The following is a 63,318-nucleotide window of genomic DNA, read 5'->3' on the forward strand; positions in this document are numbered from 1 at the left end:
CCCCCCCCTTCCAACTCTCTCAGCGCCCCCTGTACCCCGGCCCCCCACCCCGTCCCCCCAGCATCGAGATCGACCAGAAACTGCAGGAGATCATGAAGCAGACAGGCTACCTGACCATCGGGGGCCAGGTATGGGCTTCGGGGGACTGGGGGGTGCCCTGGGGGAGCGAGGGAGGGTGCACCCCCCCCCACCCACCCTCCCTCCGTGTGTCCCCCACAGCGCTACCAGGCGGAGATCAACGACCTGGAGAACCTTGGCGAGATGGGCAGCGGTACCTGCGGCCAGGTGTGGAAGATGCGCTTCCGGAAGACGGGCCACGTCATCGCTGTCAAGGTGGGCCCCGCTCCGGGGGGGGGGGGGGGGGGTGCTGGAGGGCGCGTCTCATGGGGGAGCCTGCGGCCTGTCCCGTCAGCAGCGGCCCCAGGTGGGTGGGCACCCGAGGCCCCGCCCCCTAGAGGTGGAGGGTGGAGTCTCAGCTCAGGCCCCTCTCCGGTCTTCTGCCCCTAGAAGGGGTGGAGCCCGAGGCCACGCCCTCTAGGGTAGCCGGGTCTCGCCCCGCCCTCGCCCTCTGTGGTCACGCCCTCCCTGCCTGAGGCCCCGCCCACTCCCACCCCGCAGCAAATGCGGCGCTCGGGGAACAAGGAGGAGAACAAACGCATCCTCATGGACCTGGACGTGGTGCTCAAGAGCCACGACTGCCCCTACATCGTGCAGTGCTTCGGGACCTTCATCACCAACGTGAGCGCCCAGCCCCCTGGGGACGTGTCTCCCCCCCCCACCCCCTCTGGCTGACAGAGGTGCGGGGGATTGAACCATCTCCCCCCTGGGGGCCCTGCGGTAGCGCAGCGGGTTAAGTGCAGGTGGCGCAAACGCAAGGACCGGCGTGAGGATCCAGGTTCAAGCCCCGGCTCCGCACCTGCAGGGGAGTCGCTTCCCAGGCGGTGAAGCAGGTCTGCAGGTGTCTGTCTTTCTCTCCCCCTCTCTGTCTTCCCCTCCTCTCTCCATTTCTCTCTGTCCTATCCAACAATGACATCAATATCAATAACTACAACAACAAAACAACAAGGGCAGGAAAAGGTAATACATATTGAGATACATATATATGTGTTTAGAATCTACTTATTCACGAGGAAGATAGGTCGGAGAAAGAACCAGACCTCACTCTGGCACATGTGCTGCCGGGGCTCGAACTCAGGACCTCATGCTTGAGAGTCCAAAGCTTTATCCACTGTGCCACCTCCCAGACCACTACAAATGTATGATTAATAAATTATTAATAATTTTTTTAATAAATAATTTTAAAAAAATAAATAAGAACTCCCCCAGAGCCCGCCCCGGCAGCAGACGCCCCCCCCCCCACTCAAAGCAAGACTCTCCCCTCCCCCTCACCCCCCCAGACGGACGTGTTCATCGCCATGGAGCTCATGGGCACCTGTGCAGAGAAGCTCAAGAAACGCGTCCAGGGGCCCATCCCTGAGCGCATCTTGGGCAAGATGACAGTGGCGGTGAGCCAGGCTGGGGGGAGGTGTCGGGGGGCCAGGGCGGGGGCTAGGGGGCTCTGGGGGTGGCCAGGGATGTGGGGCCAGGGCAGGGGGTTGGGGTGGGAGCGGGGCTGGGGCTGTGGGGGGGGGAATTGGGGGTCTGGGGCTAGGGGGATGGGGGATGGGGGGGCAGGAGCTGGGGGTCAGGGCGGGAGCTGGGCCAGGGCTAGTGGGCCAGGGCTGGCCGCGTGCTGTGGGGCCCGGCTGGGGGGGCTGCGGCAGGGGCTGGGGGCCGAGGCTGGCGGGGTGGGGGGGCTTCCTGGGCCGCCTGACCTCCTCTTCCCGCCCCGCAGATCGTGAAGGCGCTCTTCTACCTGAAGGAGAAGCACGGCGTGATCCACCGCGACGTGAAGCCGTCCAACATCCTGCTGGACGAGCGGGGCCAGATCAAGCTGTGCGACTTCGGCATCAGCGGCCGCCTGGTGGACTCCAAGGCCAAGACTCGGAGCGCCGGCTGCGCCGCCTACATGGCCGTGAGTGCAGGGGACGGACGGACGGACGGACGGACTGACCGACAGGGGTAGCGGGGTTGGCAGCTCCCCCCCCACACACCCAGCGACCCAGCGACGGGCTGCAGCCACCCCGTCCGTCCATCCTCTCCCTCCCCCCCCCCCCGCAGCCCGAGCGCATCGACCCCCCGGACCCCACCAAGCCCGACTACGACATCCGGGCTGACGTCTGGAGCCTGGGCATCTCACTGGTGAGCAGGGGAGGGGTCCCCGTGGGCGGACGGGCAATCGGGGTGCCTCTGCCCCTCCCACCCGGCCAGCGCCCCTCTCCCTCTGTCCCCCCAGGTGGAGCTGGCCACGGGGCAGTTCCCCTACAAAAACTGCAAGACGGACTTTGAGGTCCTCACCAAAGTCCTCCAGGAAGAGCCGCCCCTGCTCCCCGGACACATGGACTTCTCGGGGGATTTCCAGTCCTTCGTCAAAGACTGGTGAGGGGCACCCCCCCACGCACAGCCACTCCCACGCAGGTGGGGTGCAGTTTGTTTGAAAGAAAATAATATTGCTGCTTATCTATCCATTGGCCAGAGACATTAAGGTCAGAAATCGAGGGAGTGGAGGCAAGAGAGACGGAGGGAGGGAAGGAGGGAGAGAGAGCGGGAAATCGGGCCGTAGTGCAGCGGGTTAAATGCAGGTGGCGCCAAGCGCAAGGACCCGCACAAGAATCCCTTAGGGTTCGAGTCCCCGGCTCCCCACCCACAGGCGGTGAAGCAGGTCTGCAGGTGTCTGTCTTTCTCTCCCCCCTGTCTTCCCCTCCTCTCTCCATTTCTCTCTGTCCTACCCAACAACGACAACGATAATAACTGCAACGATGAAAAACAAGGGCAATAAAAGGGGAAGGAAATAAATATAATAAAATAGAGAGAGAGAGAGAGAGAGAGAAAAACAGCCATAGCCCGGCTTCACCGTTTGTCAAGCGTCCCGTCCCATCCGTCTGCCTCCCCCAGCCGCAGGTGGGGAGCAGGGGCTTGAACCGGGTCCTTGCGCACTGCGCCATGTGCTAACCTGGCTCTCCCCCGCCACCTGGCCCCTCCCTCGGAAGGTCCTGGTTAGGGTTAGGGCCCCATCTGCAGCTGGGGAGGGGAGTGGTCCTGGCAGGCCTACAGAGTGAGGTGCTCTCACCTGACTCCCTCCTCCTCCTCCTCCTCCCCCTCTCCTCCCCTCCTCCCCTCCTCCCTCCCTCCCCTCCTCCACCCCTCCTCCTGCAGCCTTACTAAAGATCACCGGAAGAGACCAAAGTACAATAAACTACTTGTGAGTATGGGGAACCCCCACCCCCACCTGCCCCCACCCCCACCCCCGGGCTCTCCCCCTCCCGGCCCTGAGCGCCCGACCCGCCCGCCCGCCCGCAGGAGCACAGCTTCATCCGACGCTACGAGTGGCTGGAGGTGGACGTGGCGTCGTGGTTCAAGGAAGTCATGACCAAGACCGAATCCCCGCGGAGCAGCGGTGTCCTCAGCCACCACCACCTCCCCTTCTTCAGATAGGGGGACCCCAGCCCAGCCTCCCGCCAGGGGCGGCCTGGGATCCCGGATGGACGGACGGACGGATGGATGGCCGTCCAGGGCTGAGGACGGACAGACGGCGGGGGAGGGGGGGAAGGGGGTGCGCCGTGGACGGACAGACGGACGGGCCTGTCCCCCCAGCCCCCCCCCCAAAGACACTGTGAAGGCGCCGGAGACAGCAGGCCACGCGCTGACTTGCTATTTATTCACCTGTGACCTGGGGCGGGGCGGGGCCTGAGAGCCAAGCACCTGCCCCACATTACCCCCCCCCCCCCCCCCCCCCGCACGTGCTCCGCGTCTGACCCTCCTCCTGGGCCGCGGTGCAGGGGTCTCTGTCCCCGCCTCGCTGATCTTGGGGTCGTGGGGCGCCACTGGTGTTTTATCCGAGGGCGGGGGAGCTGGCTCTCGGCTTGGAGAACTTTTTACCAAAGTCACGTTGACCTGCTTGCGGTGGCCTCCCCCCCTCAATTGCCGACGTCTGGGATGGGGCCCCTACAGGCCCCCAACTCCTCGCCCCACTAGGCCTGAGAGAGAGAGAGAAAAACTGCTTCCTCCGGGTCTGGTTGCAGGTTTTCGTGGTGGTTTTTTTTTTTTGGGGGGGTCACATGGAGTGGCCTCTGGGGGGGTGGGAGGCAGGCTGGAGGGTTGCAGGGGGGAGGTGCGGACGCCCCAGACACAGAGCCTTGGCCAGGGGTGAAACCCCCACCCACCAAAAAAAAATCCTCCAGCGGGAGTGGGGGGGGGGGGTCCTTTTTCGGTGGGTGATGCTTGCAAAAAAAAAATTATATATATATATATATATATATGAACAGACAGGAAACAGCAAGCAGAGGAGACCCCTACGCCCCCCCATAAGACCCCCGTTGACGCCAAAGGCCGCTGCAGGCTCCCTGCTCCCTCCCGCGCGTCTGCTCCCCGAAACCTTGGGGTCTCGGCGCCCCCTCCCTCTAGTCCCTTGAGTGTGTTAAGGGGGGTCCCCCAGTCAGCAGGGTCCCCTCGGAAGAGGCCACGCGGCTGGTCCCAAGGCCGGGTGGACCCCGGCCATGTTTATTTAACTTGATTTTGACTTCTTTTTTTTTCTCTTCTCTCCCCCGCCCCCCCCCTCCCCGTGTGTCCACCTGCCTCTGTGTCCCCGTGTCTCCCCCCCCCCTTCCGGGCCAGACAGGGGCCTGGGCCGCCCGGCCACCACCCCCCTTTCTCAGGCCACCAGGACTTGCCCCCCTTTTTAAAAAACAAAACAAAGGCCCTCCAGTTTCTAAACCCTTAGATGCTTGAGAATAATTAAAAAAAAAAAAAAAAAAAAAAAAACCTTTCTTCCATCTAGAGTGTCTGGTTTCTATCGAGAGATGGGTGTGCCGTGCCTTGTGGGTAAGCCGCTGTATGGGGGTGACACTGAGGCAGCATGGAAGCCAGTGCTTGCAAGGGACTCTTCCCTCCCAAAGTCACCAGCCTTACTTATTTTGGGAAGGGAAGAGAGCTCAAGGTGCCATACGCACCTGACTCACCTGGGTTCCGGACCCCGGCACCACATGGCAGCATCCAACACCACCAGGAGAAGCTCCTTGAAAACATAGCCCCGCGCAGCTTTTTTTTTTTTTCCCCTCCTCCTTTCTGAAATATCCAGGGCCAGAAAACAACACTCAGGGGCCAGGTGGGAGAGGAACTCTTAATCCTCAAAGACCTTGGGCCAGGGCTCCCATGTTCGGCCCTGAGGTGGGGGGGGGGGGGGTTGGGGCGCACCTTCTCCCTAGTCCTCTGCCAAGGACAGACACGCAGCTCAGCATGCTGGGTGCCACGCTGCGGCTGCTGCTGCTCCTGCTTCCAGGGACCCCCGCCTCGCCGGGCAGGCCCCCCGGTAGGTGGGTGAATGGCGGGGTGGGGGCTTCTGAGGGTCCCCAGCTTCCGAGCCCCCTCCCCATCCAGGGACACCCCGTAAGGACCTGCCCCTTAACGAGGTCGGTGCCCAGCTCCTCCTTCGCCTTGGGTCATAGAGACCCCAAAATGGGGGGAAGCCAGGCGGGGTTAGCTCTGGACAGTGCGCTGCTCTGCCATAGCCGGGGACCCAGGTTCGAGCCCCGGCCCCACTGCAGTGGGGGAAGCTTAGGGGATGGGGCGTCTTTCACTCTCAAAAGAGGCACGTGGCCCAGAATGGAGGGGGGGAGGTCGGGACGAATAACCCCCCTACCCCCTTTGCAAAGAAGGGTCGCGGCCCGAGGAGTTGGGGGTCAGGTCCCTGGGGAGACGGTGAGGAGGGGGTAGGCCTCGGGGCACAGCAGCCAGCCGCCTCCTCCCCGCAGCCCTTCCGGCCCCCGGCCCCTGGCTGCGGCGCCCCCTCTTCAGCCTGGAGCTGTCCGACTCGGAGGGCGTCTTCCCGCGCCGGGCGGGGCCGCTGGAGATCCCCGCAGACAGCCGCGTCTTCGTGCAGGTGCGCTGGGGGGTGCGGGGGGAGCGCGGCCAGGACCCCAAACACCGAGTCTGGCTCCGCCCCCGCGATCCTGGGCCCGCCCACCGTGGGGATGGCTCCCTCCTGGGACCCTGGCCCCGCCCCCATTGGGGTTTGGCTCCGCCTCTGCCCCGCCCCCTGGGGTCCCGACTCCGCCCCCCGCTGGAGTTTGGCTCCTCCCCCACAGGGGCTTCCCGGCCAGGCCCCTCCTTCGCTGGGACCTGACTCCCCCCCACCCACAGGTTGTCCCGCCCCTGCTGTTGGGACCTGGCTCCGCCCCACCTGTGGTCTGGGCCCCGCCCCCTGGGCATCTGACTCCGCCCCCTCACCCTGGTTCTGCCCCCATGCTGGGACCTGGCACCTCCCCCTGGGATCCGACCCCCCCCCCCAGCCTGGCCCCCCTTCCTCGGCACCCCTCAAGCCGCCCTGGTCCGCCCCACCCCCTGCACTGGCCCCGCCCCTGCACTCCAGACTCCGCCCCTTCACCCCCGCAGGTTCCCACCCCTGGCTCTGGCCCCGCCCCTTATCTGTGCCCCGCCCGTCGGTCCTGACCCCGCCCCCTCCCGCCCCTCCCCGCAGGCCGCCCTGGCCCGGCCCTCCCAGCGCTGGGCCCTGGCTCTGCACGGCTGCTCCGTCACCCCGTCTTCGCGCCCGGCCGCGGGGCCCGCCCTGACCCTCCTCCGGGGGGGCTGCCCGACCGATGCGTCCGTCGCCTGGGCGCCGCCCCCGCCCCCGCTCCCCGGAGTCCCTCGGCCCGCGCGCTTCAGCTTCCGCCTGCGCCCGGTCTTCAACGCCTCGGTCCAGTTCCTGCACTGTCAGCTCAGCCGCTGCCGCCGCCTCCAGGCAGCCCGCAGGGACTCGCCGCCGCCCGGTCCGCCGCCATCGCCGGTGCGGGAGGCCCGGAACCCCGGCGTCCGAAGTGGCAGAGAAGGGGGGCTCTGCGCAGGGGCACTGGGACCACCTCCTACCCCTTTGTTTTTTTTATTGGGGAAGGGATGTCTTCCAGATGTCTCTGGGGCTGGGGGAGGGCTGCACGTACAAAGTCTCCCAGGGGTCAGATTTGGGGGGTACCCCATCATCAGAGCCACCTCGCAAGCCCCCTCCCCACTACTTAAGGGGCTGGGACTTGGGGGGGGTCTTTTTGGACTTGGGGAGGGGTATGCAGGAACACACACACACACACACACAAAGTGGACGGATTTTTCCAGAAGCGTTGCAACAGACAGCAAGACCCGGACTTTGGGGGGCGCCCTGGGGAGCTGAGCCTGCACCCGGGACCCCTGACCTCCTTGCCCCCCACCCCCCAGTGTCTGCCCCCGGATGAGGGGTGCACCGGCGTCGGCGGCGGCGGGGAGACCCTGGGAGCCGACAGCCCCCACCTGCACACGCTGACGCAGCCCATCGTGGTCACCGTGCCGCGCCCGCCCCCCCGTAAGGCTGTCACCCCGGGGTGGGGGTGGGTGGGGCGCCTCCAGAGGACCCACGGGCCGTGCGCTCACCCCCCTCCATCCATCACCCACCCCCCGCACCACGGGAGACCGCCACAGCCGCTGCCCCCTTGTCCCCGCAGGACCCCCCAAAGGCGTCCTCGGAAGAGCCCCGCAGCCCGAGACCCCCGCTCCGGCCCCCGCAGCCCTGGAGGCCGCGCCGGTCGTGGCGCTGGTGCTGGGCGCCTTCGTGCTGGGCGCCGCGCTAGCCGCCGGGCTCGGCCTGGTCTGCGCGCACTCGGGTACCCCCACGCGTGCCGGGGACCCCCAACTCCCACCGGGCCCCCCCTGCTCTGCCAGGCACACCCCAGTGCTTCTGGATACCCCCCCCCCAGTTTCTCCGGATCCCCCTCAATTCTTCCGGATCCCCCCAATTCCTCCGATCCCCCTCAATTTCTCCGGATCCCCCAATTCTTCCAGGTCCGCCCCAATTCCCCGGGTCCCCCAATTCTTCCAGATCCCCCCAATTCCTCTGGATCCTCCCAATTCCCCCGGGCCCCCCAAGCTCTGGTGTCCCCCAATGCCCCTGGTTCCCCCTAATTCCTTCGGGTCCACCCAATCCCCCAGGACCCCAAATTCCCTTGGGTCTCTCCAATGCCCCCAGGTTACCCCAATACCGCCGGGTCTCCCCAAATTCCTCAGGGTCCTCCCAATCCCTCCAAGGCCCCCCTAATTTCCCCAGGTCTCCTCGATTCCTCCAGATCCCCCCAATTCCCACGGCCCCCCATTCTTCCATGTCCCTCTAATTCTCCTGGATCCCACCAAGTCCCCCCAATTCCCCTGGACACCCCCAATTCCCCCAATCCCCCTGGTCCCCCCAATTCCTCCGGGTCTCCCCAATTCTTCCGAGTCTTCCTACCTCCTCCGGGGTCTCCCAGCTCTTCGTGTGTGTGTGTGTGTGTGTGTGTGTGTGTGTGTGTGTGTGTGTGTGTCCCTGTCCCCAATACCCGCGGGATGACCTCGCCTCGCCAGGGCCCCCTGCCCCTATTTATTATTTATCCCGGGTCTCCCTACATCCACCGGGGTCCCCCCAACCCTCTAGGTCTCCCAGCTATTCCGGGTACCCCCATATATACCCTAGGGACCCCCTCATCCCGCCGAGGTCCCCCCACCAACCCACCTGAACCCCGGGATTGCCCTGCTACACCCCCGGCAGCCGCCAGGGGGCGGCCAGGGCTGTGTGCTGAGCCTACTCCTCCCTTCCAGGGCCCGCACCGCCCCGGCCAGCGCCCCCCAGAGCCTCGCCCAATGGCCCCCCGCCCCGCCAGCCCCAGTGAAGCAGGTGACTAATCTTGGGGGGGTGGGCCGGAGAGCAGGGCTCACCTGGACTCTGTGGACGACCCAGGTTCGAGCCCTGCCACCGCCAGTCACTCCCTCTTGTCTCTGTCTCTGTCTCTCTCTGCGTCTCTCTCAATAAAAGACAGTTATGCAGAAGTGGATCTGGTATCGCTCTGTCTTTCTCTGTCTCCCCATCCCCTCTCAATTTCTGGCTGTGTCTGTCCAAGAAAGAAAAGAAAAACAAATTAATAAAAGTAAAAACAAATTAATTTTATTTTTATCTCCAGGGTTATTACCAGGGCTCGATGCCTGCAACACGAATCCACTGCTCCTGGAGGCCATTTATTCCCCCCCCCATTTTTTTTTTTGTTACACTACTTGTTTTACCATTGTTGTGGTTATTATTATCATTGTTGTTGATGTCGTCATTGTTGGATAGGACAGAGAGAAATGGAGAGAGGAGGGGAAGACAGAGAGGGGGAGAGAAAGACAGACACCTGCAGACCTGCTTCACCGCCTGTGAAGTGACTCCCCTGCAGGTGGGGAGCCTGGGACTCGAACCAGAATCCTTATGCCGGTCCTTGCGCTTTGTGCCACATGCACTTAACCCGCTGTGCTACCGCCCGACTTCCTTAAAAAAATTTTTTAATCCCGGGAGTCGGGCGGTAGCGCAACAGGTTAAGCGCACGTGGCGCAAAGCGCAGGGACCAAAATAGGAATCCTGGTTCGAGCCCCCGGCTCCCCACCTGCAGGGGAGTCGCTTCCCAGGCGGTGAAGCAGGTCTGCAGGTGTCTGTCTTTCTCTCCCCCTCTCTGTCTTCCCCTCCTCTCTCCATTTCTCTCTGTCCTATCCAACAACGACGACATCATTAACAACAATAAAAACAACAAGGGCAACAAAAGGGAAAATAAATATAGTAAAAAAATTTTAAATAAATAAATCTCAAATGATAACAGAAGATCTATATACACAGAATTCTCTCTACAAACCTCGTCCCCACCCTCACTCCCCCCCCCCCCCAAATGTATATGAAGCCACCTCTGGGCGCGCAGGCGGATGGGGGCAGGAGGGGGAGGTTGTTCATAGAATCTTCGACTCTTGCTCTGCCTGGGTCGTTTGCCCCCAGGAATGGCGGTGAGCCCCCAAAAGGAGAGAAGTGTGGCTGTGCACCTGGAACTCCAGCATCCCTGGCCGTCGGACCCAGAGCCCAAGGCATCACTTGTCTGTCCTCCCTCCCTCCCTCTCTCCGGTCTTCCATGCAATGCACCCCGAGTTCCGAAATGAACCTTTGCTGTGATACCCTGTGTGTTGTCCTTAGTCCTGGCTGGGAGGCGGAGGGGCCGGGCAGGGACAGGATGGGAAGGGCTCTGGGTTCAAGGCCTCGGTCCCCCATGTGCGGGGAGGTGAGGAGGGAGAGTTTCCTGAATGGAGCAGCAGTGCTGCAGGTGTCTGTCCTCTTTCTCTCTTTTCTTTCTTCTTTTTTTTTCCCAGATCCCTGCCGAGCTCTGGCTGAAGGTGGTGCTGGGGATTGAACCTGGGACTTCAGAGCCTCGGGCAGGAGAGTCTCTTTGCAGAACCATTATTGTTGTCTACCCCCTCTCATAGAAATTAAAATATACTCCCAGTCTGCCTCTCTCTTTCCCTAGTAGGGTGGGTAGAGAGTGGGAAAGCTATCGGGGGAGGGGGTGGGATATGGAGACTGGGCGGTGGGAATTGTGTCGAGTTGTACCCCTCCTACCCTATGGTTTTGTTAAGTAATCCTTTCTTAAATAAAAAAAAAAATTAAAATTAAAAAAAAAGGAAATTAAAATATATATATTTTATTGGGGGCCGGGCGGTAGCACAGCGGGTTAAGCGCACGAGGCGCAAAGCACAAGGACCGGCATTAGGATCCTGGTTCGAGCCCCCGGCTCCCCACCTGCAGGGGAGTCGCTTCCCAGGCGGTGAAGCAGGTCTGCAGGTGTCTGTCTTTCTCTCCCCCTCTCTGTCTTCCCCTCCTCTCTCCATTTCTCTCTGTCCTATCCAACAACAATGACAGCAATAACAACAGTAATAATAACAACAGCGACGATAAACAACAAGGGCAACAAAAGAGAAAAAAATAGCCTCCAGGAGTAGTGGATTCATAGTGGCAGGACCGAGCCCCAGTGATAACCCTGGAGGCAAAAAAAAAACACAACATTTTATTATCTTTATTTTTTAGATAGAGACAGAAATCAAGAGGGACAGAAGAGATAGACAGAGAGAGACACCTGCAGCCCTGCTTCACTGCTTGTGAAGCTTCCCCCCGCAGGTGGGGACGGGGGCTCGAACCTGGGTCTTTGTGCGCTGTAAAATGTGTGTTCAACTAGGCGTGTCACCACCTGGCCTCCAATATTTTATTATTATTATTATTATTATTATTATTATTATATCACTACTCTGTTCAGCTCCGGCTTATATTGGTGCTATCAATGGAATCTGGGACCCATGGTGCCTTAGGGTTGAAAATCTTTTCGGGATGGAGGGTAGACAGCATTATGGTTCTGCAAACAGACTCTCTTGCCAGAAGCTCCAGAGTCCCAGGTTCAGTGCCCCGCACCACCATAAGCCAGAGCCGAACAGTGCTCTGGTTAAAATAAATAAATAAATAAATAAATAAATAAATAAATAAATAAATAACAGAAAGTCTTTTTTGCAGAACTAGTATGCTACCTCCCCAGCCCACTCTCCCTTTTTCATGAAAAAGGCCAAAGACCCTCCTGCCTGGGGCTCTGAGGTCCCAGGTTCCATCCCCAGCACCAGCATCAGCCAGAGCTGAGCAGGGCTCGGGCTTTCTCTGCCTCTGTATTTCTCTCACACCTGACTGAACCTCACGTTACAGTGAGCAAAGACCGTGGTTCGAGCCCCCGGCTCCCCACCTGCAGGGGGGGAAGCTGCACGAGTGGAAGCAGGGCTGCGGGTGTCTATCATCTCCCCCTCTCTTCTCAATTCCTTTGTCTCTATCCAATAAGAAATACATCAAAAATAAATATTTGAAATATATTTTCGAATAAATGGGGGCTGGGAAGGGGACCTGGTGGTGGCGCACCTGGTTAACCCTGCACCAGGACGCGGGTTCGAGGGGGCTCCCCAGCTGCAGGGGGAGAGCTTCCCGAGTGGTGAAGCAGGGGTGCAGGTGTCTCTCTGCCTCTCTCCCTCTCTCTCACCCCTTCTCTCTCGATCTCCTCCAGCCTTCTCTATTCAGTAAAGAAAGATTATATGTCTCAGTGGGCGGGGTTTATGATCCCGCCCCCTGCCGCCAGTCAAGCCGGAGCCCCGCCCCCTAGGTCTTCGCGCGAGACTTTTCTGGCCCTCGCGGCCGCCGTAGCACGGCCGACTCGAGCCACCGAGGCGCCATGAAGCCTCCGCCCCGGCGTCGGGCGATCCCGGCGCGCTACCTGGGCGAAACCACCCGACCCCCGGCCTGGAGCGCCCGCGAGAAGCGGCAGCTGCTCCGCCTCCTGCAGGCGCGGCGGGAACAGCCGGAGCCGGACGCCGCCGACCTGGCCCGGGAGCTGCCCGGCCGGAGCGCGGAGGAGGTGAGCGGGTTTCGGGGGAGAAGCGCGAGACGGAGGGCGGGGCCTGGATGGGGGGGCGGGGCTACGCTACGGCGGCCCCGCGGGGCCTGAAAGCATAGCGCGCAAAGGCCGGGTGGGCGTGGCCTCGTCCCCAAGTCTGGAGCCCTGGAGCCGTGGGCGGGGCGTCGCTGTTTGGGGCGTGGCTAGAGGGCGACGCTGTTTGCAATAGGCCGGAGGGCAGGGAGTGGGCGTGGTTAGCGAGGCCGGAGGCGGGACTTGGAGGTCCCAGGTCCAACCCCCCATCAGCCAGAGCTGAGCAGGGCTCTGGGAGAAAAATAATAATAGTGGGGCCGAGTGGTGGCGCACCTGGTTGAGCGCAACCATGGAGGACTCTGGTTCGAGTCCCCCGGCCCCTTTTACAGGGAGAAAGCTTTGCGAATGGGCTGCAGGTGTCTTTATGTCTCTCTCCCTCTCTCCTTTTCCCTCCCCTCTAGATTTCTGGCTGTCTCTATCCAATAAGTAAATAAAGATTATTTAAATTTTTTATTTAATTTTACTTATAGTATTATTGTTTTTATTACCAGAGCACTGCTCAGCTCTGCCTTATGGTGGTGCAGGGGCTTGAACCTGGGACTTCGGAGCCTCCGGCATGAGAGTCTCTTTGCATAACCATTATACTGTCTACCCCTGCCACTATTTAAAATAAAAATAAATAAATAATTGTAATAACCATTGTATGGAAGGCACAGCATAATCGTTCTGCAAAGAGAGATACATGAGGCTCTGAGGTCCTAGGTTCAGTCCCCCCGCCCTTCCATAAGCCAGAGCTTAACAGGACTTTAGTAAAAACATATATATATATTTTTTTTTTTTTTGAGAGAGAGAATGAAGCAGGGCATCACCCAAGCTTATGCAGTGCAGGGGATTGAACTCAGGACCTTTTGTTTGCAGGTTCAGTGCTCTACCCTACTGTGTAATCCCCCTCTACTCCCCCCAAAATGTTTTTTTTTTGGGGGGTTGGGTGGGAGAGGAGAAGATCAAGAAGGTGGGATCAGTGGTTTCCTACCTCCCTCCCCCTTTTTTATTTTATTTTATTTTTTTGCTTTCAGCGTTATTGCTGGAGCTTGGTGCCAGCACTATGAATCCACCTCTCCTGGTAGCCTGTACTTTATTTTTTATTTGATAGGACAGAGAGAAATTGAGAGAGAGCGATGGAGAGAGAGACGCCTGCAGACCTGCTTCACCACATGCAGGTGGGGAGTGGGGGCTTGAACCCGGGACCTTGTGCATAGCACTATGTGTGCTTCAGTGCGTGTGCCACCAGCTGGTCCCCAGAAAGTAGTTATTTTAATTCTTTGTGTGTTTATCGGATAGAAATAGTCAGAAATTAAGAAGGGAGTGGAGATAGAGAGAGAGAGAGAGACAGAGAGACACCAGCAGCCCTGCTTCACCACTTGCAAAGCTTTCCCCCTGCAGGTGGGGCTCAGGGGCTTGAACCCGGGTCCTTGCGCTCAAACAGGTGTGTCACCACCTAGCCCCTAGCCCCCAGAAAGTATTTTTTAAAGATTTATTATTATGATATTATTATTTTTACCAGAGCCCTGCTCAGCTCTGGCTTCTGGTGGTGCGGGGGATTGAACCTGGGACTTTGGAGCCTCAGGCAGGAGAGTCTCTTTGCAGAACCATGATGCTGTCTCCCCCGTTCTTCTTCTTATTTTTTTGTATTTATTTTTTTTATGTATTTATTTATAAAATAGACACACTGACTAAAACCATAGGATAAGAGGGGTACAAGTCCACACAGTTCCCACCACCAGAACTCCCTGTCCCATCCCTTCCCCTGATAGCTTTCCTATTTTTTTTTTAAATTTTCTTAAAAGTATTTTATTAGGGAGTCAGGCGTAGCTCAGCAGGTTAAGCGCAGGTGGTGCAAAGCACAAGGATCGGCATAAGGATCCCGGTTCGAGCCCCCGGCTCCCCACCTGCAGGGGAGTCGCTTCACAGGCGGTGAAGCAGGTCTGCGGGTGTCTGTCTTTCTCTCCCCCTCTCTGTCTTCCCCTCCTCTCTCCATTTCTCTCTGTCCTATCCAACAATGATGACAGCAATAACAACAACGATAAACAACAAGGGCAACAAAAGGGAAAGTAAATAAATAAATAAATAAATGGGAAAAAAAAGTATTTTATTTTTGAGAGAGAGTTAGACACAGAAATACCAGAGCGCTGCACAGTTCTGGTTTATGGTGGTGCAGGGGATTGAACCTGGGACTTCGGAGCCTCAGGCATGAGAGTCTCTTTGCAGAACCATTATACTGTCTACCTATGCCCAGCTTTCCTATTCTTTATCCCTCTGGGAGGATGGACCCAGGGTCATTGTGGGGTGCAGAAGGTGGAAGGTCTGGCTTCTGTAATTGCTTCCCCGCTGAACACGGGTGTTGGCAGGTGGATCCATACTCCCAGCCTGTCTCTCTCTTTCCCTAGTGGGGAAGGGCTCTGGGGAAGCGGAGCTCCAGGACACATTGGTGGGGTCGTCTGCCCAGGGAAGTCGGGTTGGCATCCTGCTGGCATCTGGAACCTGGTGGCTGAAAAGAGAGTTAACATACAAAGCCAAACAAATTTTTGACCAATCATGGACCTAAAGGCTGGAATAGTGCAGATGAACACTTGGGGTCTCCGTTTTGGAAATAAGCTAGTAGGTCTATTTTAGGTCTATTCCAAAGGGCCCAGGACTTTATTAGTTTTTGCCTGAGCCTGACATCTGATATGCAGGTGGACCCAGGTTATTGTCTGGGGAGATGATGTCACGGCTGGAAAAAGGGGCAGAAAGCTTCATCAGGAAGACAGTAGCTCCCAAATATGGGAAAGGGGTATAAATATTGTTGACTGTAATATATTCATTTTTAAAAATTATTTATTTCCTTTTGTTGCCCTTGTTGTTTTATTGTTGTAGTTTATTCTTGTTGCTGTTCTTAATGCTGTTGTAGTTGGATAGGACAGAGAGAAATGGAGAGAGGAGGGGAAGACAGAGAGGGGGGAGAGAAAGACAGACACCTGCAGACCTGCTTCACCGCCTGGGAAGCGACTCCCCTGCAGGTGGGGAGCCGGGGGCTCGAACCGGGATCCTTACGCTGGTCCTTTCGCTTTGTGCCGCGCTATCACCCGACTCCCAATATATACAGAGTGAAAGATACAGAGAGAGAGAGAGAAACCAGGGCCCTGCTCAGCTCTGGCTGATGGCGGTGCTGGGGACTGAACCTGAGACCTCACAGCCTCAGCCAAGAGAGAGAGTCTGTTTACAGAACCAACATGGTCTCTCGCCCCTTCCTCCCTTTCACTCTCTCTGGTTTGGATAAATAGTCGGTATGTGGGGGCTGGGTGGTGGCGCACCTGGTTGAGCGCACATAACAGTGTTCAAGGACCCGGGTTCACGCCCCCGGACCCCACCTGCAGGGGGAAAGCTTTGCGAGTGGTAAAGCAGGGCTGCGGGTGTTCCTCTCTCTGTCTCTCTCCCTTCCTATCACCCCCTTCCTTCTCAATTTCTGGCTGTCTCTAGCCAATAAGTAAATCGAGATTAAAAAAAAAAAAAAAAAGTTGGTCTGGGACCAGGCAGAGTCCCCACTAGCAGAGGACTAAGGGCCTTGGAGTTACCAAGGTGACTTGTCACTCCCACTGACCTCTCCCTCCTCCCCCTCTTCCTCTCCTCCCCTCTCCCTCCTCCTCCTGGATTCCTCCCAGATCCAGACTTTCATCGAGCTGCTTAAGAGCCGAGTGGTCCGGGAGGCCATCAAGAGGCTGCGCCCCGGTAGCCCCCCGCCTGAGGACAGACAGACCCCGGCCCCCATCGAGGTGAGACTGGGCCAGGCCTCCCTGGCTTGGCCCTGGGCCCTGGGGTTGGCAGGGTGGGGGCGGGGGGAGGGAGTGGGAGCTGGGGAGCAGGGGCCTCACCCGGGGACCCCCCCAAGCAGGGGCTGGGCTTGGGGGACCCTGCAGCGCTGAGCCCCCACCCCCACCCCCCCAGGTCTGGCTGGATCTGGCCGAGAAGCTGAGCGGCCCGCCGCTGGAGGAAGCCCTGTCTACGGCCTTCTCACAGGTGGGTGGGTGGAGGGGAACCCGGGTACCACGTGCCAGCGCCCCGCACCCCAATCCCTGCCCCCCTGGGGGTGACAGCTGCAGGGGTGGGAGCGGGCGCCCCATTGCATCCCTTCGCTCATCCCTGCGCCCACCCCGCCTGCCAGGTGCTCACCATCGCGGCCACGGAGCCCCTCAGCCTCCTGCACTCCAAGCCCCCCAAAACCACCAAGGCCCGCGAGCCTCAGCTGTTTCTTAGCGCCCCTGCTGGACAGAAAGAAGCCACGGCCCAGACGGATGGCCCCGCCCCTGGGGTGCCTGGCCCTGCCCCTGAAGCATGTGGCTCCACCCATGGAGCTCCAGGCCCCGCCCTCGAGTCCTCTGGCCCCGCCCCTGGAGCTCCAGGCCCTGCCCTAGAGTCCTCTGGCCCCGCCCCCGGAGCTCCAGGCCCCACCCTCAAGTTCTCTGGCCCCACCCCTGGAGCTCCAGGCCCCGCCCTAGAGTCCTCTGGCCCCGCCCCTGGAGCTCCAGGCCCCGCCCCCGAGTCATCTGGTCCCGCCCTCCCGGGACCCCTCACTGTGGACTTTGAGAAGATCTATAAGTACCTGGCCTCTGTCTCCCGTGGCAACCAAGGACCTGAGCTCTCTGCGGCTGGTGAGGATGGGGAAGGGGATGGGTCTGTGGGCAAAAGGGGAATATCCCCTCTCTGCCATTCCCACACTCCTCTCTCTCTCTCTCTCTCTCTCTCTGTCTCTATCTCTGTCTCCCTCCCTCTCTTTCCCTCTCCCTCTTTCTCCCCCAGAGGCCGCTGTGGTTCTGGACCTGCTGCAGGCTCTTCCCCAGGAGCTGCCCCGCCTGCCCTGCGGGGCCCTGACAGAGCACCTGCTGGATGCCTACGCCCACCTGACGGCCCCCCAGCCCCACCTGGACATGGGGAGCCCGGAGCCCGGGAGTGAGGATGCTGGGGCGCCCTCCCAGGCCCCCGAGGACACGGGGCCCGGGGCGCCCGGGACTGCGTGGCAGGCCACCGGGGTCTGTCCCCTGAACCCTTTCCTCGTGCCCCTGGGGCTCCTAGGACAGGTGGACACCCCTGTGAGGTGAGGGGGCCATGGTTGCCGCCGCCAGCAGGACCCTGGAATTCCCACTCAGAAGCAGAAAGGCACAGAGGCTCAGCCTCTGGGGAGCAGCGAGGCTGCTGGGATCCGCCATCGTCATCCACGCCACCCCTCTCCAGCTCCTCTCTGGAGCCGGCGCACCGTGAATAAAGTTGGCTCCGTCCGCCCCGTCTCTTCTCTTTCTGTTAATCTGATTTGGGGTGTGGGGGAGGGGGGCGGCCAGCCAGATAGGATGCACGTTACCAGGCATCCCGGTTAAGCGCCCATAGTGCGGAGCGCAAGAATCCTGGTTTGATCCCCCAGCTCCCCACCTGCAGGGGAGTCGCTTCAGGAGAGGATGGGTTCTACAAACACCTTTCAAGGCTGAGGCTCTGAGGTCCCAGGTTCAATCCCCAGCACCACCATCAGCCAGAGCTGAACAGGACTCTGATTAAAAAGAAAGAGGATTGGGACCAGGTGGTGGTGGTGCAGCTGGTTAAGCGCGCACATTACAATGCGCAAGGACCTAGGTTCGAGTCCCTGCTCACCACCTGCGGGGGTGTGGGGGGGAGCATCACAAGTGGTGAAGGCCAGCTACAGGTATGCCTCTGCCTGTCTCCTGCCCCATCTCCCCCGCCCCTCTCAATTTCTTTTTAAGATGTTTATTTTTTTATTTTTTATTCATTTATTAGAGAGAGAGAGAATGAACCAGACATCACTCTGGTACATGTGCTGCCGGGGATCGAACTCAAAACCTCATGCTTGAGAGTCCAATGCTTTATCCACTCACTGTGCCACCTCCCGGACCACCTTTTTAAAGATTTTTCAAAATTGGGTTAAGCGCACATGGCGCAAAGCGCAAGGACCGGCATAAGGATCCCGGTTCGAGCCCCCGGCTCCCCACCTGCAGGGGAGTCGCTTCCCAGGCGGTGAAGCAGATCTGCAGGTGTCTGTCTTTCTCTCCTCCCTCTCTGTCTTCCCCTCCTCTCTCCATTTCTCTCTGTCCTATCCAACAACGACAACAACAATAATAACAAGGCTACAACAACAAGGGCAACAGAAGGGGGCAAAAATGGCCTCCAGGAGCAGTGGCTTCATGTTGCAGGCACCGAGCCCCAGCAATAACCCTGCGGGGGGGTGGGGAATTTAAAAGCAAAAACATAAAAAGCCACAGAGCTTGAGGTCCTGAGATATGAAATGGGGGGGGGTCTCCCAGGCCAGCACCCCCCCAGCTCCCCATGAAGAAAGGCCCAACCTATAGTCTGTTGCCATTGTCCTTTGGCTTCTGGGGGGCGGGATCTGAGGTCCTGGGAGGGGGGTTTGTGGGGGATGGGGGCCGCTCCCTGGGCCGCCACCCCCCCCATGCCTGCAAAATGCGGGTACAATCCACCAAGGGAGGGGAGGGGGCCAGGTGTCCTCTCACGGCTTCGCCTTCCCAAAAGAGTCCTCCCTCTCCCCACCAGCGCCTTTTACAGCAACTACATGTATTTTTAAAAGATTATACAGGACCAGGGAGACAGCATAATGATTGTGCAAAATAAATAAATAAATAAAACTACTCCTGCCTGAGGCCCTGAGGTCCCAAGTTCAATCCCTCCTGCACTATCATCAGCCAGAGCTGAGCAGGACTCTGGGGAAAAGAAATAAATAAGGAAATAAAAGAGAAAGACACAGAGAAATACCACCCAAGTGCTGGCTGATGGTGGGGCTGGGGATTGAACCTGGCACCTCAGAGCCTCAGGCAGGAGAGTTTGTATCATCACTATCATGCTGTCTCCAAAGCCCAATAAAAACATACTAAAATTTGTGGTCCGGGAGGTGACGCAGTGGTAAAGCATTGGACTTTCAAGCATGGGGTCCCGAGTTCGATCCCTGGCAGCACATGTACCAGAGTGATGTCTGGTTCTTTCTCTCTCTCCTCCTATCTTTCTCATTAATAAATAAGTAAAATCTTTTTTTTTAAATATACTATGGTTATGCAAAGATACTTTTATGCCTGAGGCTCCAAAGCCCCAGGTTCAATCCCCCACACCACCATAAGCCAGAGCTGAGCAGTGCTCTGGTGTTGCTGTGTCTTTCTCTCTCTCCATCTCATGCCACAATAAAAAATAAATTACTTTAAAATATATATTAAAAAACATACTAAAATTAATAATAGTGGGGGGCCGGCGGTGGCACAGCGGGTTAAGCGCAGTTGGTGCAAAGCGCGAGGACTGGCGTGACGATCCTGGTTCAAGCCCCCGGCTCCCCACCTGCAGGGGAGTCACTTCACAAGCGGTGAAGCAGGTCTGCAGGTGTCTGTCTTTCTCTCCCCCTCTCTGTCTTCCCCTCCTCTCTCCATTTCTCTCTGTCCTATCCAACAATGATGACATCAACAATGACAATAATAGTAACTACAAGGGCAACAAAAGGGAAAAACTGTGTAGCTGTGGCCTGGGTTTGACTTCCAGGCGTGAGGTGTGGCTGTCTGCTTTTTCTTTTTTTTGGGGGGGGAGGGGGATCTGTCCTTGTAATGGGGGTTGCTGGTGGGTGTCAGCCTTCCTCTCCCCCCACCTCGTCTGCCCGCCCTCAGTCACACAGCACTTAGTATTCACTCAACAAACAGCTTTTATTATCACCATGGGCTCAGAGGCAGAATCAATCATGGGGGGGGGGGGTTTGCAGGGGTGGGGGAGCAGGGGGTGAAGGACCAGAACCAGCAAGGCCGTAGGTGCAATGTGCAATGTGGCAGAAGGGCCAAGGACCGGGGGGGGGGGGGGGGGGGGCACAGTTGCCCTGGACTGACTACCGGGGGCGCACACAGCGGGAGTGGGGTCAGGGGCGACTCAGGCCAGGCTGAGCCAACAGGAGGAGGGTGCATCCTGGAAGTCAGCCTGGAGGGGGCGTTGCGGGGCGGTGGTTAGAACAGCTCCACGTTTAGGGGAGGCTCCAAAGAGAAGAAGGCCTTGGGGACGGGCCGCACCCCAAAGATGGAGGAGGTGGGGGAAGCTCACGGGGGGGTGGGGTGGCCCCTAAGCCTCCAGGGACACCCCCCCACCCCCAGACCCCCAAATCACTCATGCCAAGGAGAAAGGGATGCCCAGCGGAGAGGGAGGGTGGCATCAAGGCACGGAATTAGGGGGCAGGTGTGTGCGCCCGGGGCCCGGGGTTTGGGGGGTCTGGGGGGACTTGGGGTGCATGGGGCTGGCTCAGACCAGCGCGTAGTCGAACTGGCCGCGCTCGAGCGCCTCCTTGTGGTCGGTCCAGGACGAGGCGGGCATGCGGCTGTAGGGGTCGAGCAGGATCCTCACGCAGCGCACCACCAGCAGGCCCAGCACCACCAGCAGGCCCAGCACCAGGGCGAACACGGTGCGCTGCTCCGCGTCCAGCCCCGCCGCCCCCGGGGGCCCCGTCGGGGGCGCCAGCGACTCGGGGGGCAGCGTCCACGCCGCGCTCATGGTTCACATCGCCGCGCCCTGCGGAGGGGGAGAAAGCAGGGTGCAACCGGGCTGGGGGTACGGGGCGTTGGGGAAGGGGTGATGGCTGGGGGGTACGGGGGGTTGGGGAAGGGGTGATGGCAAGCACACACACCCCCCACCACCACCAATACGTGCTGCACCCCCGAACCCATCCCTGGCATTGTGGGCTACGCCCCTGACGCCCCTCTTTTGCACCCCGGCCTCCAGAGGGTCAGTGTCTGAGCCCCCAGATTCGCAACTCCAGAATCCTGGACTAAGTCTCTGACCGCCCTCAACTGCACCCCCAAACTCCCGCGGTACGCCCCTGAGCCCCCTCATTTGCGCCCAAGCCTCCAGGGATATGCACCTGAGCCCCCTAAATTGTATCCCCAGCCTCCAGGGGGTGAGCCCCTGAACCCCTTGATTTTTGCACCCCCAGGATCCTGGCCTATGCCTATGACCCTCTCAATTGCACCCCCAGCCTCCAGTGGGATGCCCCTGAACCTCTTGATTTTGCAACCTAGGATCCCGGGCTATGCCCCTGAACCCCCAGGATCCTGGACTACGCCCCTGAACCCCCTCAACTGCATCTCCAGCCTCCAGGGGGCAAGTCCCCGAGGCCCCAGATTTGCACCCCCAAGATCCTGGACTATGTCTCTGAATCCCCTCACTTGCACCCCCAGGATCCTGGGGTACAACCCCAAATCCCCTGATTTGTACCGCTAGGCTCCTGGGCCACGCCCCTGAGCCCCCACACTTGCACTCCCAGGATCCTGGGGTACACCTCTGAACCCCCAGATTAGGACTCCAGGCTCCTGGGCCACGCCCCTGCACCCCCAGACTTGCACACCCAGGACCCCGTAGTACAATCCTGAACACCTGCACCCCAAATTCACGCGCTACGCCCCTGAACCCCCACATTTGCAATCCTTCCGCCCCCCCACGCCCACATGCGGTCCCCCACCCCCGGGCTACACTCCTGAACCCCCAGATTTGCACCCCACCCGCGGCGTGACCCCCGCACCCCCTGGGCTACGCCCCTGACCCCTCCCCCCATGTGCACCCCCCGACCCCCGGGGACCCCGAGTCCCGATTCCGGGGTGCGCGCGCGGCGGCGGGGACCCTGAGCCCCAACCCGGCCGGCCACGCACAACAGGTGCGAGCGCGCCGCCTCCCTTTGTCCTCGGCGTGTCGCCCCCCCAGCAGTGCCGGGGTCCCCCCGCGGCGCCCCTCACCCCAGCCTGCACGGGGACGGTCTCCAGGGGAGCGGCTCCGCCCGCGGCTGCTCGCGGCCTCTCCGGGTGTCGGTGGTGGCGGCGCCCAGGCTTGGTGCCCCCTCCAGCGGCGGCTCGGCGGTTCCCATGACGACGGGGGGCGTGGTTTGGAGAGGGCGTGGCTGACGGAGACCCCGCCCCCGGGCCGGCCCCCAGAGGCTGCAGAGTTGGGGTGCAAAGGAGGGGCTCAGAGGCACAGCGCAGGAGACCGGGGGTGCAGATCACGGGGCTCAGGGGTACAGCCCAGAAGGCTGGGGGGTGCAAATCAGGGGGTTTAGGGGCTCAGTCCAGGAAGCCAGAGGTACAAATCGGGATTCAGGGGAGTAGCCCAGGAAGCTGGGGGTGCAACTCTAGGCTTTCGGGGGCACAGCCAAGGAGGCTGTGGGTGCAAATCTAGGGGTTCGGGGGCACAACCCAGAAATCTGGGGGTTCGGGTGCAGAGCAGGAGCCTAGCTGCAAATCTAGGGGTTCAGGGGCACAGCCCAGGAGGCTGGGGCACAAATCTGGGGGTTCAGGGGCCCAGCCCAGAAGGCTGGGGTTACAAATCCTGGGGGTTCAGGGATGTACTCCAGGTAACAGCTGTTTAAAAAAAAAAAAGCCGGCCCAGGTTGCCACCCTCCAAACCTGGGACCCAGATCCTTCCCCGCTGGGAGTCACCGCCCCCCCAGTGCCACCGCAAGTCCCGGGGGGCGCCCCCGCAGTGACAGACACGGAGTCTCGGGCGCTGTCTAGCACCGGTGTTCACTCTTTCCCCAGTCGCCAGCGTGTATTTACAGGAAGAGAGAAGAGCACTCACTGTTCTTTGATTTTTATTTGATTTTTTGTCATTTGTTTTATTACTATTTTTTTTTCTTAAAAACGGGGCTAAAACGGGCCAGCCTGGGTTGCCAAGCTGCGAGGGGGTGTTGAGGCTCCCTGACCCGACTGGGAGCCCCTCTCACCACTGGGGAGGTTGGGGGTGGGTGGAAGGCGCTCTTGGCACTGTCCGGGGCGGAGGTCCTGACACCCCCTCGTTCCTGGGTCCTCGCCCCCAGGCCCCCCCAGACCCATGTCCCGGTGGGGGTCCGGTGTGGGTGTGGCTCAGGCCAGCCTGGAGTCCAGCCTGGAGTCCCCCCTGGCGGTGGTGTCGGGCTCAGAGCACCTGCTCCGTGCTGGAGGCCGACACGTCCAGGAGACGCCAGGCGGCGTAGGGGTTCAGCTCGTCTTGGTCTCGGCACAGCGCCCACACGTACAGCATCCGGAGCACCTTGTCCTGGGAGGCGGCGAGGCCCGGGGGGTGTCAGAGTGGGGGGGGGCTGCGGACTTGGGGGCATCCCTCACCCCCACCCCCCCAGGCCCCTCAACACACCGGGTCGCCCTCCACCACCTCGCCTTTGGGGTTCTTGATCACCATCACCAGCTGGGCCTGGAAGGTGACGATGAGGACAGGCCCCTGTTCCATCATCTTGCCCATGGCCAGCTGGGGGACGGACGACAGACAGATGGGGGGGGGTGTCAGTGCCAGAGACTGTCCCCAATGGGGGGAACCACCCCAGGCCTGTTAGTTGGCCAAGAATATCCCCAACTCCCCAGGGACAAAGGCGCCGGCCTCTCAGGCAGCGAGTCCTGGGTTCGAGTCCCAGCATCGCCTGGGTGAGACAGGGAAGCTCTGCTTCTCTCTCTCCTGGCAGGTGTCTCTCTGTCTCCCCCTCCCTGCTCGATTTCTGACTATCTCTATCCAATAAAGAAACAAAAAACAAAACAAAACAAAAATTGTGGTCCGGGAGGTGGTGCAGTGGATAAAGCTCTGGGCTCTCAAGCAGGAGGTCCTGAGTTCAATCCCCGGCAGCACATGGACCAGAGTGATGTCTGGTTCTTTCTCTCTCTTCTCCTGTCTTTCTCATGAATAAATGAATAAAATCTTTAAATAAAAAAATTAAAAAAAAAATAGGGAGAGAGATTGGCGGCCCAGGAGGTGGAGCCGTGGATAATATATTGGTCTCTCTCTCTCTTTCTCTCTCACAGAGATGGTCCTGAGATCCATCTCTGGGATTTCACTGCTGTAGTCTTTTAAGACCTACCTAGGGCCCACCCCCCACCATCCCCATCCCAGTCCCCGCCCTGCAGTCCCGGAGGGCTCCCCAGAGGAGGCAGCGGCTCTCACGTCGATATTGTCGATGTCCAGGATGTGGGAGTGGAACTGGAGGCCGAGCGCCTTGGCCTGCTGGATGGGGTGCGCCAGCTGGCTGTAGGTCTGCATGGAGAAGCAGGGTCACCCACGCGGCCGTGCACCGGCAGCGGGGTGCAGGGGTGCGTGGGGTGGGGGCAGCGCTCACAGCCAGGATGGAATTGGAGCTGTTTATTCCTGGGGCCCCTGGGACCCGGTCAGGCGAGGGTCTTTTTGACAGAGAGACAGAGAGACGGCGGGCGGCGGGGCACCTGGTCTAGGCGCTCACATCGCAGTACATACACAAGGACCCGGGTTCGAGTCCCCTGGCCCCCACCTGCAGGGGGAGAGAGCTTCACGAGTGGTGAAGCAGGGCTGCGGGGGTCTCTGTCTCTCTCCCGTTTCTGTCCGATAGCCAATAAATAATATTTTAAAAGCGAGAGAGATGTGGGCTGGGTGGTGGCGCACATGTGACGGTGCACAAGGACCCGGGTTCGAGCCCCTGGTCCGGTCCCCCACCTGCAGGGGGAAAGCTTTGCAAGTGGTGAAGCAGGGCTGCAGGTGTCTCTCTGTCTCTCTCCCTCTCTATCTCCCCCTTCCCTTTCGATTTCTGACTGTCTCTAGCCAGTAAATAAAGAGAATAATAATAAAGATTAAAAAAGAGCCGCCTCCCCCCCAGCCCTGAGGCTCCCTCCGAAGCGGTGCAGGATGCCAGGCTCCAACCTGTGTCAGGCATGGCGGTGGGCGGTGAGCGGTGGGCGGTGGGGGGTGGGGATGGGCAGAGCAGTGCTCTGTCCGGGACAGCTCCTCCTCCAGGCTGGACCCCGAGCTTTTTCCAGGCAGAGGAGCTGGGCCGAGAAACATGAATGCCGCCGACCCCCGCCCCAACCACCCGGGGCTGATGCCAAGCCACGTGCGGAGGACGACGTGGCATTTACTGCGACGCCCCAGCCGTTTCCACGGCCACTGGAGCCGGGGGCTCTGCCAAGACACACAGCCCACTGGTCCCCGAGAGAAAGGGGGAGAGAGAGAGAGGGAAAAAAGAGAGAGAGAATACCCACAGAATTAAATGCCTGCCTGATTAGTCACTGTGTGCAGGGGAGGAAGACAGATTCAGACAGTCTGATGACATCTGTTTTTTTTTTTTTTTCTTTCTTTCTCTCCCTCTCTCCAAGTTGTTTTGCAAGAGTCCGGGCCAAAATAGAAGCCAGTGCCCAGAGAGGATGGCGGGGTGTCAGGGAGGGTGAGGCGGGGTGGCAGGCGAGGGCAGGGGCTGGGAGGCGGCCAGCTGGGGCAGACAGGGCTGCCTCTCTCTCTCTGATGGCTGGCTGGGCTCTGCGCCCTGTGACCCCAGGACCCTGTGCCCTGTGCCCTGCGCCTGGGAGTCTGGGAGCCGCCGGCCCCGTTGGGACACGGGGAGCGAGAAATCTAGTCTTCCCATGTCTGCGGCTTCTCAGGGTGCCGGGAATGAATGGCCCCAGGGTGCTGGGAACTTGCTCAGCCCCGCCCCTGCTCTGGGTGCGACACTGGCGAGATTTCTCTCACTGCGCCTCCGAGCCTTGAATCTTCTTTATTATTATTTTATATTAATATTTTGTATATTTATTTATTTCCTTTTGTTGCACTTGTTTTATTGTTGTAGTTATTGATGTCGCTGTTGTTGGATAGGACAGAGAGAAATGGAGAGAGGAGAAGAAGACAGAGAGGGGAGAGAAAGACAGACACCTGCAGACCTGCTTCACCGCCTGTGAAGCGACTCCCCTGCAGGTGGGGAGCCGGGGGCTCGAACCGGGATCCTCACGCTGGTCCTTGTGCGCTTAACCCGCTGCCATACCACCCAACTCCCTATTTATTATTTTTTTTAAAGAGAGAGACAGAGGGGGCCAGGCAGTGGTGCAGCCGGCTAAGCGCACAGTCACCCCAGGTGATGATCCAGGTTCAAGTCCCCGGTCCCCCCCCTGCAGGGGGAAAGCTTCCCTAGGGTGAAGCAGGAAGGCAGGGGTGTGTCTCTCTCTCTCTCTCTCTCTCTCTCCCTATCTGCCTTCCTATCTCTCTCAATATCTCTCTTTAAGTTTCATCTATTTTTGTTTGTTTTGTAAATGTTTATTATAGGACAGAGACAGAGAGAAGTTGAGAGGGGAGAGAGACAGTGAGGCACCTGCAGCCCTGCTTCACCACTTGCTAAGTAAGCTTTCCCCCTGCAGGTGGGGGCCGGGGGCTTGAACCCGGGACGTGCGTGCTCAGCAGAGGGGCATCAGGGCCCTTCCCCCTCCTCAATTTTATATTAGAGAAGAGGGACAGAGCCAGACAGAGGGAGAGAGGGGGAGATGGAGCGAGGGAGAGAGAGGAGAGAGAGAAGGGGAGGGTGGAGAGAGGCAGAGTGGGAGAGAGGGAGAGAAGGAAAGAGGGGAGTCGGGCGGTGGCGCAGTGGGTTAAGCGCACGTGGCGCAAAGCGCAGGGACCGGCAGAAGGATCCGGGTTCGAGCCCCCGGCTCCCCACCTGCAGGGGAGTCGCTTCCCAGGCGGTGAAGCAGGTCTGCAGGTGTCTGTCTTTCTCTCCCCCTCTCTGTCTTCCCCTCCTCTCTCCATTTCTCTCTGTCCTAGCCAACAACGACGACATCAATAACTACAACAATAAAACAAGAGCAACAAAAGGGAATATTGGAAAAAAAAAAAAAAAAAAGAAGGAAAGAGGGAGAGGGAGAGGGAAGGGAGACGGCGGTTCCTGTCCCAGTTCCTGACCCTCGTTCAGTTATGACTTCATGGGGGGGGGGGATAACAACAACGTCGACAGCCGTAACTATAACCATCCCCTTCAAAGTCAGGAAACCGGTACTCACGGCTTCATAGCACCAGTCTCTGAGGATGTCCAGCTCCCCGCAGATCATGGCCTGGACAGAAGGACAAACATAAGTGGGTGAGGATGGCCCCGAGCCCCCATCCCTCCACAAGGTTTGTCCCCACCCTCCCCCCAGGCCTCTTGCCCCACACCCCCTCCCCAGTAAGGCCAGGGGAGGGGGACACAGCAGGCAATAGGGACCAGGACCAAGGCCAACGTGGCCACAGGTAAGGCATGCACTCTGCCTGCTGATGTCCCAGGCTCTATCCGCCGAGGATTTACATTATAAAAATAACAGTAACAGGGAGCCGGGCGGTAGTGCAGCGGGTTAAGCGCAGGTGGCGCAAAGCACAAGGACCGGTGTAAGGATCCCGGTTCGAGCCCCCAGCTCCCCACCTGCAGGGGAGTCGCTTCACAGGCGGTGAAGCAGGTCTGCAGGTGTCTGTCTTTCTCTCCTCCTCTCTGTCTTCCCCTCCTCTCTCCATTTCTCTCTGTCCTAGCCAACAACCATGACATCAGTAACAACAACAATAATAACTAGAATAACGATAAAAAAACAAGGGCAACAAAAGGGAAAATAAATAAATAAATAAGTAGGCACAACAGACAACCAGGATTCCGGGAAAGAGGCTTCCAGAGAAACGGGGAAGGGGGAGGCCCCCAGCGGCCCCCTTGATTTCCCTAGCGGCGGTGCGGTGCCCAGTGGGTGACGGCAGGCCACTGAGGACCGCACAGACCGAAGCCCCCGGCCAGGCCCACCTCCAGGATGTTGGGAATGATGTCGTTCTCACACTGGCGCAGGAAGCGGTCCTTGTCGAAGGCGGGGTCCACCCGAAGGATCTCGGTCAGCACCTCGGACATCTCGGTTTTGGAGAACAGGCCCCCTGAGGGCAGGGGTGGGGGGGGACGACAGCACATTGGTTCTGGAAGCAGGCTCTCTCGGGGGCCTGAGGCTCTGAGGCTCCAGGTTCAATCCCCGGCAACCCCCAGCAGCCAGAGCTGAGCAGGGCTATGGTTTTAAAAAAAAAAAAATCCCATATATGTAAAGAGTTGTTAATAAATCAACAAGAAAAAGGCAAGGTCTGGGAGACAGCAGGAGGGTTCTACAAAAAGATTTCACTGCCTGAGGCTCTGAGGTCCCAGGTTCCATCCCCTGTACCACCAGCAGCCAGAGGCGAGCAGGGCTCCGGCTTAACTCCTCTGTGTCTTCCCCTCCTCTCTCCATTTCTCTCTGTCCTAGCCAACAACGACAACAACAGCAATAACAACCACAAGGGCAACACAATGGGAAAAACAGCCTCCAAGAGCAGTGGATTCATAGTGCTGGCACCGAGCCCCAGCGATAACCTCGGAGGCAAAAACAAAACAAAACACACTCCAAAGCCCCAGGTTCAATCCCCAGCAGCACCATCACAAACCAGAGCTGAGCCAAGAACTCTCCCTGTGGGTCAGGGAGCGGGAGGTTGGGGTGGTGGTGGTGGGGGGGGAGTTGAGCCCTTCCCAGCATCTGCTGGTGACTCCTGGGTGTCACTCACCCAGCATATCCGTGACTCTGTCCGTCAGTGCCCGGGAGGCTCGGATGAAGGCATTGTCACTTTCGTCATATTTCATCTTCATCTCGAAGAATCCTGCAGGGCCCCAGGGGTGATTAGGGGGGGTCCCTTCCCAGAAGATGGTTGGTCCCCTCTCCCCGATTTCATCCCACGATGGGAGCAGATAGCCCGCGGCCTGGAGCTGACTGTTTATTTAGGAGGAAGCGGGATGTGGGAGGGCGGAGATGGCAAGCACAGGGGCTCTGCAAGGAGACTCTCCTGCCTGAGGCTCTGAGGTCCCAGATTCAATCCCTGCACCACCGTCAGCCAGAGCTGAGCAGGGCTCTGGGCAAAGAAAAATAAACAAGGAGGGAATCGGGCGGTGGCGCAGTGGGTTAAGCGCAGGAGGTGCAGAGCGCAAGGACCAGAATAAGGATCCCGGTTCGAGCCCCCAGCTCCCCACCTGCAGGGGAGTCGCTTCACAGGCGGTGAAGCAGGTCTGCAGGTGTCTGTCTTTCTCTCCCCCTCTCTGTCTTCACCTCCTCTCTCCATTTCTCTCTGTCCTATCCAACAACGACGACATCAAGAACGACAATAATAACTACAACAATAAAACAACAAGGGCACCAAAAGGGAATAAATAAATATTTAAAAAAAAAGAAGCAAAAACAAGGAAATAAAAAATAGGAAGATCAAAACAGAGAAAGAGGTGGCCAGAGGAGGGTCTGGAAATAGTGCAGAGGGACTTCGATGTCCTTAGGACAGAAAATTTAAAATGAGGGGCTGGGTGGTGGCGCACCTGGTCGAGCACCTGTGTCACAGTGCGCAAGGACCTGGGTTTGAGCCCCCAGGCCCCACCTGCAGGCAGAAAGCTTCCCGAGTGGTGAAGCAGGGCCGCAGGTGTCTCTCTCCCTATGACCCCCCCCCTCTTGATTTCTGGCTGTCTCTATTCAATAAAAAGCAAACTTAATTAAAAAAAAAATGAGAAATGAAAAAAAAAGGGGGGGCCCGGTGGTGGCGCACCTGGTTGAGCACACACACAGCAGTGGGTAAGGACCCGGGTTCAAGGCCCTGGTCCCCACCTTCAGGGGGGAAGCTTCGTGAGTGGTGAAGGAGGGCTGCAGAGGTCACTCTGTCTCTCTCCTTATCTGGCCCTTCCTTCCCCTCAAATTCTGTCTCCCATAAATATAAAATAATAATAATAATAAAAAATCAAAACGAGTGGGTAAACGGGGTCAGGCTTGGGCTGGCAGACACGAGACGACGAAGTGTCCGCCTCTCAGGCTTAAAGCCCCGAAATTCATCGAATGCGTGAGAGGGATGCTTTCCTGGCTTCTCTTTCGTATAAAGACCGTTTCCTTTTGTCAAAAAATATTGCCCTGTTTCGAGAGCATGAGGTCCTGAGTTCAAACCCTGGAAAAGCCATGGAAAAGAGCCACGTCCTCATTCTTCTCCCCCCCCCTCCCCGTTACTAAATAAACAAACAAAATCTGAAGTAAATAAATTATATCTACGTATTTATTGGCATGGGCAGAGAGGAAGTGAGAGAAGAGGGGGAGAGAGTGTGTGCGCACGGGCAGGGCAGACGTGCAGGGATGGGGGGCGGGGCGGACACCCCACACCTGAATCAGCTGGACCTAGGCCCCGCCCACCGACACCCCAATTGGCCAGTCTACTCTGCCCCCCCCACCCACCGGAGCCTCCTATTCTCATTGGACAATATCCCCTGCGGCCCCACCCTCCGCCCCATTGGACCACCCCAATGACCCCGCCCACCCCGAGAGTCCCAGGGACCAGTCATTCCTGGGTTCCCCCCTGCTCCCAGAGGCCGCCCTCCCCGCAGCCCCGCCCACTCACGGTTGAACACAGCATTGTTGTCCTTGAAGTCCCTCCACTGTTGGTACCACTTGGAGTCCTTGTGCAGAACCATGCCCAGCGCCTCTCTGGGGGGGGGGTGACGGATGTGAGCCTCCGGGCCCCCTCAGCCCCTCTTCAGGTCCCACATATGTAAAAAGCTCTTAGGAATCAACAAGAATAAAAGAGGGCCAGGGAGACTGCACAGTGGTTCAACGAAAAGCCTCTCCTGCCTGAGGCTGTGAGGCCCCGGGTTCCATCCCCAGCACCACCATCAGGCAGGGGTGTGGTTTAGAGGAGGAAAGAAAAAAAAATCCCACATATGTCAAGAGTTCTTAGAAATCAACAAGAAAAAGACAAGGCTAAGGAGGTCCTATAATGCTTCTGTGAAAAAGACTTTCCTGCTTGAGGCTCTGAGATCCCAGGTTCCACCCCCAGCACCACCATTAGCCAAAGCTGAGCTTATTAAAAAAAACAAAAAAACAAAAAAACCGCATATGTGGGAGTCGGGTGGTAGCGCAGCGGGTTAAGCGCACGTGGCACAAAACACAAGGACCGGCATAAGGATGCTGGTTCGAGCTCCCGGATCCCCACCTGCAGGGGAGTCACTTCACAGGCGGTGAAGCAGGTCTGTCTTTCTCTCCCCTTCTCTGTCTTCCCCTCCTCTCTCCATTTCTCTCTGTCCTATCCAACAACGAGGACAACAACAACTACAACTACAACTACAACAATAGAGAAGACAAGGGCAACAAAAGGGAATACATAAATATTTTTTTAAAAATCCACATATGGGAGTCCGGCAGTAGCGCAGTGGGTTAAGCGCATGTGGCGCAAAGCGTAAGGACCGCTGGAAGGATCCGGGTTCAAGTCCCCGGTTCCCCACCTGCGGAGGATTTATTTCACAGGCGGTGAAGCAGGTCTGTGGGTGTCTTTCTCTCCCAGTCTTCCCCTCCTCTCTCCATTTCTCTTTGTTCTATCCAACAACGATGACAGCAACAACAACAATAACTACTACAATCAAACAATAAGGGCAACAAAAGTGAATACATAAATTAAAAAAAAAAAAAAAGCCCACATATGTAAAGAGCTGTTACAAATCAAAAAGCAAACTGAGGGGATGTGGGGTGTGCTTGCAGGGTTCGGGGGGGGCCCTGCCACCTACTCATTGGGCTCAAACACCTTCTCCTCTTTGAGCTTCTCGCCCGCGAACTCCTTCCGCTTCCGGAGCCGCTGGGGCCGCCGGTAGGGCCCCGTCTGGCCAATCACGGTGTCATCGATCTCCTTCCTCACCGACTCCACACCCTGTGGGACAGGAAGGGGGTGTCTAGGGATTGGGGCTCCTCTGTCTCTCGACCCAGGTTCTAAGACTCACCCTCCTCTCGTGGCCCGGCGGGATATCTGGGGGGGTATCTGTACAGACAGGAACCCCCCACCCCAGACACAAACCAGCTCACCTGGGAAAGGGCTCTGAAGGCAGCCGTACGGCCCAGCCTCTCACCACCCTTGGACACCGACTCTGCCGACTGCTTGGCTGTTTTCGTGGCCTCCTCGACACCCTCCTTGATCTTCCGGCCCAGGTCGCTCTGACTGACTTCCTGGAGACTCTACTGAGGCAGAGGTGTGTGTGTGGGGGGGCTCAGCGGGTGGTGAGCTGGACCCTCCTCCACGCGTTGAGGTTCCTGAGTTTGAAGCCTGTGCCGGGGGAGGCTCTGTTTCTGTTTCTCTCAAACTCCATCCCCGCCTCAGAAACAGTGGGGAAGCAGGGCTGCAGGTGGCTGTCTGTCTCTCTTACTTCTTCTCTGTCTCTATCCATCCAATGAGAACCTACAGGATCCTGGACTTTTATTTATTGATCCCTGGGGCTTGGTGCCTGCACTACAAGGCCATATTTTCCCCTTATGTTGGTTGCCCACGTAGTTGTTGTTGTTATTGATGTCGTTACTGTTGGCTAGGACAGAGAGCAATGGAGAGAGGAGGGGAAGACAGAGAGGGGGAGAGAGACAGACCACCTGCAGACCTGCTTCACCTGCAGGTGGGGAGCCGGGGGCTCAAACCGGGATCCTTCTGCTGGTCCTTGTGCTTTGCGCCACCTGCGCTTAACCTACTGCACTACCGCCTGGCCCTGCTCCACATTTTTTTTTTTTTTTCCTCCTCCAGGCTTATTGCTGGGCTCGGTGCCTGCACCATGAATCCACCGCTCCTGGAGGCCATTTTCCCCCCCTTTTTGTTGCCCTTGTTGTAGCTTCGTTGTGGTTATTATTATTGCCCTTGTTGACGCAATTTGTTGTTAGATAGGACAGAGAGAAATGGAGAGAGGAGGGGAAGACAGAGAGGGGGAGAGAAAGACAGACACCTGCAGACCTGCTTCACCGCCTGTGAAGCGACCCCCCTGCAGGTGGGGAGCCGGGGGCTCGAACCGGGATCCTTACACCGGTCCCTGCGCTTTGCGCCACATGTGCTTAACTCACTGTGCCACCGCCCGACCCCCCACATTTTTAAAATGTATATATTTATGATGGAATCAGAGAGAAATTGAGAGGGAAGGGGGAGAAGAAGAGAGATTAGTGCCTGGTGTTACAAGGGCCCGGGTTCAAAGCCCTGGTCCCCACCTTCAGGGGGAAAGCTTTGTGAGTGGTGAAGCAGGGCTGCAGGTGTCTGTCTCTCTCTCTCCTACCCACTCCAATTCTGGCTGTCTTGAGCTCATAAATAAAGATTAATAATATTAATAATAATGATGACGCTCAAGGCCCTATTTGGCTTCCCTTCTCTTTCCTGCTGAGGGAAGCAAGCAAGATTCCTTCTGGGCTCACTTCTTGGGTAGTGAGGTGGCCCCTCAAAGTACCGTGACCCCCAACACACTCTCCCAGGGTCGGCACCTCCTTGACTGTCCCGGAGAATTCCCCCAGCTTTTTCTTGATCACCTCGCTGGTCCGCACAGTCTCCGACTCAATGGTTTTCTGCAACAGGAGAAAGACAAAAACAAACAAAAAAACCCTTATATATATATAAGGAGGGGGAGACAGAGAGGGACAGGGACAGAGAGACACCTGCAGCCCTGCTTCACCACTCGGGAAGCTTTCCTCCCTGCAGGTGGGGACCTGGGGTCTTGAACCCGAGTCCTTGCGCACTGTATGTGCGTTCCACCAGGTGTGTCACCTGGCCCCCTTTTTCATTTTTTTTTCCCTAACAGGGAGAGGAGAAGGAAGAGGCAGATGGAGAGGGAGAGAGGGGGAGAGGGGAGAGGGAGAAAAGGGAGACAGCACAGTTGTTCTATAACAAAAGACTTTAGTGCCTGAGGCTCTGAGGCCCCAGGTTCAGCCCCCAGCACCACCAGCGGCCAGAGCTCAATAATGTCCTGACTAAAAAAAGAAGTATCTCCCGGGGCCAGGCAGTGGCGCACCTGGTTAAGCACACACACTACAGTGCTCAAGGACCCAGGTTCCAGCCTCTGGTCCCCACCTGCAGGGGGGAAGCTTCACGAGTGTTGCAGCAGGGCTGTTGCAGCAGGGCTGCAGGTGTCTCTCTGTCTCTCCCTCTATCTCCCCCACCTCTCAATTTCGCTCTGTCTCCAATAATTAAAAAAAAAAAAAAGGCTTTAAAAATTCTACATATGGGGAGTCGGGCGGTAGCGCAGCAGGTTAAGCGCAGGTGGCACAAAATGCAAAAGAATCCCGGTTTGCCTCCCCACCTGCAGGGGAGTCGCTTCACAGGTGGTGAAGCAGGTCTGCAGGTGTCTTATATTTCTCTCCCCTCTCTCTGTCTTCCCCTCCTCTCTCCATTTCTCTCTGTCCTATCCAACATCGATGACATCAACAACAATAATAACTACAAGAGTAAAACAACAAGGGCAACAAAAGGGGATAAATAAATATTTTTTAAAAATTATACATATGTAAAAAGTTCCTAGAAAACAACAAGAAAAAAATTAAGTTAGGGCCTGGGAGACAGCACAGTGGTTCTGCAGAGACTCTCCTGCCTGAGGCACTGAGGTCCCAGGTTCAATCCATCAGAGCTGAGCATAACCACTGGGGAAAGAAGTTAAAAAAAATAAGTAAGGCGAAGGGTACATAGCATAATGGTTTGTGCAAGCAGACTCTCCTGCCTGAGGCTCCAAAGTCCCACATTCAATTCTCTCACACCACCATAAGCCAGAGCTGAACAGTGCTCTGGTTAAAAAAAATTAGAAACAAATAAATAAAAATTAAAAAAAAATAATGTGGTCTGGGAGATGGATAAAGCATTGGACTCTCAAGCAAGAGGTTCTGAGTTCAGTCTCCTACAGCACATGTACCAAAGTGATGTCTGGTTCTTTCTCTCCTCCTGTCTTTCTCATCAATAAATACAATATTAAAAATAAATAAATAATAAAAAAATAGAAACAGTCTGAAAGGGACAAGTGCCCCACACTGAACGGGGACACTCAGAGGGGAACAGGCCACGGCCCCAAACTCATGAGGATGGCGTGGGGGGGTGGGTAGCTGACACCCAGCGCCTTGGTGAGGATCCGCGTGGGGGCCCAAAGGGGAAGGTTGTGGGACAGGGTCAAAGGACACGGAGCCATCCACTCACTCATGGCTGGGCACCATTAAGGCAGCGAGGAGTCAGAACGTTCAGGGAGGCCAGGTGTCTGGGCACGGTGTATGTGTGTGTGTGTGTGTGTGTGTGTGTGTGTGTGAGAGAGAGAGAGAGAGAGAGAGAGAGAGAGGGAGGGAGAGACAGGGGGCCAAGGGAACTTACATATTTTCTTTTTTTTTTCTTTTGGGCCCTATCCAAGGGTTCCAGGACTGGGGGAAGTAGAGGCTCTATAGTGGAGATGTGAGGTTCCTGCTGTCTTAGGGTTCAAAAAGACAATCGATAGTTAATGTTATCATCACATTGTTTGGTAGGGAACTTACATATTTTCTCCGAGCTTCCTGGAGAGCTTCTGACTCCTCCAGCCTCCGGGCCTCTTCTCGAAACTTCTTGATGTTTTCTTTCATCTCTCTGTTCTTGGCCAGTTCCTGCTTGATACTGTCGACTAACCCGGACAGAAAGCCCTTCCGGCTGCTGGAGGAGTAGGGCTGGGCCTAGAGAAATGGAAGGAGTGAGTGTGTGTGTGTGGGTGGGTGGAATTTGGGGGGACGGGGTTGGTCAGTGTTTTGCCTTCTCCTGGCTTGAGATCTCACAGTGAATATCCCTTTTGTTGTATTGTTATTGTTGTCATTATTGTTGGATAGGACAGAGAGAAATGGAGAGAGGAGGGGAAGACAGAGAGGGGGAGAGAAAGACAGACACCTGCAGACCTGCTTCACCGCCTGGGAAGCGACTCCCCTGAAGGTGGGGAGCCTGGGGGCTCGAACCAGGATCCTTCCGCTTTGCGCCACTTGCGCTTAACCTGCCGCGCTACCGCCCGACTCCCTGATATTTTGTTTTTAATGAAAGGGGCACTGGGCTTGGCACCTCCAAGGCGCTGGCTGGGGGCAGGGGGTCGGTGTAGACCGACAGCTGTGTGGGCGCCCTCCCGCGGACTTCAGCCTGTGTGTGCCAGTCGAGCCTGCCTCCTTGTCACCCCCCTCTCCGCATCTGCTTCTTGGCCGCTCTCTCACTCACCAGGGGCAGTTCTCTACCGGGTCGGCGGACGCTGCAGGTTCCGTGGGGCAGTGGTACTAGGTGCTGGCGGGGAAGAAACGGGATTCCACTGCTGAGACATCTCTGGTCGGGGAAGAGAGGTCCATTTAGAAGCCTGTGGTAGGCGGACTGGGAAGGGCCATAGTGGGGAAAGCACTGGACTCTCAAGTGTGAGGTCCTGAGTTCGATTCCCAGCATCGCATGTGCCAGAGGGAGGCTCTGCTTCCTTCTCTCTCTCTCTCATCCATAAATTAATCTTTTTTTTTTAAAGATTTTATTTATTTATTAATGAGAAACATAGGAGGAGAAAGAACCAGGCATCACCAGGGATTGAACTCAGGACCGCATGCTTGAGAGTCCGATGCTTTATCCACTGCACCACCATAAATTAATCTTTTAAAGAAGTAAATGTGGTGGTCCAGGAGGTGGCACAGTGATAAGGCTTTGGACTCTCAAGCAGGAGGTCCTGAGTTCGATCCTCAGCAGCACGTGCCAGAATGATGCCTGGTTCTTTCTCTCTCTCTCTCTCTCTCTTCATAATTAACAATTAAAATCTTTTTAAAAAAAGATGAACATTTTTTTAAAAAATGTTTTTTTAATTATTATTCTTTAAATTCTTTTTTTTTTTTTTTTTTTTACCAGAGCACTCCTCAGCTCTGGCTTATGGTGGTGCGGGGGTCTGAACCTGGGACGTTGGAGCCTCAGGCAGGAGAGTCCATTTGCATAACCATTATGCTATCTATCCATCGCCCTATTATTTTTTTTTAATTGGGAACAGCCAGAGATTGAAAGGGAGAGGGGGAGATAGGGAGAGAGACAGAGAGACACCCGCAGACCTGCTTCACCACTTGCGAAGCTTATCAGAAACCCTACTGGTGGGGACAGGGGGCTTGAACCTGAGTCCTTGTGTTTTGTAACATGTGCGCCACCACCCGGCCCCTAAAAAATTAAATGCTCATTTGTGCAGAGTTGGGGCCTTGTGCCTGTGGGATTTCACCACTTCCCAAGTCACTTTTTTTCGAGACAAGAGAGACAGTGAAAGGAAGAGCTTCCCCAGATGTTGCGGGGATATGCCACTTAGTGCCGGGGTTTCAGCCTGAGCTCTGGGCAGGGCGAGATACGCCCTCTGTGGGGGCTGGGCGGTGGGTGCACCTGGTGAATCGCACATGTAACCAGACACGAGGACGTGGGGTCAAGCCCCTGGTTCCCACCGGCAGTGGGGAAGCGTCACTGGCAGCAGAGCAGGGCTGCAGGTGTCTCTCCTCTCCTGACCTCAGGGCCCCTCTCTCCAAGAACCACCAGTAATTGTTCCAAGCTCTGTCAAACCCCCCCCCCCCCGCCCCCGTCCTTCACGCCCCATCTTGTTCCAAGATCCAAAGGGAATAAGCCCAACCCCATGTGGCCCGGGAAGTAATGCAGTGGGTAAAGCATTAGACTCTCAAGCATAAGGTCCCGGGTTCGATTTTGATTCCCGGCATTCTTTTTCTTTTCAATATTTTATTTATTTATTCCTTTTAGCTGCCCTTTTTTTTTTTTTAATTGTTGTAGTTATTATTGTTATTGATGTCGTTGTTAGCTCAGAAGAGAAATGGAGAGGGGAGGGGAAAGACAGAGAGGGGGAGAGACAGACAGACACCGGCAGACCTGCTTCACCGCCTGGGAAGCGACTCCCCTGCAGGTGGGGAGGGGCGCGGGTCCTCGCACCCAGGATCCTTGTGCTTCCGTATTATGTGAGTTTCGGCACAGGACCCTCCCCCCTTTTATTTCTCTTTAATCACAGAGAGAAAAATACATACATGGAATAACCAGAGCCCTGCTCAGCTCCGGCTGCTGGTGGTGCTGGGGATCGAACCAGGGACCTCAAGAGCCGCGGGCAGGCGAGTCTTTTTCTGCAGAACCCTCCTGCTGTCTCCCCAGCCCCATGAATAATAACAAGGATAACCATAACCTGATGTTATAACCAGCTGGTATCATACCAGATCATAGCAATGACCAGACACTGCCATACCATAGTGATTATTACTCATCTACTTTTCACAGAGTTCTGCCCGCCTCTGGCTGGTGCTGGTGCTGGGGATTGAACCTGGGACCTCAGGAGCCTCAGGCGGGAGAGGCTTTTGCAGAACCAGGATGCTGTCTCCCCAGCCCCTGAGCTGCTCGGCCTCTCCTGTCTGAGTTCTCTGTCTCTGTCTCCATGCTGACAGCCCCGGGGAAGGGATGCCCCGGCATTTCCCGCGGGTCTGGACCGTGATCCGGGGCGTCTGTGAGCGGGGGTCCCCCCCCGGCTCCCCGCGCACGTGGGGAGCACCCACCCCCGGGACCCGCCGCCCTGCACGCGGCGCCCCCACCACCCGGGCTGCCCCCAGCTCCCCGACCCCGAGCCTGTCGCCGCGCCCAGAGCCAGGATCTGAGCGGAAGGGGGGCCTTGGAGGCGGTGGACCAGGACCCCCAACTCGCAGGGAGCCCCCCACCACCGAGACCCGCTCACCCGCGGGCAGCGGCACCAGCCTCCCCGCAGCGCCGCCGCCGCCATGTTGAAAGATTCCCGTGTGACCTTCCCGCGACGCAGCCTGATGGCGTCATCAGCCGGCGTCCGCTGGGCCCGGCTGAGCCGAGGTCTGGGAAAGGGGGGGGGAAGGGGAAAAGGCCTCTGATTGGACAGAGTTCTAGAAGTGGGCGGGGCATGTGAAGCTATTGGCTGAGGCGAGATAGGGGCGGGGAAAATGCCTGGAGGGAGAGGCGTCTGATTGGTCGGCGTTTAAGGCAGAGGCTCGTGATAGGCTGAGCCTTCAGAGGGGCGTGGCTTAGGGCTGGCACGCCGGCAGGCGAGTTTACTCTGGCCGGAGTGTGCTGGCTGGCTTAAGGGCTTCGCATGCTGCCCGTTATGCTCACGGGAAAGGTTGATTTTTAAGGGGCCGCATGGTGAGCGCACGTGTTACAGTGCATGAGGACGTAGGTTCGAGCCCCCGTCCCCTACCTGCAGGGGGAAAGCTTAGCGAATGGTGGAGCAGGGCTGCAGGTGTCTCTTATCTCCCCCTTGCCTCTAGATTTCTGACAGTCTCTAGGCAATAAATATAATTTTTAAAAAAAAGCGACCAGGTGGTGGCGCACCTGGTTAAGCACTCGCATCACAGTGCGTAAGGACCCGGGTTCGAGCCCCTGGTCCCCAACTGCAGGGGGAAAGCTTCACGAGCGGTCAAGCAGGGCTGCAGGTATCTCTCTGCCTCTATCAACCCCTTCTCTCTCAATTTCTGGCTGTCTCTATCTAGTAGATAAAGATAATTTTAAATAAAAATACATAATAAAAAAAGGAAAGGCTGACCTGGAGTATGATTTATTTTTAAATTATTATTGTAGAGAGACAGAAATTGAGGTGCTGCGGCGGGGGGAGAGAGAGAGAGACAAACAGACACCTGCAGCCCTGCTTCACCACTCGTGAAGCTATTTCCTTGCAAGTGGGGACCGGGGGCTTGAACCCGAGTCCTTACGCACTGTAGTGTGAGCATTTAACCACGTGTCACCTCCTGCGCCCCTGGATTAAGATTGATTGAAGGGGTCAGGCTACCGGTAGCGCAGCGGGTTAAGCGCAGGTGGCGCAAAGCGCAGGGACCGGCGTAAGGATCCCGGTTCGAGCCCCCGGCTCCCCACCTGCAGGGGAGTCGCTTCCCAGGCGGTGAAGCAGGTCTGCAGGTGTCTGTCTGTCTCTCCCCCTCTCTGTCTTCCCCTCCTCTCTCCATTTCTCTCTGTCCTCTCCAACAACGACAACAATAGAGAAAACAAGGGCGACAAAAGGGAATAAATGAGTAAATAAATGTTTTTTTTAAAAGATTGATTGATACCTCAAGCTAATATAGATGCTAATAGCAAAGTGACTTGCACCCAAAGCGCGAGAGAGAATGGGCCTATTTTAGCAGTTTGCTACAAGAAACTTTTTTTTTTTTTTTTTAATATTTTATTTGTTGGATAGAGACACTGAGAGGGAAGGGGGTGACAGGGAGATAAGACACCTGCAGCCCTATTTCACCACTTGTGAAGCTTTCCCCCCTGCAGGTGGGGAAGGAAACTATTTGTTTGGCCAGAACACAGTTGATGGTGGTGCTGGGGACTGAACCTGGGATCTCAGAGCCTCGGGCAGGATGTTTTTTTACAGAACCATCCTGCTTGCTTCCTTCTGCTCCGGGTTCCTTGCAAACTGCAGATCTAGCAATCTAGTATCAGGATCTAAAGGGCCAGAAAACTTGAGGGCACTCATGGTCAGGTCCTGTTTACACCAAACAAACAAACAAACAAACAAAAAACCTGCTTCTCAAGAAACAGGCCAAATGCAACCCAGAGTTGACACGTGAATAAAGCCTTGTGCTTGGGAGCATGCGGTCCCCAGCTCCATCCCCACCATTGCAACCGTTTCCCTCTTTCTGCAAGTCATTAAATGTCTTAAAAAATTATTTCTTGGGACCAGGCGGTGGCGCACCTGGTTAAGCACGCACACACTACAGTGCGCAAGGAGCCGGGTTCAAGCCCCTGGTCCCCACCTGCAGGGGGAAAGCTTCCTGAGTGGTGACGCAGGGCTGCAGGGGTCTCTCTCCATCTCTATCTTCCTTTCCCCTCAATTTCCCTCTGTCTCTCTCCAACAATAAATAAAGTTTGAAAATTATTTACTTATTCCCTTTTGTCCTTATTGTAGTTATTATTATTGTTGTTGCTATTGATGTCGTCATTGTTGGATAGGACAGAGAGAAATGGAGAGAGGAGGGGAAGACAGAGAGGGGGAGAGAAAGACAGACACCTGCAGACCTGCTTCACCGCCTGTGATGAGACTCCTCTGCAGGTGGGGAGCCCGGGGGTTCGAACCGGAATCCCTACGCGGGTCCCTGCGTTTTGTGCCACATGGGCTTAACCCGCTGTGCTACCGCCCTAGTCCCCAGTGTGTCTCATTTTTAAAGAAATTGATTTACACAGGTGTTTCCACTTTTAGACCGTGCGGTCAAAAATGAGCGTTGCTTCAGGGAAACTTTCCTTTCCTCTGTGAAATCCATGTTATTTGTTTTAATTGCAGATAGACCAGAGCTCTCCTCAGCTCTGGCTTATGGTGTGAGGGCTAACTGAACCTGGAATTTTAGTGCCTCTGGCAAAGCTGTTTAACTTTGTGATGGACCTCAAGTAATTTTTTAAAAAGGAGTCTCTTAGGGGGTAGGGGGTGCACATTACAGTGCACAAGAACCCGGGTTCAAGGCCCCAGTCCCCATAGGCTGGGGGAGAAGCTACAGAAGTGGTGAAGCAGGGCTGCAGGTTTCTCTCTTTCCTCCTTATCCCCCATCAATTTCTTTCTTTCTTTTTTTTAAAGATTTTATTTATTTATGAGAAAGATAGGAGGAGAGAGAAAAAAACAGACATCACTCTGGCACATGTGCTGCCGGGGATCAAACTTAGAACCTCATGCTTGAGAGTCCAATGCTTTATCACTGCGCCACCTCCCGGACCACCCCCCTCTCACTTTCTTTATCCAATAATAAAATTAAAATACTAAAAAAAAAAAAAAAACTTTAAAAATTGTTCTTTATTTATTGAACACAGACAGAGAAACTGAGAGGGGAAGGGAGGAGAGAGAGAGAGACATCTGTAGCCTTGCTTCGCTGCCCTTGAAGCTTCTCCCTGGAGGTAGGGACTGAGGGCTTGAACCCAGGTCCTTACAAGTTGTAACACAGATGAGCTCTACCAGGTCCCTGAAACAATTCTTTCGGCTCCACTTGGGCAATATCGTGGGGGCCGAGCAGTTAAGTAGCCTTGGGTTAAACAAAGATAGTACAAAGCCTTGTACAAGGATCCCCACCCGTGGGGGGGGCGCATCACAAGTGGTGAAGCAGGTCTGTAGCTGTCTGTCTCTGTCCATCTAACTCCACCCCTCCTCTCTCAATTTCTGTCCTATCCAATAAAATGGATTTGTAATGCTGACACTACAAAAACCTTGAAGGCAAAAAAAAAAAAAAAAGGGGGGGGGGAGGGGGCCGGGTGGCGGTGCACCTGGTTGAGCGCATATGTTACAATGCACAAGTCTGCGGGTTCGAGGCCCCGATCGATCCCCACCTGCAGGGGGAAAGCTTTGCGAGTGGTGAAGCAGGGCTGCAGCTATCTATCTTTCTCCCTCTCCCTTCCCAATTTCTGGCTATCTCTATTTAATAAATAGAGTTAATAAAAAAAATTTTTTTGGTTTTTTTTTCTTTTTCTTAAAGGAAATATTCTTGGGGTGGGAGGGTGAGTCCTAGAACACGTCGGGAAAACGGACCCCTGGCCGGGTGTGCTGTTCTCCGAGGGAATCTTTTGTGAAAACACCTTGCCTTAGCTCAGACCTGAGTCAACTTTACCTGGGTGCTGGCTCCCACTTGGAGAACACTGCCACCCAGTGGCCGCAAGTCGACAGGGCCCAAGGAGCAGAGCAGGTTGAGCACTTGTGGGCTTAGTGGTTGGCGCTGAGGTCTGGGTGTTGACATTTGCTAGTTGAAAACTTTCATCAGGTTGGCCCAGAGCAGCCAGAGAGAGCGCGTAGGGCCTGGTGGTGGTGCACCTGGTTAAGCGGTAGCAGTGGGTTAGGCGCAGGTGGCGCAAAGTGCAAGGACGGGTGTTAAGGATCCCGGTTCGGTTCGAGCCCCCCGGGCTCCCCACCTGCAGCGGAGTCGCTTCCCAGGCGGTGAAGCAGGTTTGCAGGTGTCTTATCTTTCTCTTCTGCTCTCTCCATTTCTCTCTGTGAAGCGACTCCCCTGCAGGTGGGGAGCTGGGGGCTCGAACTGAGATCTTTATGCTTCACAGTATGCGTGTGCTTAACCTGGTGGGCTACTTACTGCCTAGACCCTTTCACTTTTTATTTGCTGGGGCAGTGAGAGATTGAGAAGGGAGAGAGAGTACGAAGGACGGACACTACGGGAACTGCTTCACTGCTCATAAAGCTTGGAAGTTGGGCGCCAGGAGCTTGAACTTGCATCCCTGTGCATGGCAACATATGCTGAATGGTGACTGCCAGTCTTTTCCCTATCCCCTGTTCATAGCTTTATTAATGAGGGATGGAGAGAGGGAGGGGGAGAGAGAGAGAGAACATGGAGGACAGGGGAGGGGATGGGAGAGGGGAGGGGAGAAGCAGAGCTTGTCTCTGGCACATGCAATGCTGGGGACCAAACTCAAGACCTCACAGTTGACAGTTGAATGCTTTACCCACTATGCCACCTCCCGGGCCACCTCAGGTCAAGTTTTCCAGAAAGGGGCAGCCAGAGTCAGAGAGAGAGACCTGGGATGGGGGAAGACAGCATTGCAGAGACTTTCCTGCCTGAGACTCTTGAGGTCCCAGGTTCAACCCCCGCACACTACATGACTCAGGAATGGAGAACAAGCAGACAGACAGACAGACAGACAATCCTTGGGGGAGAAGGTACTTTGGTCCTTCCCAGATGGAGGGGGTGATATCCTCTGTCTTATCTTGTCCTGCTCTGTATCTTTTTTTTTTTTTTAAATACTTATTCCCTTTTGTTGCCCTTGTTGTTTTGTTGATGTAGTTATTCTTGTTGCTGTGTTGTTGGATAGGACAGAGAGAAATGGAGAGGAGGGGGAAGACAGAGAGGGGGAGAGACTGATACCCTGGGTTCTAATGCCGGCTGGAAGAGGGCCCTCCGTGACTCCGCCAGCCCCCCACCCCCCGGAGCTTAACTCACACAACCATCAGCCTCTGGGCACCAAGGCTCAGTGATCCCACTTGATTTATTACCAAGAAAACAGACATTCGATTACGGTGAACATACACTGTTGGCCACCCAGGTGTGGGGGGGGGTGTGTTTGTGTAGGAGGTGGGCTGGCAGGGGCAGGGGTCAGATTGATGCATTCAGATACAACTGAGTCACAGGGAATCCATTCGAACCCCAGATAGGATCAGCACTCTGACACTGGGAAGGAAGAGGACTAGAAAAAAAAAAACTGAATTAAAATGTCTACACAGCTAGGAACAATTGTTTAATAAAATGTTTTTTTTCCATGTTTCCATTTCATGTAAATATATCAGTTTGGCATCGCTATAAAAACTCTGGAAATGGTGCAAAAGGTTCACCCTTGTTGAGAAGGCCGTTTGACCAAAAAAAAAAAAAAAAAAAAAACACACAAAAAAACAAAACAAAAAAAAAAACTAAAACAAAAAAGCCACACTTCACTGGGATTTTGAAAAAATTGCTCTTCTTTCACTTTACTGATCAGTTATTTTCTGAATTATCAAAATCTAGGGTTGTTTTTTTTTCCCTTTCTCCTCCTAAAACACTAAAGAACCTCTATTCACAGGGATTAAAAAGGTAAACAGGGAGATGGGGGAAACTGAGAAGTACCTTTTCAGTTATTATCCAAAAAAAAAAAAAAAAAAGCTAGTTACATTTAGTGTCCTGAAAAGAATGGGATCCAGTTATTTTGTTGTTGTTGTTGTTTTGTGGTTAATATTTTGGACTACAGTTGTCAGACTTTATTGGAATCAGACCCACGTGAGAACCAAGCTCCAACAGAAACAAAAGAAAACAAACAAACAAAAAAAAACCAAAGGCACCTGAAAAAAAATAAGTCATTTCATAATTAAAAAGAAAAAAACTATTAAAAAATACACACACACACACACACACACACACACACCACACAGACATAACTGGAACCACACTGATATACTTGGCTATCGTACAATGTAAGAACCAGCTGGTAAAGTGATCCCTTCCCCCCCAAAAATAAACAACCCCCCCCAGCCCAGAGCAAGTCACCAGGAACAGAGTATCACATGAACGTCACATGTCCAAGATGTGTTCCTACCCACAGACACATCCTCCCCCTCTCCACTCCCAGAGTCCTTTGCCAAGTCATGACTCGTTTGGTGGGAAACAGATTGGGTGGGGAGTGTGGTGGGGGGAGAAGTGCAAAAGGCTGAGGAATGTGAACCCCTTTCTGAGACGGGGTTCAGGAGTTCTAGCTGCTGTTTGAAGTGTGTGTCCTCGGACAGATTTGGGGTGTGTGTGTGTGTGTGTGTGTGGTGGGGATGGGAGTCTGAAGGGGTTCCTGAGGTTCCAGAAAGTGGGAGTTTGGGGTGTGGGTGTGGGATGGGGATTCATTTCTGTGTGTCTGCCAGGTCCCCTCAGAACAGCCCAGCTCAGACGCCGGACGCCCTGGGTTCCCAGCCTGGCGTCTCGATGATTCTGCCAGGGTGGGTTAAGGGTAGGGCCAGGAAGGGGTGGGTGTGGGTGCTTGGGGGTTACATGGAACCAGGGCCCCCAGTTTCTCAAAGATGAGGCTGCAGACAGGCCAGGAGAGAATTTAAGTAGTGCCAGTCATAGGATTTGTCTGTGCAACATTGGGAAAGAAAAAAAAAAAAATCCGTTAGTATTGACTTAAAAGTCGGGGGACCTTCTGTGTGCAGGCCTGGGGGGGGGGATGTGTGTGTGGGGGTTTGACCCTGGGTGGTGGTGGAGTGTCAAAAGTGTTTTCCACACTTCTGGCTTGACCGTGGCTCAGAGAACAGACACCGTGTTGACCAGAGACTGGTGGTGAGCTGGGACAGGACAAAAGGGGCCTTTTTAGGGTGTGGGGTGGCCTCACACGTGGGTAGAAGCAAAGGCAGGATGCTGGGGAAACAAGAAGAGGGGGTGGGTTATAGGGTGGGGGGTCAAGAGAAGACCTTTGTACCCATACCCCCTCACCCCCAGGACCCCCATTCTGGTTCCGGAAGAGGAAGGCTCTGGGGCAGCCAGCAAGAACCAGAACCACCCCTAGGTGTGGACTCTGGCTGCTGGGGCTTTGGCCTGGGGGGTGCAGGGAGGAGGCACAGCATTGGGCTGGACAGAGGAGGAGGGGGGACAGCTCAGCCTCGAGTTGTCCCTAGGCCTTCTGGGTCGGGACAGGACACTTGACTGGCTCTCTACATCCACACAAATAAATAAGGGAAATAAATAAGGTTAAAACCACACAATACCATGATACCAGGAGCTAAGACACAGCCCCGTGTCCAAGTTTGGGGTAGGGGTGGGGGTGGGGAGGTGGGGGCTGAGCTAGCCTGATGCTCCCTTAGTTCTGTCCACTTGGGGACAGAGAAGATATTGGAGGTCTGGCCTGTAAACTATTACCTCTTCTGTTGGATCCCAAACACCAGCGTCTCCCCCCCCCCCCCCATATTCCAGATTTGCCATCCTTTCTTTCTTTTTTTTTTTTTTTGGTCTCCAGGTTTGTTTTTTTTTAAGTCTTTGTCCTGCAGCACCAGGATACCAGGGCCACCTTGCCAAAAGCAAATAAATAATAAATAAATAAATAAATAAATCAGAAAAAAAAGAGAAAGAAAAAGGCAAAAAAAAAAAAAAAAGAAAACAAACCTTGAGCAAAATGAAAATCAAATTTAATGGTCCTAAATGCAAATCAACAAAACAAAAAACAAAACAAAAAAAAAAAAAAAGGGAAAGCGAATGAGCAAACAAAAGGAATCAACACAAACAAAACCAAAACAAGTAGAAAGAAAATTATAACACAGCACCCTCCCCCACCCCCATGTTAAAGGCAGTTAAGAAAAGTGAGATTTTTTTTTTTGGGGGTGATGAGGGTGGGGGTGGCCTAAGGGGCAGAGAAGGTCATTCTGAAAACTACAAAGGTCCAAGGGCACGGTTCTTTTTTTTTTTTTTTTCCTTTCTTTTCTTTTTTCTTTTGTCCGAGTTAATAAGGTTAACTGGCAAGAAGTTCAAAGGACTTTGCTGTTGAGCGTTCAGCCGGAAGCCAAGCCTTAAAAACCAAAGCAAAAAACAAAAAAAACCAAACAAACAAACAAACAAAAAAAAACACAACAACCAAAAAACGGGAGTCTAAAAATTGAAGAAAAAAAAAAAAAAAAAACAAAGGGGGGGGGGATTTAAGCGCTCACAAGGAAGTGGGAATGCAACAGTGCTCAAATGTTATGGGGTCCTTGAGACAGAGACAGAGGGGGAGAGGGGGCTGTGGGTTCTGTGTCTGTCTATGTGTGGACAGCCATGCAATGTTGGGGTGCAGAAATCTAGGGTGTCACTGGGCGGGGGAGGCTCCGACTCCTGTGTCCTTCTCTGGAGGAGTGGAGGTGGGGTCCCACCCTCAAACCCCCACCTAGTGGTTGGGTGGACGGGCAGGTGCTCGGACCCTATGGGGTGGATGGGATGTGGCCACTGGTGTCAGCCGAAGCTTGGAGTCGCTTCGAGACGGTGCCGTGTCTGATTTGGCCTCTTGACTTTCTCGAGAGTAAAACTTAACAGGTGATGGTGGTTTTTTTTTTTTTTTTTTTTTTGGCTGTTGCTGCCGCTGTTTGTTTTTGGTGGGTTTTTTTTTTTTTTTTTTTTAAATCCAGCTTGTGGAGACATTGAATGAAAACGAGTGTCAGGAGACAGTCTTAGCAATGAAAGCATGTGCTTCATTTATAGTGCCAGCCCAACGGGAGGGAGGGGAGTGCTTTACTCAATGGAATCTACTTCGAGTTCTGTTTAATATATATATATAGATCTATATTTTTTCTCTTTCTTTCTTTCTTCTTTTTTAAAGGAAATAACTTAAGAAAAACTTAAGAATTAGTTTAACAGGGTGAGGATAGGTGGAGGGAATGGGAGGGGAGGTGGAATCTCAAAAAAAAAAAAAAAAAAAAATTGAACCCGGTGTGTGTGTGTGTGTGTGTGTGTGTGTGTGTATCCCGGAATATATATATAAAGAGAGACCTGTTCACTTCTCATCGAGACCAAGACAAACACTTGTGAAAATTGGCGCAGAATGAGTTGTAGACTAACCAAAAAGAAAAAAAGAAAAGAGGAAAAAAAAAAGGAGAGAAAAAAAAGGTTTGACATCTTCACTCTTAATTATCTATTCCATACAAAAAAAAAAAAAAAAAAAAAAAGAAAAAGAAAAAAAAAAAAAAAACCAACAACCAACAGGTGTGAGCGAGTTATTTGTGGGACTTGTTGGTTTTGAAGGAAACCTGTAAGATTTTGTCTCCCAGACGGTAGCCGTTGAGGCTGGCGATGGCCATGGCAGCTTCTTCATAGTTTGTCATGGTCACAAAGCCAAAGCCTTTGCACTTGTTGGTATTGAAGTCGCGGATCACCTTGACATTGGTGACGGCGCCGAAGGGGCCGAACATCTGCCACAGGATGCCCTCGTCGGCGTCCTGCCCGAGGTTGTAGATGAAGATACACCAGCCGGACGACGCGTTGCCCGGGACATTGACGCCGGAAAGGCCGCTCATGTGGTCCACGCCCATGGGGGAGAACCTGGCGGACCGAGGAGAGCACAGCGTTCAGGTGTGTGTGTGGGGGGGCGGTGAGTGAGCTGGTGGTTGGGGGGATAAGGAGGGGTGACTTGCTTTGCTCTCCCCCAATGACCAACCTTCCCCTCTCAGCAACAGCCCCCCCCCCCCCCACACACACACACAGCCAACCAGCCCCTGTGCTATCAAGGGGTCCCTGTGGAGCGTGTGGGAAAACCTTCCTGAAGCTGTGGGCCTTCACATCCTAAAACTCAGTGTGTGTGTGTGTATACTTTTTAAAAAAATTGTTAAAAAGTATTTATTTATTCATTCCCTTTTGTTGCCCTTGTTTATTGTTGTGGTTATTATTATTGTTATTGATGTCGTTCTTGGACAGGACAGAGAGAAATGGAGAGAGAAGGGGGAAAGACAGAGAGGGGGAGAGAAAGATAAGATAGCTGCAGACCTGCTTGGAAAGGACAGAGAAAAATGGAGAGAGGAGGGAGGGGAAAGACACAGAGGGGGAGAGAAAGACAGACACCTGCAGACCTGCTTGGAAAGTACAGAGAGAAATGGAGAGAGGAGGGAGGGGAAAAACAGAGAGGGGGAGAGAAAGACAGACACCTGCAGACCTACTCCGGACAGAGAAATGGAGAGAGGAGGGGAAGACAGAGAGGGGGAGAGAAAGACAGACACCTGCAGACCTGCTTCACCGCCTGGGAGGCGACTCCCCTGCAGGTGGGGAGCCGGGGGCTCGAACCGGGATCCTTACGCCAGTCCTTGCGCTGTGCTATTGGCCTGACTCCCGTGTGTACGTTCTTTTCTTCCTCCAAGGACCTCCCTTCCCCTCCACCCTCCATCACCATTCCACTCCTTTTACAGGCAAGCAACCTTGAGCTGCCGAGGGCTCCTTCCTGCAGGGCAGGGCGTGTGGGAAAACCTCCCCTAAGCTCTAGGCCACCTTCACTGCTGGTGCAGAACTGCTGGGAGCGTCAGCGTGTGTGCGTGTGTAGGTGCGCGCATGGGTGGACGGGGTGCAAACCCAGGTTCCGGTCTCCCCCCCTCGGGTGAAGGACCCTTCCCCAAGCAACTCAGAAAGCGCCAGCAGCAGTGAGGGAGGAGCCCCAGGGAAGGAATTTTCCAGAACATCACCAGTGCTAGGAAGTACCACCTGCTTCCGAGCACCACCATGAAGCTGGGGGTTGACCAGGGCTGCTGGACACTTTACGAGTCCCTGGGCAGGGAGTTGGGCAGTAGGCAGCACAGCGGGTTAAGCGCATATGGCGCAAAGCGTGGTGAGGATCAGCGTGGTGAGGATCCCGGTTCGAGCCCCCGGCTCCCCACCTGCAGGGGAGTCGCTTCCCAGGCGGTGAAGCAGGGCTGCAGGTGTCTTTCTCTCCCCCTCTCTGTCTTCCCCTCCTCTCTCCATTTCTCTCTGTCGTGTCCAACAACGACAACGTCATTAACAACCACAATAATAACTACAACAACAACAAAAAGACAGGGGCAACAAAAGGGTATAAAAATATCTTTAAAAAAAAAAAAGATAAAAAAGAATCCCTGGGCAGATCTCTCTCTCTGTCTGTCTCTGGCCTCCCCCCACAGGGGCCACGGTCAGCAGCTCTTGAGGGCCATCCTGCTGACCCTGGGGTCATCACCGGAGGGACGGCTGTACTGTCGCTGGCTGAAATAACTCCTTGGGGTTAATTATTGGGGTCGGCTTTTCTCCTGCTGGCAAAATGGGACTGGGTTCCTTTTTGTCTGGGGGTGTTCTGTTGGCCTCTGAAGGGGTCACCTCACAGGACGGCACCTGTGGAGAAGGGCATGGTATGAGCCCCCCCCTCCCTCCCAGGAGGAGAGAGACAATCAGAGCTTCGCTCTGGCACCTGTGCCAGGGTTGCAAAGTCTCAAACCCAGGACCTCAGGCTGGAGAGTCCGGTGCTGTAGGCACAGTGCCACCATTTTCCTGCTTGGCAACCTGCCTTGCTGTGTAGGACACAGACGGGGACCGGCAGAGTCACCGTGGAAGAAGAACCCTGCTGGTCCCCAAGGGAGCCTGGAATTTACTTCTGAAATTTCTGACAAAGGGCTGGGGAGCCAGCCAGCATAGTGGTTCTGCCAAAGACTCCTGCCTGAGGCTGTGAGGTCCCAGGTTCAATCCCCAGTAACCCCCGTCAGCCAGAGCTCAGCAGGGCTCTGGGGAGGAGAAAAGGAAAAAAAAAAATCCTATATATGTAAAGAGTGTTTACAAATCAAGAAGAAAAACCGGGGCCCAGGGAGACAGCAGGATGGTTCAACAAACAGACTCCCCTGCCTGAGCCTCTGAGGTCCCAGGTTCCATCCCCAGCACCCCCATCAGCCAGAGCTGAGCAGGGCTCTGTTCTCACTCAATAAAACAAAAACAAGATCTCCACAGTGGAGAGGCTACAGGGGACTCGGGGAGATAGTCCCCGCGGTCCCAGCAACAGCGCCTGACTTAGAGAGAGAAGACAGAGAAGTTTCAGGGCCTGGTCTGAGAGCCTGGGGCTGCCGCCACCTCTGAAGGCTGTGTGCAAGGGCCGTGTGTCTGACACAGGCACAGGCACGCTGCGCCTACCCCGTTAGCCTCGGGTACAGAACCATCCTTGAGACTCCCGGCCTGAGGCTGTGCCCTCTGGTGAAGCTAGCCTGTTCCCTCCAGAGGAGAGAGCTGGTTTTCACGCACACACTGATTACTTGGAGGCGTGAGCACATGTCCCTGCCCCCCCCCCCCCCCCCCGCCCCACAGACCCACCTGAATCTCTGCGCCTGGTGGTGAACGGGGCCTCCAAACCGCCGAGCGGGCGAGTGGTAGAGCTGGGAGAGCAGCGCCACGTTTTTGTGCTGGTTGGGGTTGGCGGCGAACTTGACGGTGATGGGCTCGGAGGAGCCCGGGGGTTTGTGACCATTGAAACTGGTGATTGCTTCCTCTGCTTCCGACCGCTTGTCAAACCGGATGAATGCCACCCCTCGGGACAAACCTGGCCAATGGAGCGACAGACATGGCGGTGGGGGAAGAGGAAGCAAAGGCACGCACGCACGCACACGCTGCTGTTCCTTAAACAGAAAAGCACCACCACCAGGAGCCAGTCAGTCTGTGGGCTCGGATCGGTGCCTGGCTAAATGATACAAACAAGTAAATTAACCTAAGAAGGAAATCAAACAGGTGGTGTGGGAGGTGGTGCAGTGGATAAAGCATCAGACCCTTAAATGTGAGGTCCCGAGTTTGATCCCGTGCAGCACATGGACCAGGGGGATGCTTTGGTTTTCTCTCTCTCTCTTTCCCATCCCTCTTTATTAATAAATCTATCCCTCCTATCCCTTTATTTATTAATAAATAAATAAAATTGGGGCCGGGTGGTGGCACACCTGGTTAAGCGCACGTTACAGTGCTCAAGGACCCGGGTTCAAGGGCCCCAGTCCCCACCTGCAGGGGGAAAGCTTTGCAAGTGGTGAAGCAGGGCTGCAGGTGTCTTCTCTCTGTCTCCCTCTCTAGCCCTACCCTCTCTGTTTCTGGCTGTCTCTAGCCAATAAATAAAGATAATAAAAATAATTTTAAAAATAAATAAATAAAAACTTTAAAAAAAAAAAAAAAAAGACTTTCCTGCCTGAGGCTCGGAGGTCCCAGGTTCAATCCCCAACTCCACCAGCAGCAGCCAGAGCTGAGCAGGGCTCTGGTCTCTCTGTCTCTCCCTCCCTGTAACTGTCCTTAAAATAAATAAACAAACATAAGGAGAGGAGAAAAGAAAAGGCAAATATATATATATATAGTTCGTTCCAGAAATAATAATAATCTGTGACCTTGGGAGAACCCCTGCAGTTTCCAGTGGAGGGAATGGGGACAGAGCTCTAGCGGTGAGAATGGTATCGAATTAGACCCCTGCTATCTTGTAATTTTATAAACCACTAATGATTCTTTTTTTGAAACAAAGGAACTAGTTTCAAAAGGAAGAAAGGAAACAAGCCAACGGTGACAATCAGAGGTGAACCAAGGTTTGCATGCGCTTCTCTGTACACAGGACAAATGGAGAGTCTCGGTGCCGAAAGGCCTTCTGGGATAACCAGTTGTCTCCGGCACCCCCAAAACCTTTTCTCCAGAACAGCAACACCAGAAGACATCACCCCTTCCTCATCTCCTGGGGACACAGAGCTGTACCCACAACTTCCTGGGGAACAGGACAGCAGTGTTGACGGCCCCCAGTCATTGGCCCCTGGGGGGAGTCCCTGCTTTGGTCCCCGCCCCCACAACCTCAGCCCCCTTCCTGCTCGGGGAGGGCCAGGCTTCCGACTGCTCAAACCACACAGTCCCAAGAACTCAGTGGCTGGGGTGTCTGAACTCTAAGGCCTGACAGAGACAGAGCTCAAGGTCAAGGAGGCTCGGAGAGGAAGTCAAGGATGAGATAGGAGGGGGTCCTGACAGGAAGCCCTCAGGGGCAGAACACCGCGTGACAGCCTGGGAGACACTGACTGTCTCTGCAGAAAAGGGCGGGGCCGGGGCTGGGGGGTGTTGCACCTTGTGAAGCGCTCAAATCACAGCACACAGGACTTGGGTTCAAGTCCCAAGCCTCACATGCAGGGGGAGGGAAAGCTTCATGAGGGGTGGAGCAGGGCTGCAGGTGTCTGTCTGTCACTCCCTTCTCTCGCAGTTTGGCCTGTCACTATCCAATAACTAAAAATTGGGGGGGGGGGGTGTCGGGCAGTAGCGCAGTGGGTTAAGCGCAGCATGTGGCGCAAAGCGCAGGGACCGGCGTAAGGATCCCAGTTCGAGCTCCTGGCTCCCCACCTGCAGGGGAGTCGCTTCACAGGCAGTGAAGCAGGTCTGCAGGTGTCTGTCTTTCTCTCCCTCCCTCTCTGTCTTCCCTTCCTCTCTCCATTTCTCTCTGTCCTATACGACATCAACAACAACTACAATAAAACAAGGGCAGCAAAAGGTAATAAATATTGAAACACACACACACACACACACACACACACACACACACACACAGAATTTACTTATATATGAGCAAGATAGGAGAGAGAGAGAACCAGACATCACTCTGGTCCATGTGCTGCCAGGGACTGAACTCAGGACCTCACGCTAGAGTCCAATGCTTTAACCACTGCGCCACCTCCCGGACCACAGATGTCTGTCTTTCTCTCCCCCTCTCTGTCTTCCCCTCCTCTCTCCACTTCTCTTTGTCCGATCCAACAAGGACGACATCAATAACAACAATAACAAGTATGACAAAGAACAAGGGCAACAAAGGGGGGGGGGGGATAAATTTTAAAAAATGAAGAAGATTCTAGAAGGCTGTCTCGGTGTTTTCCCCCAGCTGGAGACTGGCCCCACGCTGCTTTCCAACTCTCTCTGAAGCCGATGTCAACTTCTTTGGAGCCTGCCCTGTGTGTGCGCATGTGTGCGTCTCTCTCTCTCCCCGGCCACCTACCTGTGGTCTGGTCCACGAGGACTCGAGAGTTTATGATACGTCCGAACCTGGAGAACATGTCCTCGACGTCCTTCTGAGTCAGGTTCCTCGGGAGACCGCTGATGTAGAGGTTGGCATCTTTGATGACCTCTGAGCTCGGGCGAGCGTAGGAGACCTGGGAGACGAGAGACGAGACGTGTTCTGGGGCGAGCGAGCCAGTGGCAGGGAAGACGACCTCGCACCCCCACCCCACCTGAGTTTGAATTCTAGCACCGCGTGCACCAGGGGGAAGGTCTGCTTCTCTCTCTCTCTCTCTAATGTTAATACATAAACTAATCTAAAAAAAAAGTTTTAGGGAGTCAGGCGGTAGTGCAGCGGGTTAAGCACAGGAGGCACAAAGGGCAAGGACCGGTGGAAGGATCCTGGTTCGAGCCCCCGGCTCCCCACCTGCAGGGGAATCGCTTCACAGGCGGTGAAGCAGGTCTGCAGGTATCTATCTTTCTCTCTCCCTCTCTCGCCAGTTGCTGTGTGGGTGGGTCGATGGTCGCCCTGTTGTCCCAGGACCGTCAGACGACGAGCCACAAAGACCGGTCTGGGCACACTGCCTTGTGGGGGAGCAGAACCAGGATCCCAGGGGCCACTCTGCATGCCTGAGGACTCAGAGCTAGTATTTCACCCCCCCAAATAGGGCCATCTGGGGTGCCCTTGAGACCCGGAAAGGTGGGACTGGGTCGGAATGGGCAGGCTGGAGCTGGGTCAGTCCTTGGTTTGAGCCGCCTCAGATCACATGGTGGGAGATGTTTGGCGTAACGGTGATGCAGAAAGACCTGTTTCTGGCCGGGAGGTGGCGCACCTGGTTCAGCACACACGTTATAGTGCGCAAGGACTGGGGTTCGAGCCCCTGGTCCCCACCTGCAGGGGGGCACGCTTTGCAAGTGAAGCAGGGCTGTGGGTCTCTCTATGTCTCCCTCCCTCTGCCTCGGCCCCCTCACTCTTGTCTTCTGGCTGTCTCTCTATACAATAGATAACGATCATTATAAAGATAACAACAACAACAATGGGGCCATGTGCACACATTACAGAGCATGAGGACCCAGGTTCGAGCCTAGCTGCAGGTGTCTTTCCCTCTGTCTCCCTCTTCTCTGGATTTCTGGCTGTCTCTACCAAATAAATACATAATAATAAAAGAAAACAATAATAATAATAGTAAGAGGTTTGATCCTCCTGCCTGAGGCTCCGAGGTCCCAGGTTTAATCCCCAGCACCACCACTAACCAGAACTGAGCTGGGTGGCGGTGGGGGTGCACCTGGCTAAATGAACTCACTACAGTGCGCAAGGACCCCAATTCAGGTCCCTACCCACAGGGGTGAAGTTTCACGAGTCGTGGAGCAGGGCTGCAGGTGTCTCGTGTCTCTCTCTCTCTCTCAATTTTGCCTATCCTATCAAATGAAAGAAAGGAAAGGAGGGAGGGGAAAAAAAGGACTTAATAAAGTCCCAGGTTCAATCCCCTGCACAACCATAAGCCAAAGCTGAGCTGTGTGCTCGTGGGAAATAAACAAAAACAACATGAAACTTTCAGGGGTCAGGCGAGGGCGCTTCTGGTTATGCGTACACCTTACAGAGCACAAGGACCTAGGTTCGAGTCCCTGATCCCCACCCACAAGGGGGAAAAGCTTCATCAGTGGCGGGGGGGGGGGGCTACAGGTGTCTTCCCGGCCTCATTCCCTCTTCGTCTGTCTTATCCAACAACAATAACACCAAGAACCATAATAACTACAACAGTAAAACAACAAGGGCAACAAATATTAAAGAAATATTTAAAATAAAAAGTGGTAAATATTAAAAAAAAAAAAGGGAGAGAGGAGGGAAGAGAGAGACAGAGAAAGGGCCAGCTGGTGGCTTGCTATGATGCCAACAACACAGAGGATATCTACTCTGGGGGGGGGGGGCCCAGGGGCCTGGACAGTGACCCTGGGTCACTACACAGTGTGTCCTCTGGCTTTCAGGCCTCTCCTGCCCCTCTGTGGCTCAGCTGAAGGTCACGGGGTGTGCCTCGTGGGTGGCATTTCTTGTATTTTCATTATTTACTTATTATTTATTTATTTTTAATGTTCTCCTTTTTGTTGCCCTTGTTATTTATCGTCATCGTTGTTGGCTAGGACAGGGAGAAATGGAGAGAGGAGGGGAAGACAGAGAGGAAAGACAGACACCCGCAGACCTGCTTCACCGCCTGGGAAGTGACTCCCCTGCAGGTGGGGAGCTGGGACTCAAACCGGGATCCTTACTTCGGTCCTTGAGCTTCTCGCCACGAGCGCTTAACCCGCTGCGCTACCGCCCAACTCCCGCATTTTCATTTTTATTTATTTATTTTGTTCTCGGAGACCTGCTCAGTTCTGGCTGAGGGTGGTGTTGCCGAGTGAACCTGGGGCCTTTGGGGCTTTTTTGCATCGCCATTATGCTGTCTCCTGGGCCCTGGCTTTTTCTTGTTGATTTGTAAGAACTCTTTACATATATGGGATTGTTTTAAGTAGTTATATTATTACTGTTGTTACTGATGTCATCGTTGTTGGATAAGACAGAGAAATGGAGAGAGGAGAGGAAGACAGAGAGGGGGAGAGAAAGACAGACACCTGCAGACCTGCTTCACCGCCTGGGAAGCGACTCCCCTGCAGGTGGGGAGCCGGGGACTCGAAGCAGGTCCTTGCGCTTTGCGCCAGGTGCGCTTAACCAGCTGCGCTACCGCCTGACTCCCTAATTTTTTTTCCTTTCTTTCTTTTCTCTCCAGGGTTATTGCTGGGGCTTCGTGCCAGCTCTTACGAATCCACTGCTCCTGGGGGCCAATTTTTCCCCTTTAAAAAATGTTTTCCGGGAAGCAGGTCTGCAGGTGTCTGTCTCTCTCTCTCTCTCCTTCTCTGTCTTCTCCTCCTCCTCTCTCCATGTTTCTCTGTCAACAACATCAGTAACAACAACAATAACCACAACAATGACAAAAACAATACGGGCAACAAAAAGGGAAATGTAAACTATTAAAAAAAAGTTGTGTCATCTTTATTTATATATCGGATAGAGACGGCCAGAAATCCAGAGGGAAGGGTGCTGGAGAGACAGAGAGCGCCACCTGCAGCCCTGCTTCACTACTCACAGAGCTTTCCCCTGCAGGTGGGGACTGGAAGCTTGAACCCGGGTCTTTGCTCTTTGTAACCTGTGTATGCAACCAGGGGCACCACCACCACCCCTCTTTTTGGGGAGAGGACAGAGAGAAACTGAGAGGGTTGGGGCAGGGAGAGAGACACCTGCAGCCCTGCTTCACCATGTGATGCGTGAAGCATCCCCCTCTGGGGGCTCAAGCTGGGTGCCTGCGCTTAGTACTCTGTGCACTGAGTACTCTGTACTATTTCTGGAACTGCTTTACCTTGATGGTCTTGGACTGGAGTCGCAGGCCATTGAGCGTGTTGATGGCTCGCTCGGCGTCCTTTGCAGTCACGTAGTTCACGAAGCCGTAGCCCAGGCTGTGTCCTGAGGGCGACACGGGGACACCGGTGAGGCCGCGGGGACTGGGACGGAGCGGGTGGGGGCCGCGGGGAGGGGAGAGGGGAAGGAGAAGACGGGCAGGATATCAGGCCACGTGGCCTGGGGGAGGGCGCGCGGGGCGTAAGGTTGGACTCTCTGGAAGCATGAGGTCCCAAGTTCAATCCCCAGTGTGGGATGTGCTCTGCTTCTCTCTCTCCTCTTTCCATTAATGGTTTCTTTGGTTTTAAAAAAAGATTTTAATTTATTTTTACTATTGGATAGTGACAGAGAGAAACTGAAAGGGGAGGGGGCGACAGAGAGGGAGAGAGACAGAGAGACACCAGCAGCCCTGCTTCACCACTCGGGAAGCTTTGCCTCTGCAGGTGGAGACTTGGGGGGCTTGAACCTGGGTCCTTGTGCGCTGTCATGTGTGTGCTTAAGCAGGTGCGCCACTGTTAGCCCCAAGATTTGATCTGATTTGATTTTTACCAGAGCACTGCTCAGCTCTGGCTTATGGCGGTGTGGGGGGTTGAACCTGGGACTTGAGAGCTTCAGGTGTGAAAGCTCTTTGCATAACCATTATGCTATACCCCCACCCCCAGCCCCAAGATTTTATTTATGAGACTGAGACACACACACACACACACACACACACACACACACACACACACGAAAAAACGGGGCTACCTCAGACACACGACATGCTGAGAATCGAACTCAGGACGTCATGCTTTAGCGCTCAGCATTCTTCTCTACTGTGCCACCCTCGCAGATGGCAAAAGACGTTATTTTAAATTAACTAAGTGGCCTAGTGTGTGGTGTCTTGGATAAAGTGTTGGATCTCGACTATCACACGAGTTAAAATAATCCTCTGGTTCTCTCTCTCCTATTATATATATATTTAAAGAATCTCTTTATTCAACCAAAAGGAAGTTCGATCCCCAGCACTGGATGGGTTCGGTCAGAGGGAGTCTTTCCCCCTCTCCCTCGGCCACAGCCTCTGTGAGTGGGGCAAGGTGGATGAGTGTCACCTCAGTCGACCCTGAACCAGCCCCTTGGCAATATGGGCCCTCCCACTCCCCCACCGTCTATGTTTTTAGATATTTTAACAAGCACCCTTCTCAGGACTGCAGAGGAGAAGGGGGGGGGGGTCCCCACAGGAGCCTCTCTGGGGGGAAGGGCGGTCCCACGGGTGCCAAGTGGCATATTTGCAGGATGTCTCTGGCGCCACCCAGAGGCATCCACCCCCCCCCCTTCCAGCCTGTCTGGGGAGGGTGGGGAGAGGTGAACAGAGACATCCTCCACCACCACCCCCAGCTCTTCCCAGATGGTGGCCTCCATCAGCTCATTTTTGGGGGGCAAAGTCAAAAGATGGGCATACCCAGCATTCAGAGTGAGCGAGTTCGACCTCCAGCACTGTGGGTGCTAGAATGATGCCCTGTCCCCCTTTTCATTAATTAGTGACTAGATCTTATTAATAAAAAGAACAACACAAAACACACACACACACACACACACACACACACACACAGAGGCAGAGATGGGGTTGCAGTTCATGCCTCAGGACTGGCTTTTTCATTCAGATTGAGAGACAGAGAGACCATCTGAGCGTGGAGCTTCCTCTAGGGTTATTGAGCCTTTCCATGTGGTGCTCGGGCTCCTACAAGCATCCTAACAGTTGAGCTCCCCCTCTCTATGATTTTTAATTTTGATCTTTTTTTTAAAAAATCTTTTTCATATTTATTTATTTTCCCTTTTTCTTGCCCTTGTTCATTGTTGATGTCATCGTTGTTGGCTAGGACAGAGAGAAATGGAGAGAGGAGGGGAAGACAGAGAGGGGGAGAGAAAGACAGACACCTGCAGACCTGCTTCACCGCCTGGGAAGCGACTCCCCTGCAGGTGGGGAGCCGGGGGCTTGAACCGGGATCCTTATGCCGGTCCTTGCGCTTTGCGCCACGTGCACTACCGCCTGACTCCCTAATTTTGATCTTTACTATTATTTATAATTTATTATTGGCTAGAGCCCGAGAAATTGAGAAGGGGAGAGGACTCAGGAACCAAGTTTCTGAGATCCATCCGGAAAGTGTTTTTGTTTTAATGTATTGTTGGGTAGAGACAGAGAGAAATTGAGAGGGGAGGGGGAGATAGAGAGACAGAGACACCTACAGTCCTGCCTCACCACTCGTGAAGCTTTCCCCCTGCAGGTGGGGGCGGGGGCTTGAACCCGGGTCCTTGCTCACCGTGGTATGTGCACTTAACCAGGTGCGCCACCGCCTGGCCCCCAGCTGAGCTCTCTCTCCCCACACTTCTCTTCAGAAGTGTTTTCAACAGAACTTCCCAGAGCAGGACTGAGTGGTGGCATACCCAGGAGAGCTCACGTGTTACAATGGGCAAGGACCCCAGTTCGAGCCCCCGCCCCCCCCTGCAGGGGGAAAGCTTCACGAGTGGTGAAGCAGGGCTGTAGGTGTCTCTGTCTCTCTATCTCCCCCTCCTCTCTCAATTTCTGTCTCTACCCAACAATACATTAAAACAAAAACACTTTCCGGATGGATCTCAGAAACTTGGTTCCTGAGTCCTGGGTGGTGAGATCCCTGGGGCTGGAGTGTTCAGGGCCCAGCCGGCAGGAGAGTGAGCCCCCCACGCTTTGGGCCCCAACTCAGCAAATTACAACCCACCTGAAGGGGGGGGGGGCTTCTGTGTCTTGGAGACAACAGTCTTTTCCCCATGTGACAGGTCCTCGCCAGGTTCTGCTGTTCTCGGGCTCAATCCTAGCATCCCCTTTCTTTTATCCCTCTCTCTCTGTCTCTCTCTCTCTTTTTTTGTACCAGAGCCCTTGCTCAGCTCTGGCTGATGGTGGTGCTGGGGATTGAACCTGGGACCTCAGAGCCTCAGGCAGGAAGGGGCTTTTTCTTTTCTTTTTAAGATTTTTAAGTATTTTATTCCCTTTTGTTGCCCTTGTTGTTTTATTGTTGTAGTTATTATTGATGTTGTTGTTGTTGTATAGGACAGAGAGAAATGGAGAGAGAAGGAGAGGACAGAGAGGGGGAGAGAAAGACACCTGCAGACCGGCTTCATCACTTGTGAAGCGACCCCTCTGCAGGTGGGGAGCCGGGGGGCTCGAACCGGGATCCTTACACCGGTCCTTGCGCCTCACCCCACATGCCTCACCACACGCTGCGCTACCGCTGGACTCCCTGGAGGGTCTTTTTCTTAGTAATATATTATTTACTTAATGAGAGAGATGGATAGTAAACAACAGAGAAAGAGGAGGAGGAGGTAGAGGGGGAGGAGAAGGGAGAGGGACCCTAGTGCCCTGCTCAGCTCTGGCTGATGGTGGTGCTGGGGATTGAACCTGGGACCTCACAGCTTCAGGCAGGAGAGTCTCTTTGCAGAACCCTCCTGCTGGTTCACTTGCCCCAACAACAACAACAACTTAACAATTTATCCCCAGAGCCCTGCTCAGCTCTGGCTGATGGCTGTGTGGGGGCTTGAATCTGGGACCCCAGAGCCTCAGGCAGGAGAGTCTCTTTGCAGAACCCTGCTGCCATCTACCCAGCCCCATCTCCCTTTCTTTCCTATATGCATATACAGACTCCCAGGACACTGCTCTTCCATCCGGGGAGCTTCCTCTGGTGCCCATGCCACCAGGGTGCCCCCATGTGGCGCTCGGGCTCCAGCTGCCAGGCAGTCATCAGACAACAAAATGCCCATGGTGACAAAAGACCAAGAGTCTGCGATGGGTTGTGAGTGGGAAAACGATGTCCGTAAGCCTCAGGAGATGGCTCCTCCCCAGCCCCTGTGCCCGCCTGTGCCCGAGGCCAGATCCTCTGATCTGCCTGTGGCTTCCTGGTCCCAGCCTGGCCACATCGGGACTCCCCTGAGATTCCCCGGATGTGAGCCCAGTGTGAGAACCACAGTGGCTTAATCCTGGGGGAGGCTGACCTACACACACACACACACACACCCCGCCAGCCCTTCGAGCCATGTCTGGGCTTCCCTAAGGAACAGCATTCAGAATGGGGATGGTGGTGGTGGGGCTGGCGGGTGAGGGGTGAGTGTCTGGGACAGGCGAGCGTGGAACTCGCGTGTTAAAAATAAATATCTCTTTTTTAGATATTTTTCCCCCCTTTGGTTTTAATTTTCTTTTGGACAGCAGAGAGCAATCGAGAGACAGGGAGAGAGACACCTGCAGCCCTGCTCCAACCACTTTTCCCCTGCAGGTGGGGACCAGGGGCTCGAACCCAAGTCCTTGTGCACTGTGATGTGTGGTGTGCTCAACCAGGTGCGCCACCGCCAACCCCCCAGAACTGTACTTTTTTTTTTTTCCTCTAGCCATCAAGAGCGTTCGCTGGTGTAGAGATACACGCATGTGTGGAAAACTTTTGATTTATTATTATTATTATTATTTATATTTATTTATCTTCCCTTTTGTTGCCCTTTTTTTTTTTTTTAATATTTATTTATTCCCTGTTGCCCTTGTTGTTTTATTGTTGTTGTTATTGATGTCGTCATTGTCGGATAGGACAGAGAGAAATGGAGAGAGGAGGGGAAGACAGAGAGGGGGAGAGAAAGACAGACACCTGCAGACCTGCTTCACCGCCTGGGAAGCGACTACCCTGCAGGTGGGGAGCCGGGGGGCTCGAACCGGGATCCTTAGGCTGGTCCTTGCGCTTTGCGCCACTTGCGCTTAACCTGCTGTGCTACCGCTGGACTCCCATCCTTGTCGGTTTTATTGTTGTCGTAGTTACTATTGATGTCGTCGTTCTTAGATATGACAGAGAGAAATGGGGAGAGGAGGGGAAGACAGAGAGGGGGGAGAGAAAGACAGACACCTGCAGACCTGCTTCACCGCCTGGGAAGCGACTCCCCTGCAGGTGGGGAGCCGGGGGCTCAAACCGGGATCCTTACACCGGTCCTTGTGCTTTGTGTCCCTATTATTATTATTGCTACCAGGATTATGTCTCTCCTTCCTCCCTATTTCTCAGTCCCCCCCCCCAAAAAAAAAAAAAAACAACCACCTATGTGAAGAGCTTTTTTTTTTTTTTTTTTGGGGGGGGGGTATTTATTTCTTCATGAGAAAGACAGGAGGAAAGAAAGAGCCAGACATCACTCTGGTCCATGTGCTGCCGGGGATTGAACTCAGGACCTCATGCTTGAGAGTCTGATGCTTTATCCACTGCGCCACCTCCGGGACCACAAGGCAAGAGTTCTTACAAATCAACAAGGAGAAGACCAGACCAGGCTTGGGAGCCGGCACAATGGTTTTGCAGGGCTGGGGAGGCGGCATGCTGGTTCTGCCAAAAAACTCTCCTGCCCAAGGCCCTGAGGTCCCAGGTTCGATCCCCAGCACCACCATCAGCCAGAGCTGAGCAGGGCTGCAGTTCTCTCTTCCTCTCGCTAGGGCCATAGACTTGGGTTCAACACCCGTGTCCCCCAACTGCAGGGGGGAAGCTTTACAAAAGGCAGAGTGGGGCTGCAGTTCTCTCTCTCTCTCTTCCCCATCTCCTCTTGATTTCTCCGTCCCCATCCAATAAACAAAGGAGTAAAAAAGAAGACAGGAAGATAGAGATGGGACTAGGAGGTAACATTCCTGGTGGAGTTCACATATTAGCATGAGAAAAAAGTCACCACTTTCTCATTAATAAATAAATTTTAAAAAGAAAGAAAAAAGAAAAGAAAGAAGTCACTGCTTTCTGCATGGGGGGGGGGGGGTTCCCCACAGGGCCGTGAAGCAGAGAACTGCAGTTCTCGGCGTCTGTGTCTGTCTCTCTCTCTCTCCTTCCCTCCCTATCTGCCCCTCACCCTCTCAATTTTCCTTTATTTTATTTTACTTGATTTTTAAAAAAAATATGTCTTATTTGTTGGATAGAGACAGCCAAAACCTGACAGGGGTGGGGAAGACAGGGAGAGAGAGAGACAGACAGAGACACCTGCAACCCTGCTTCCCCCCTTGCAAAGCTTTTCACCTGCAGGAGGGCCTGCTTGAGCC

The 63,318-nt window shown here is 55.0% G+C and overlaps 6 protein-coding genes across 8 annotated transcripts; 3 read left to right on the plus strand and 3 right to left on the minus strand.

The window, feature by feature from the left end:
• The first annotated feature begins 53 nt into the window (after positions 1-53).
• Positions 54-4,794, plus strand: MAP2K7 (mitogen-activated protein kinase kinase 7). 2 transcript variants are annotated; one of them, XM_060183990.1, is made up of 9 exons: positions 54-128; positions 220-333; positions 619-738; positions 1,398-1,505; positions 1,835-2,014; positions 2,161-2,241; positions 2,336-2,478; positions 3,256-3,301; positions 3,400-4,794. In XM_060183990.1, the coding sequence occupies exons 1-9, from the start codon at positions 93-95 to the stop codon at positions 3,532-3,534; spliced, it is 963 nt and encodes a 320-aa protein (XP_060039973.1). In that variant the 5' UTR covers positions 54-92; the 3' UTR covers positions 3,535-4,794. The 2 variants fall into 2 exon arrangements, with proteins under 2 accessions (XP_060039973.1, XP_060039974.1); XM_060183991.1 differs by having other exon boundaries at positions 64-128; positions 1,862-2,014.
• A 540-nt stretch (positions 4,795-5,334) lies between these two features.
• TGFBR3L (transforming growth factor beta receptor 3 like) lies at positions 5,335-10,039 on the plus strand. The gene is made up of 7 exons (XM_007532852.3): positions 5,335-5,407; positions 5,850-5,977; positions 6,575-6,883; positions 7,303-7,426; positions 7,566-7,724; positions 8,689-8,764; positions 9,887-10,039. Exons 1-6 carry the CDS (start codon positions 5,335-5,337, stop codon positions 8,757-8,759), a joined length of 864 nt encoding a protein of 287 aa, XP_007532914.2. The 3' UTR covers positions 8,760-8,764; positions 9,887-10,039.
• Positions 10,040-12,097: 2,058 nt separating this feature from the next.
• SNAPC2 (small nuclear RNA activating complex polypeptide 2) lies at positions 12,098-17,648 on the plus strand. The gene is made up of 5 exons (XM_007532853.3): positions 12,098-12,320; positions 16,034-16,144; positions 16,317-16,388; positions 16,534-17,020; positions 17,169-17,648. Exons 1-5 carry the CDS (start codon positions 12,138-12,140, stop codon positions 17,465-17,467), a joined length of 1,152 nt encoding a protein of 383 aa, XP_007532915.1. The 5' UTR covers positions 12,098-12,137; the 3' UTR covers positions 17,468-17,648.
• Positions 17,649-20,614: 2,966 nt separating this feature from the next.
• Positions 20,615-20,936, minus strand: CTXN1 (cortexin 1). The gene has a single exon (XM_007532822.3). The coding sequence runs from the start codon at positions 20,895-20,897 to the stop codon at positions 20,649-20,651; it is 249 nt and encodes an 82-aa protein (XP_007532884.1). The 5' UTR covers positions 20,898-20,936; the 3' UTR covers positions 20,615-20,648.
• A 2,101-nt stretch (positions 20,937-23,037) lies between these two features.
• On the minus strand, positions 23,038-38,749 carry TIMM44 (translocase of inner mitochondrial membrane 44). Of its 2 annotated transcripts, none has more exons than XM_060183994.1 (13): positions 38,638-38,749; positions 36,132-36,233; positions 35,438-35,608; positions 33,419-33,499; positions 31,997-32,146; positions 31,705-31,844; positions 30,546-30,631; positions 28,692-28,784; positions 27,916-28,040; positions 27,158-27,208; positions 24,315-24,404; positions 23,520-23,630; positions 23,038-23,423 (listed from the first exon to the last, which is right to left on the minus strand). In XM_060183994.1, exons 1-13 carry the CDS (start codon positions 38,680-38,682, stop codon positions 23,304-23,306), a joined length of 1,365 nt encoding a protein of 454 aa, XP_060039977.1. In that variant the 5' UTR covers positions 38,683-38,749; the 3' UTR covers positions 23,038-23,303. The 2 variants fall into 2 exon arrangements, with proteins under 2 accessions (XP_060039977.1, XP_060039976.1); XM_060183993.1 differs by lacking the exon at positions 38,638-38,749 and adding an exon at positions 38,017-38,109.
• A 7,768-nt stretch (positions 38,750-46,517) lies between these two features.
• On the minus strand, positions 46,518-57,414 carry ELAVL1 (ELAV like RNA binding protein 1; the record flags this gene model as incomplete). Its single annotated transcript, XM_060183989.1, has 4 exons — positions 46,518-48,418; positions 51,167-51,392; positions 53,841-53,994; positions 57,232-57,414. Coding segments are annotated over 4 exons (888 nt in total), but the record flags the coding sequence as incomplete, so codon positions are not given.
• Between the last annotated feature and the right edge of the window lie 5,904 nt (positions 57,415-63,318).

The sequence above is a fragment of the Erinaceus europaeus genome, unplaced genomic scaffold (genome assembly GCF_950295315.1).
Source record: "Erinaceus europaeus unplaced genomic scaffold, mEriEur2.1 scaffold_756, whole genome shotgun sequence".
Classification (NCBI taxonomy): Eukaryota; Metazoa; Chordata; class Mammalia; order Eulipotyphla; family Erinaceidae; genus Erinaceus; species Erinaceus europaeus.

What these genes read in the sequence shown, in the direction of transcription:
- MAP2K7 (XM_060183990.1), top strand. Translation starts at nt 93, where the DNA reads ATGAAGCAGACAGGCTACCTGACCATCGGGGGCCAG. An exon ending in GCCACGTCATCGCTGTCAAG is followed by an intron (nt 334 to 618) that starts GTGGGCCCCGCT and finishes CCCACCCCGCAG; the next exon opens with CAAATGCGGCGCTCGGGGAA. An exon ending in GCTGCGCCGCCTACATGGCC is followed by an intron (nt 2,015 to 2,160) that starts GTGAGTGCAGGG and finishes CCCCCCCCGCAG; the next exon opens with CCCGAGCGCATCGACCCCCC.
- TGFBR3L (XM_007532852.3), top strand. Translation starts at nt 5,335, where the DNA reads ATGCTGGGTGCCACGCTGCGGCTGCTGCTGCTCCTGCTTCCAGGGACC. An exon ending in CTCGCCGGGCAGGCCCCCCG is followed by an intron (nt 5,408 to 5,849) that starts GTAGGTGGGTGA and finishes TCCTCCCCGCAG; the next exon opens with CCCTTCCGGCCCCCGGCCCC. An exon ending in CCTGGTCTGCGCGCACTCGG is followed by an intron (nt 7,725 to 8,688) that starts GTACCCCCACGC and finishes CCTCCCTTCCAG; the next exon opens with GGCCCGCACCGCCCCGGCCA.
- SNAPC2 (XM_007532853.3), top strand. Translation starts at nt 12,138, where the DNA reads ATGAAGCCTCCGCCCCGGCGTCGGGCGATCCCGGCGCGCTACCTGGGC. An exon ending in CCGGCCGGAGCGCGGAGGAG is followed by an intron (nt 12,321 to 16,033) that starts GTGAGCGGGTTT and finishes GATTCCTCCCAG; the next exon opens with ATCCAGACTTTCATCGAGCT. An exon ending in TGTCTACGGCCTTCTCACAG is followed by an intron (nt 16,389 to 16,533) that starts GTGGGTGGGTGG and finishes CCCGCCTGCCAG; the next exon opens with GTGCTCACCATCGCGGCCAC.
- CTXN1 (XM_007532822.3), bottom strand. Translation starts at nt 20,897, where the DNA reads ATGAGCGCGGCGTGGACGCTGCCCCCCGAGTCGCTGGCGCCCCCGACG.
- TIMM44 (XM_060183993.1), bottom strand. Translation starts at nt 38,094, where the DNA reads ATGGTTATCCTTGTTATTATTCATGGGGCTGGGGAGACAGCAGGAGGG. An exon ending in CCGGTAGAGAACTGCCCCTG is followed by an intron (nt 35,609 to 36,131) that starts GTGAGTGAGAGA and finishes CCATTTCTCTAG; the next exon opens with GCCCAGCCCTACTCCTCCAG. An exon ending in CAACAATGCTGTGTTCAACC is followed by an intron (nt 28,785 to 30,545) that starts GTGAGTGGGCGG and finishes GGGGCCCTGCAG; the next exon opens with GATTCTTCGAGATGAAGATG.